General features: G+C 33.7%; 1 protein-coding gene and 1 non-coding gene across 2 annotated transcripts; both read left to right on the forward strand.

Annotated features, from left to right (window-relative positions):
* The first annotated feature begins 21,486 nt into the window (after positions 1-21,486).
* On the forward strand, positions 21,487-22,002 carry LOC120218179 (auxin-responsive protein SAUR72-like). The gene has a single exon (XM_039215179.1). It carries the CDS (start codon positions 21,487-21,489, stop codon positions 22,000-22,002), a length of 516 nt encoding a protein of 171 aa, XP_039071110.1.
* A 7,774-nt stretch (positions 22,003-29,776) lies between these two features.
* LOC120115271 lies at positions 29,777-29,884 on the forward strand. The gene has a single exon (XR_005515468.1). It is a non-coding gene; the product is annotated as a small nucleolar RNA R71 (small nucleolar RNA).
* Positions 29,885-72,089: the final 42,205 nt, after the last annotated feature.

Consider the following 72,089-nt stretch of genomic DNA (forward strand, 5'->3'; position numbering starts at 1 on the left):
ACCATTAAGCACATACCCTCTGCCATTCTTCTAATGGTCCTTTTGTCATTCTCAGTTGCCTGTTCGGGTAACTTTGATATCTTATTACTAGAGGATATCATAGTACCAAGGTCCTTCATCATCTTCTTCTTCAATGTAAAGCAGTGGGCTGGATACTCATAAGCCTTCATCTCAATAGGCATCATATTTGAATGCTCGTTCATCTTAAAGGCCGCTGCCAAGTAGCCAAGGCGTCCGCCATTTGATTTTCTTCTCTGGGGAGTAATTGAAGTCACTTCTTCAAATTCTTCAATAAGTCCCAGAACTAATTTACGATATTCCACAAGTTTGGGATCTTTGGTTTCCCATTCACCTCTGAGTTGGTAAATTACCAAAGCTGAATCCCCATATACCTTCAGCATTTTTGCTTTGAGTCAATAGCTGCTCTAAGACCCATAACACAAGCCTCATATTCAGCCATATTGTTTGTACAATCAAAATGCCGACTGGTAAAAGGATAATGCTCTTCACTTGGTGAGACCAAGATTGCCCCAATCCCATGCCCCAAGGCGTTTGAAGCACCATCAAAGTTCATCTTCCAGTATTTACCGGCAAGAGCAATTGTTTCTTCCTCCGATAGCCAAATCCTCATCCGGGAAATCGAAGTTCAACTGTTCATATTCTGAAGCCCTACTCGCAATGAATTCTGCTATGGCGCTCCCTTTAACGCTTTCTGCCTTACATACTGGATATCAAATTCAGACAACAGGATTTGCCAACGGCTAACCTTCCAGACAATGCAGGTACCCCCATTAGATACTTTAAAGGGTCCAGCTTAGATATGAGCCAGGTAGTATGATAACATACTGTCTAAGTCTTCTGGTAGCCCACTAAAGCGCAACACAATTTTTCAATTGGTGAGTATCTGGCCTCACACTCAGTGAACTTCTTACTGAGATAGTAGATAGCCCTCCCTCTTCTCAGTTTGATCATGTTGCCCCAACACACATCCATTGAATTGTCATAAACGGACAAGTAAAGAATTAAAGGCTTTCCTGGGATAGTGGCGCTAGGATCGGAGCATTCGAAAGATATCTCTTTACTGCCTCAAAGCCTCTCGGCAATCTTCACTCCATTCTCCTGAATCATTCTTACGAAGAAGGCGGAATATGGGATCACATCTTCGTCAGCTGCAAGATAAACCGAGCGATGTAATTTAATCTCCCCAAAAATCCTCGAACCTCTTTCTGTGTTCTTGGGGCTGGCAATCTGAATGGCTTTTACTTTATCGGGATCTATTTCGATTCCCTTCGGCTCACTACGAATCCCAACAGTTTTCCCGATGTCACCCCAAAAGTACACTTATTTGGGTTAAGTTTTAGTTGGCACTCTTTAATCTTTGAAAGAGCTTCCTCAAATTCTCGATATGTTCCTCCTCCGTCTGGCTTTGACAATCATCATCGACATAGACTTCAATTTCTTTATGCATCATGTCATGAAACAACGTCACCATGGCCCTCTGATAGGTTGCCCCTGCATTCTTTAATCCAAACGGCATGACTTTATAGCAAAACGTCCCCCACATAGTGATAAACGTTGTTTTCTCCATATCTTCAGGGTACATTTTAATTTGATTATAGCCGGAGAACATCCATAAATGAGAATAAGGATTTCCAGCAGTATTGTCCACTAACGTGTCTATATGTGGCAAAGGAAAATTATCCTTTGGACTAGCTCTATTCAGATCTCTATAGTCGACACACATTCGTACTTTCCCATCCTTCTTTGGTACTGGGACAATATTTTCTACCCACTCAGGATATTTGGCCACTGTGAGAAACCCAGCATCAAATTGTTTCTTCACTTCTTCTTTAATCTTGAGCAGCATCTCGGGTCTCATTCTTCTCAGTTTCTGTTGTAGGGCTTACAATCAGGCTTTATTGGTAATTTATGGACAACCAATTCTGTATCCAGCCCTGGCATATCCTCGTAGGACCAAGCAAATACATCCTTGAATTCTTGAAGTAATTCTATCAAGCTTTGCCTTCCTTCAGCAGACAAGGTGGTACCAATCTTTACTTCCTTTCTATCCTCATCTGTGCCCAGGTTCAAGATCTCTGTAAGCTCTTCGTGAGGCCGAATCTGCTCATCTCTGTTCCACATCTTTAGTAATTCTGAGGGTTATCCTCATCATCATCGCAACCTTCGATTTCCCTTGACATATGGGCATCTCGAATCACTCCGGGTCAGAGTCATTAGCATTCGTATTATTGATATCTGAGTTCCTGAAAGGGTAACGAAAAAGAAGATATATATATCATATACATATGGGAGAATCCTTTCCCATATAAACAAATAGAAGAAATATATGCGATATTCAACAAAAATGCATGAGGAAATGTTTGCCATTTGGGATTAACAAAACACATCTTTATTGAAAGCAAGTAAAAACACACACTTAACCCTTTACATCAAATCACCTACTGCCCCAGGGATGAACAATAGGGAAGAGTTCTAGTGTATTACTCTGCAAAAGATTTGTAAACTACAGGCAATTCCTCCGCAGTCCAGTTGTTCAACACAAAGCCCAGTGGCGCAGGTAAATGCCCGTAGCTCTCATTTCTTGAACTCCTCATCGATTATGACATTAATGCCCAAGTCCTCAAGGCATTCTCAACTATCACTTTACTGCTTTCCAAAGTCCCTGAAACATATACCTCCTGATACGAAATGTGCTCAATGGCGGGAATGTCATGGGCTCCCAGCTCGGGTTCTCTCCAGTCATCTTGCCTTCTCAATTCCTGACTCTTGATGCTTCTCAGTTTTTCTTTTAAAGTCGGCTGATACCCTAAACCGAATCTGTCTCTTTTAGTTACAGGGTAAATGGGCCCCCAGTCCTTACCCGACGTCCAACCGCCAGTCCAAAGCTTAAGCCCCATTTTGGTGCAGTTTGACAATCTAGGCTTCGGGATTCTTTCCTTCTGCCACAAACATGGCATTGACATATTCCAATGATCTGAAAGAACATTCAACAGCTTGCTCTTCCACTTCATGTATGGAGCAGTAGTAGAAACCGAAGTATAATGTCTTCTTCAGCATGAATGCATATAAGCCTCCCATCAATTGCAAATTTATCCTCTGCAACGTTGACGGAACCGCATCGGCCTGATGAATCCGGGTCTTCCCATAAGCATTGTATGTAGGCATGATGTCCATCACGAGAAACTCCACTTCGTATATCGCCGGGCCAATAGTCAAAGGGATATCAATCTTGCCTAGAACTTCTCTCTTCGTTCCATCAAAAGCTCGAACCACACTTTGACAGCTTCTCATCAAGGTGCTGTCCACTGGCAGTTTTTTCAGGGTCACCAAGGGCATCACATTTAACGCCGAACCGTTATCTATTAGTACTCTGGATAGAACATGCCCTTTGCACCTAACTGTGTGTAGAGCCTTTGATTGCCAATCACCCAGAAGGGATCTCATCCTCAGAAAAAGATAAAAAATATCGGCCTGGATGTTGGCAACTAGTCGGTCCAGCTTTCTGTGGGTATCTCCTTCGGGACAAAGGTTTGGTTTAAAACTTTTAACAGGGCATTGCGATGAGCCTCTGAACTTAGAAGAAGTGATAGGACAGAATACGGGCAGGCAGCTTGTGCAATTGCTCAACAATACTGTATTCACTATGTTTCAAAAATTTTAAAAATTCAATCGCTTCATTCTCCATTACTGGCTCATTGACGATGGGTTATCTTCTCTTATCTGCACATCGATACTTTTTCCTTCTCGATAGCAATCTTTTTCTCAGGTTTTTGTGATAACATCTACCATCCTGGTCATGTGTCCCACTTCATCTACCTTCCTGTTGCTTTGTCACCTCTCCTATTTGACAAGTATATCTCCAGGGTACCTGTTTATTGTCTTTGTACAGGAACGGAGAGGGAGGGTATAATCACCTTTGGAGCTATTCTCCACTCGATTCTTGGGAGTAATGACGAGGGGACAACTAGCACTATAGACCTCTTTGGATGATCCCTCAGAGGCGTAAACTTCCGCTTCTTCTTTCTCAGCCCCTTCTTGAAGAACTGATTTCCTTACTATCATCATCTCTTGTACAGCCCTAAGAAATCAGACATGTTGTATACCGTGTTTTGTACAGTTATGGTAGTGGCAATCTCTTCATTATTGAAATGTTCACGTGGCAGATTAGTCTTAATAGTCCTACCTTGACCATTTGGCACCACACCCAAGACATGGTGACATCACCTCCCTAACATTTTTACAGTCGTTCTTCCTTTCTCTTCAGCGACTGCATTAATCCCGCTCCTGCATGGTTTGGCAATGGATTCTGGGCTATGTTGGTTGTTCACTGTCACCAAATTGATGACATTTTTCTTCTCAGAGCTTGGACGACCTTTTTGAAAGCGGGGCAATTTTCAATAGAATGTCCGGAAACCCTGCATGGTATTCGCACTTAGCACTAGCATCATACCACTTGGGATACGGGGGTGTATAGGGTCCACATGATAAGGTGAGACTACATGTCGATCATATAATTCGTGGAATAACTCCTTATAAGTCATGGGAATCGGATCAAATTGAGGCCTCTATCTCCTTGGATCTCTTGCCCCTTGCCTATTGTCAATTTGGGGTGATGCTATCGTTCCCTGTGGTTGGGACACTGTGATATTATAAATCATATGCCTTATTTTGTTGACTTCGTTTTCCTTCTTCCTCATCGGTTGTTTCTTGCTGGAATCCTCCCTCAAGCTTCCCGCTTTAATCGCCATTTCAATCATTTCTCCCGCCGTAACTATATCAGCAAACTTCAAGAAGGATTACCAACAAAATGTGAGAAAAATGGAGCCTTCAAGGTATTAACAAAAGTAGGTTCGTTTCCTCCTCTACCAACGGGGGTGGACTTGTACTGCTACCTCTCCACCTCTGAGCATATTGTCTGAAACTTTCACTATGCTTTTCCTCTATTGCTTGCAGCACCATTCTGTTAGGCCTGACGTCCTTCACATGCTTATACTGGTCAAGAAAAGATTTGGTCAGGTCTTTCCACGTCCTGACATCAACTCTCCTTAGTTGATATACCATCGCAATGCTGAGCCTACTAAGCTTTCCTGGAAACAGTGGATCAACAGCTGGTCGTCCCCTACGTAACCAGTCATTTTCCTGCAGAACATTGTGATATGGGCAGAAGGGCATTGGGTACCGTCGTATTTCTCGAAGTCAGGAGTTTTGAACTTGGGAGGTAGGAGATCAGGAACTAAACTCAGTTCCTTAGCGTCGAGATACAAGCTGGTATCTTCTTTCATAGCTTGTACTTCATTTTCTAGCTGCTTATATTGCTCCTGCAACAACTTGTTTTCGCTCTTTTGCTTCTTCATCAAGGTCCGGGACCTGGTGATATGGGCTTTCTTCGGGATGCGAACAAGATCCCGGTTGTGGATTAACAGCAACGCCGTCCGGATTTATGTGTACTTGGTATGGATAGATGTTCCTTGGATATTCGGAGACTGGGGGTAAACCCTGGAGGGTAAAGTGGTTCTTCACTTGTTTGCTCATGGGCCTTTCCGTGCTCTGGATTTCTCCCTCCCAGCTATTTGCCAACTTAGACAATATCCTCTTGAGCCTTAAGCATATCTTCTTGCATTTTCCTTAGATCATCTTGCAATTGCAGTTGAGTTCTTTCGATTTGAGCAATTATCATCCATGGCCTTCCTTGTGTTATAGTGATGCTTGAAATTTCCCAGTATTCTGTAATGTCCTTATTGTTAATTTTAATGCTTTGAGGATGAATGCAAATTATGTGAAGTGCGATAAAAATGCAATACAAAACTTAAATTGCAAATAAAATTCAAATGCATGCAGAAAGACATTGATTCATAAGACGCGATCAGTCTTAGAACAACTTTCATTTAGGACAAAAGCATCATCTTTACAAGAAAAGTCCACTACAGAAATGGCCTAGCTCTCATGTTCAGCTCTATCTGATTGACAAGCCAATCGACCCTCTTTCCTACGCCTGATGCTGGATTGGCATAGCTCTGGATGACTTTTGCTTGGAGGTCCATCTCTCCCAACTGCCTCGCAACGCCGCTTAACTGATTCATGGTCTCTCGGATCACGTGATTCACGTTTGTCTTCCAGTCTCTAAAGTAATCGTTTGAGTTTTGCCATTGCAGTCTGGTGCCTTGGACGGTGCGCTCGAGACCAGCGATTTGTGTCTGGCAGCTTCGTAAGGCAGCCTCTAAATCATGAATCTTTTTTGCAAAGCAGCGTTTCCTCGAGGCTAACCCTTTGATCCACTGGGCAACGCTGACTGTTTTCTGCAGATAAGAACTTTCAAGCTGCATAACGTAGGCACTGTACTCTTCATTCTTTGCCTTGGCTCGAGCTAACTCTTCCTCATGCCTTGATTCCATTTCGTGCATCTCTTGATTGAGTACCTCTATCCGTCGTTCTTTGCTCCGCACCTTTGTATCCAGAGGAATACTTCATCCTGTTTGCCTTGGAGCATTCTCCCGATGTTGCCTTTCTAATTTTAGCTCTTCTTTGCTTTGCCTCTTAGTTTCGAGCTCGTCGATTCTTTGCTTTCGAACCTCAAGTTCAAGTTGCATGTTATTTGCCTTCATTCTGAGTTCTTCAATATTAGCATGCAATTCTTCTTCTCGCTTCTTGCTCAAGGTGTACCTTTGTCTTAACTTTAGCCTCTGTCCTTTCGCTCTTCAATGCCCTAACCCAGGACCTTCTCTCGGACTCAAGTTCTTGATTTCTTTCTTCTTCCCTGTCTCTACTTCTCTGACTCGGTACTCTCTCTCGGCTCTGACGTCTCTAACTCGACGATCCCTCTCAGCCCGGAGCTCTAACGCCACTGCTCTGAAGTTCTCCCGAGGCCAGCAATTGCCCGTGCTCGACTCATTTTTGGTAATCGCTCTGTAAACTAGTGAGATTGGCCCACTTCATCCTTTCTCTTGCGCATAAGCTCAAACTGTGTATTATAGAACCCCCTATCGATGTCCAACATGAAATTCTTTGTCTAAGGGCCTCACACTCTGCTTCCTTCCTGGCGATTTCCGCTTCGAATTCACTCTTTAGTATCTCCAACTTAGACGGTACGTATTTAAACTGTGCTTCCAAAGGAATTGTTTGGTCACGATCCGCCAACGGAAGGATATCATTCTTTCGCGCCGCCCTCCATGCCATGTAATCTGGGGTCAGCATGACCTCAGCTGCTGAAATCAGTTCTAAAGGTTGACTTCCCGCCTCTGACATTGCACGAGCAGTTCTTGTAGTGATCCACAGTAACAATTCAGATGCCTTCAGACCGGATGTAGCTGGGATGAATTGGCGTGCCCCAAATTGTCTCAGTACCATCAGTGGCGCATAACCTACTCCACCCCATAACCCTAATAGGGTTACCCAATCGGAATCCCCGCATTTGTACAACACATCCACAAAAGCTAAGGGGACACGCCACACTATATCATGCTCCTGTAAATTTTGAAGAGTGAGACCCAATCCTTCCTGGTGAGATGCTCTGGCCACTCTTTAGTGAGGAAATCTTTTAAGGGTGAATAGGCCGTAGAAAACCGTCGGCTATACTCTCGGTCAATTTTCCAGAAGTGACTGCGTATCCAAACAGTAAGCAACTGGACACACCCGTGAAGCGGCTACTCTCAGCTCTGCAACTGCTAAGTGCTCTGAATGTTTCAGCCAAAACTGCAGGAACAGGGTTTACCTTCCTTTCCAAACGCTCGAATAAATCGACCACTGCGGCTTCCACGTGATAAGAACTTTCGGGAAAATCATCAAACCATAAATTCCCAAGGCGAACATCTCCATGATTCTCGATATCGCTATGCTTGACAATGAGCTCCTTGAGGCATGACCAAGGGAAGCAATCGGACTCTCCCTTCTTTTGGATTCGATCAGCAACCCAATTCTCTCCCATCCCAGTAATTCTTGCGAGCTTGCTCTTAAGGATGTGTCCTTGAGGCTTTTGAGTAGATACGGTCCAAGTGTATCGTCTCGAAATGAAAAAGGAGGTGTATTCTTCTAACGTGGGAGTCATGTCTTCCTTGTTGAAAGTGAAGCAGCTATATGCGGGATTCCAAAACTGGATGAGAGCTTTGATTAGGGTTCGTTACTTCGTACAACAGAAGGGCGATGTCACCATACTTTTGCCAGAAAGAGTATTTCACATCAGAATTCCACTTTCCCAAATTTCGCGTAACTCTTGCAAATCGTTTTGCTTTAGACTGACCGGAGCAACCTCTGGTAGTACTGATATGTAATCTTCAGTCAAACTGTCCTTTTTCCTTTGACTTTCCTCGGACCACGACCTACTTCTACGTTATCCACTTCCTTGTTATGAAAGCTCTTGTCCATTTTATGACCGCCTTCTACTTTTATGACCACCTTGTGAATCACACCTTTCTTCATGAATGATGATGCAATGCAGCAGTAATAAATAAAACACAAAACACAAACAAAATAAATTGTGTTAGTATACAATGAATCGAAGAATAAACAACATGAGATAGAAAATATATACATCTTAAACCTTATTCACATGATATCTACCCAACATGATATCTACCCAATAATGCTTTAGTAGATCCTACCCAACATGGTATCTACTCTCAGGTTTCGTTATTCATAAAAATCCTAACCGCATGGTATCTAATTCACATGCTTTTTGCAACAAATAAATTCGAGGGAAAAGTTAGAATGAGTTTCCCCTTTGTGTCTGCGGACAGAGATTCGACATAAGATGGGCAGAGTTTCAGTATTTCTAAAAGGGCCCTCGAATTGTCCTTTGCTGGTGCCCCCTTGGGCTTGCCAGACCCTCGATCCTCGCCCATTATAGGCTTAAAACGGATCAAGTTCAATTTCGAGAGGATACATTTCCCTATGTCCATGCGAGGAAACTCAATGTTTCACTCGTAAACATAAGGCATGTACCCCAGAGGTTACTAGCTAAAGCCCATGCGGAGAAAAGTAATTTTCCTCATGTAAGCGTAGCTTTCACCCCTACCTAACGGGACAGAGCACAGTTAGAGTGCTCTAAATGTTAAAGGTTTACAGCAACAGTGGGGAAACCCATAATCCTTTGCCTCGATCCAAGAGAAACAATAGACTAAAGTGAAAGTCAGAAAACTGAAAACATGTAGATCACATTAGTACAACTATTTACTCATTAACCCAAATTACAAATTAAGATGCACACAAAATAATTCAAACAAATAAGGGATCAAAGACCAAATCAAAGCGAACTTATAACTTTCGTTTGCAAAGACAATTAATTAATCGACTATCGGCCTGACTCTCTAAAAAAAAGTCCCCAGCGGAGTCGCCAAGCTGTCGAAACGATTTTTAAACGGGGCGTGGGGTGAGATTTGGAAACCGCGTCATTTTTAATTATTCTCTTTTCAATTGAATTTTTAATTAAAAACGATGCAATTTTAGAAACCTCTCGTTTCGAAAATTGGAATTTCGTTACGGTAAAAATATAAGGTTCGAGGAGTCGCCACCAATCTTTGATTAGGGTGTGATTGGGCACCCAAAAACATTTTGTCATTTTAAATAAAAATTAATTTTAATTAAAACGACAAGTAGAGGTATGCGTTATCAAAATCTGAGTTCGGGAGTCGATTACGTATGGGGAAGGATTAGCACCCCCACAACGCCCTAAATCGGTACCTAGTCGATTAATTAATTTCTTTGCAACGAATTTCACAAGTTCAAATTTGATTTGATTAATGATCCCTTTAAACGACAAACATGCAAATTTGCAACATTCAAAGCAACAAAATAGATTTAACTTAAAATTACCAAGTCATTAGAAAGATAAAGAATATTCGATTATTTAAAAATATCGAGACCAGATCTTTAGTTCAGTTCTAACGACCTTTTCTCGAAAAGTTTAAATAGTCGAATATTCCTTTTCTTTCGCTCCAAATTTTACAATGATATATCCAAATTTAATTAGGCGTTACTGACGGATACCATTTAATTTAAAATCGTCAAAACAACTTTCCTGTAAGTTAAGGAAAGCCATTCTGATAATTTTAGATTAGAAGGGCATTACCTTAATTCCGATTATGCAATAATGTCAAGTTATGCATATGAGGATATCATGCAAATCATACAAAGTGATGTTAATGCAAGATTAATTGAACATGCGATTAAAGTAAACGAGACTAACATGCTTTAAAAAGAAATACACCTAAGTGCGTATGGACAACATGCTCGAAATAATATACACATGCAACATATTTAAAATAATCTAATTAGCCTACAACATGCATAAATATTAGAAGGACTAAAATAAAAAGTTAAACAGCAAGTTCATTTTCATAAAAATTCCATTTCATGTACTGCAATAATATAACCCAAATATTGCATAGGACTAGATTGAAGGTTTTCCAAATTACATATCCAGTGTATAATAACATGAAATAGCCAAAACGTGATATAGGACCAAAATACAACACGCTGCAAGTTAGAGGCTAAATTAAATCCAGCGAAAGTTCATGTTTCAGGACCGAAACGAAATGCGCTCAAATCAAGAGACAAAAGTAACATTACAAGTTTACAACAACAACCATTTAGGGACCAAACCGAGACGGATCAAAGATTGAAGGACCCACGCAGCTACTAACCCACTATCCCAAAACGCGGATTACTCCCCTGCTGTCAAGCGCTGCCGTTTTGGCACCGACCAAAACTATGCCGTTTCACGGCCTCCTACACGACGCCGTTTTGGCGTTATGACAACGGAACTTAGGGTAAACTCCTAAACCTGAACCCATTCTAACCCTTACCCTAAACACTCTCAGCCGTTTTCTCTCAACCTTGGCCAGATACCCTGCCGTTTCTCCTCAAATCCCTCTCCTCTCTTCGCCTAACCCTACGCGAAAGCCAGAGCCTCCATGGCTTCGCCGTTCTATGCTCCGAGGAGCTCGTAAGCCCCCAACGATAACCCCAGCCGAACTCTTCCTAAATAAACGACCCTAACTCGTGACTCAAACCAAACCCTCGAATCCCACTTTGTTTCACTCTCCAGTCAAAGACCAACGCCGTGGCCAACCTTGCACCACTGGTTCCGATGAGAAACCTAGACCCCTTGGTTCCCTCACTCTCCCTTTACCCAGAAACCTAGCCTCATAGAACTCGAACTCAAGCTTCCTAGACCTGAAAACCCCTCAAGTCCCTAAACCGGAGGCCAAAACAGGCATGCACGACTGGAAAGCAATGGAACGAAGGGTTTACCTTCGATTCGATGAGGTATTGGTTCCTAGCAAAGATGAAGAACGTATTTGGGCAGGAAAGGTAAGGATTTCTGACTTTGGGTTTTCTAGCGGCTGATGGCTTTTCGTTTGAATCTTCTCTCGATGATCACCGGTTTTGCGATTATGTTTTTCTGGTTTTGTGTTTTTTTTTCTTTCGATGATAGCTAATGATTGATCGATTTTTTGCTTGGATCATGATTGATAACTTTAGGGTTCTCTTCTCTGATCATCCATCCTCTTCGGTCCCTCTATATCGTTTTTGCTGTTGGTTTTCTCTCCTCGATTTCTCCGTGCCTCTCGTTCTGCTTCTTGTTTCGTGTGTTTGCAGGGCACTGGCGAGAGCAGATCACGGGCGGCAGCTGTGGGGAGGCGAGCTATTGTCCGATTGGGCGTGCGTGATCTGGCAGCAGGGTTGGCTTCCCGTGAGACTGCAGCTGGCTCGGGGATTGCTGGGAGTTGGGAACCGTTGGATCTTGAATCCAGATCCAACGGCCTTCAATGATACGGCGCTGGAGGCTATGACATGGAACCCTAACGGGTTTAGGTTTTCCAGAGTTGGGCCCATAACAACCGGGCTGTTGTGTTTTTCATTGTTTGGTTCGGCCTGTAACAAAAATGGCAATATTTAGTGCATATTTTATATATTTAATTATTTAATTATTAACTATTTAATTACTTATCCGTATATATATATAACTACATAATACCAAACTTATGCTAATAACCGAAATTGCAATAAAAACAATAATAAAACCCGATTAAACACGAATAACACCCCGGACAAATTGAGCGTCTACACTCTACATAGGTAATGGATAAATTATCGGCTCTCTTTGACCAGATAATGAAGATATAACATAAATGTACCTTCAGCTAGGATGGAGTAGAGGTATCTTTACACTTTCAACTAAAGATGAGGTAATTCAATGTTCTTAGAGAAGTACTAAAGAATAAGAAAATACATCTCGACGCTTTTTGGAGAATCAATGAAGAATAAGCATAAGCATGTTCACCTTTGTAGAAGCAATGTGGATTCACTTTCTAAGACAAAGACATCTTGACACTTCATAAAAACAATGTAGAAATACCTATTGTTGAAGTAGAGGCATATCAACACTATTTGGAGAATTCCTTAGCAAAAATTGTAGAATATGTGAAGTAAACTCAATACTCTCTAGAGAAATATTGTAAAAGGGGGTGGAGGCATCTCAATGCTCTGTGAGAAAAAAATAAAGAGACTTCAATTGCTATAACAGATGTATCTTGACTCTCTTTATCCAACTTATTATGAGATAACATGAAAATTTCTTTAGTTAGAATGGAGCAGAGGCATCTCAACGATATTGGCTGGAGAGGAGGCAAATCAATACCCTCAGAAAAGCACTACAGAAAGAGCAGAGGCGTCTTGACACTCTTTAAAGAAACATTGTAGAATAGTCAGAAGCATCATTACCTTGGTAGAAGTAATGAAGGATTTCCCCTCACTGTGAAAAAAAAAACATCTCATTGCTATTTAGTAAACAATGAAAAAACTCATATTGTTGGAGCAGAGGTAACTCGACCTTTGGTGAATTCTGTAAGATGGGGTAGAAGCAACTCTATGCCATTGTAAAGAAACTACAGAATGAGCGAAGAGATATTGATTCTCTATGAAAAACACTATAAAAAGAGGGTGGAAGCATCTCGATATTTTATATGCATAACAATGACATCTCAGCTCTTCTGGGTAGACAATGGAGGGAAATTAGAAAAATTCTTTTAGTTAGAGGAACGGAGGTATGCGATCACTCTTGGACAAACATGAGACATCTCAACGCCCTTAGAGAAGCATTATAGAATGAGTTGAGGCATCTCAACATTCTCTAAAAAATATTATAGAATGGATGAAGGCATCTCAACTTTATATGTACATACATAGGATATTAACAATTTCTTGAAGAGATAAGAAGAAGTAGAAATCTAATGTTTGCGTGCATTAGAAATGATTTAGTACTACCCAATATTCTCAAAGGAAATTTTCCCCATTACATGTGAGAAATAGTTCATAGGGCCATTATGGGAGCTCTTCCTATCATCATAGGCTAAATGTCGATTACCAAGATGCAATTCATTGGATGTCTTAAAAAGGGACTCATGAAACCTCGATAGAGGTCTTTAATACCTCTTGGTCAATTAGCTTTGTGAGGTAGATTGCGAGGGAGTTGAACTTAGACAAATACTAGCTACGAATCTTATTTCCTTCACTTTGACATATATGTTGGCTACCTTATACAGTTGGTTGACTTTTACTTACCTACTTTCTATCAAGGCATACTTTAGAGGCTCGTGTTGAAGTTCATAAATGTATGTAGATACTACCTAATTATCCAAAAGATCAAGGATGTTATGCGTAGATCTAAAGAATCTCTTCGTATAGTCTCTTAGAAGCTAACCAGGTCTTTGGGCCATACTAAACATGTTGATCTTTTAGCGGAGGATGACTCTATTGGCCAAAAACTACCCGACAAAGAGTTTACATTTCAATTTGTCGAAGGACCCCACAATATCCTTATAATTCTTGTATGGAGACATGTGTTCATTAAGATCTCTAGTCTCATCATTGGTCTCATTGGGCAACTTGAAGTGTGAAGGGAATAAAACTTCTAGCACGTTAGAGTATGAGATGACTATGCTCATTCGTATCCTGATCTCTTCTAGAGTTGTTTGAAACCCAAAAATCATCCCTTTGCATGATTTCTATTTACATCCTCCATTCTTGCTTTACTGGGTCAACATTATAGGGCACATATTCAATGTTGTACCTACTTTGGTGAAACCCTAGGGGAGAACTCTATCATCTGAAGTATTTAGACTAATAGCAACTTGCGCTTAATAAAGGCCCCTTCTTTCTCCCACTGTCGCCTATTTCTTTGACGTTGGGAGATCAATAGCTCTTGAATAGTTTTATCGAATAACTTTTACTATTGTTGGTTTCGCTGCTGTAACTACAGTTGGATCACTTGGGATGCTTAAAATTGTGCATATATATTTTATAAATCATTTTGCAAGTTGTAAACTTGCAGGATGTCTTTTTCGTTCGAGCATGCGGGTTCCTGGTATTACTATTGGGGGTAATATTAACCAGTTTAGTCATAGATACCATGATAAGCCTAGTAGTACATCCAGTTGTACACAATTTGTTGTTGTTGGTTGAAAAACCAAACACATCAAGAAGATTTTGGGAAGAAGATGAGAGGTATGACTAGTTATTTTGTTCTTAGGGGTTTATCGTGACTAACACTTTTTGGTCGAGAGGTGTTCTACGTTCACCATATCAATTGTTGAGGGGAAATGAGGTTATGGTGATTTTTTATGGTTCACCCCTTATAGTTTGAATGGAGAATCGTAGATGGTTTTCAATGGAGGTGAAAGAGAAAACAAAAGAGCTAAAGAAGACAATAGAGAGAGTGAGTGAGTGTCATCTCCTTTCTTTAGTATTGCATGGTCATTATATACATGCCTTTAATGTTAGTGTCAAACCTAAGGTGATGATAGCTATTTGTAGGTCAATAGTGTAAATAGATTTGACTATCAGATGGTAGATTTAGTTGATAGATTATGTTGGCATGTCAATGATCACGTCAACGGACCGAAGTTGGTCGAATGATATAGAACTTTGAAGATTTCATAGTTCGATAGGCGGAGGAATGAAAATGGAAGTGAGATTTGCGGAGGAGATTCGGAAGAGGAACAATAAATTCTAATATTATTTATTATTTACTATTATATTTTAATAAAATTCTAATCAATCTCTTTTGACTAAATATGAAAACATTTATATTTGAAAAATAATTTAAACTGAATCAATGAAACATAAAAAACTCAACCTAATTTTATTCAATCTAAAACCAATACGATTCGTTTAATTTAATTCTTGAAAAGTACAACACATGCAAGTTTTTTTTTATTAAAAAAATAGATGCACTTATGGATATAATAAAGCCACATGAACCATAAAGCAAGTTCACAGTTAATAATTTCTAACAAAATATTAATTTTTTTTTTGAAAAATTAAAAGCAAAATAAGGTAAACCGTGGGAAAGAAGTAATTTGACCATCGGAAGACATTATTAGTTTAAAAAGCAAAGCTTTACATATCTTACTAGTGAAGTAAACTCGGATTCATGTGATGTGCCCAAAAATATTAAAACATTAGTTTTTAGGCACATTATATATGCAATTGTCATCAACATTGTCTGCCATGTGCATTTATGTAATTTTCTTCTTGTTCTACTTATCATAGATGGGAGTAACATTTTATATTAGAGAACGAACTTATAAAATTTAAAAATTAACGAATTTATAAAATTTTAAAGGATAAAAATAAATTTATAATAAAAATATAAAATATATTTAAAATATATAAAAATTTAAAAATTTTAAGACACGACTACCTATCGCCCAATTTGATCTCCCTTGTTCCCATCATGGCATCATCCACTTACACTGTCCAAACTAGATCGGATCGAACAGCAGTTTCCAGTGTTCCTCGATCTTTTTTTGGATCCGATTCGCTGCTTCACGCTTTTAAGTATATTAGATTCTTTGACGTTTGCAATGTATAAGTAAGTTTATTTTTAAATTAATTATATTAATTTAAATTAAAATAATATGTATAAATATAAATACTCTACAAGTTAATAAATTTTAGGCACAATGCTACATGAGGATTTTAAAATTTTAAAAAAATTAATATTGTTATGGAACTAATTTTATACTCTAACATAACCTTTAAACTCATAAAGAAAACTCAATGTGGCCTTTGACCTATAGTTTCTGTCATTGACCATTATGATGTTAACGTGACAGTTCACGATGATGGCATGACGGTTCGCAGTCATGACATGATAATAGGGATGACAATGGGTTAAGTTAGGGTTGGGTTTTTTATCAAACCAATCCAACATGAAAATATGTATCCTCCACCCGAATTCGACTCGAACCGACCCAAAAATATATATCCTCCACTCGATTATAACCGACTTGAATTTTTAGAGTATAAATCAACCCGATACAAAATAAGTACAAGTACATTAAAATAATGTAGACAAATATGCTTTCAAGATAAGTACACCAAGGTCATAATCTTGTAGATGCATCTAAGACAAGTGCATTTTCATATTTGACAAGAAAAAAAATTAAAAAAAATAGAAGAAATCATATACAAGTTGCATCAAAATTGTTTGAAGTATTAAATATAATGATAAGTCCTTCAGACATGTGTAAAATCTCTAAATTATTACTAAGTCTTTCGAGTATAATTTTAAGACTTCTAGGCTATATGAAAGAACTCTGGACATGATGTTAAATCCTTCATAAATGATAAAATTGTTGAAGAAACTAATTTATATTCTAGAAGCATATCTCCTCGTGTGAGGAGTGTATCACCATCTTCAAAGTCATATCTAATTGAGTGCAAATGAGTTCACCATATTCAGAGTCCTATCTCATCGGGTAGGGTGTGCAAAAAGATCTGATTCGATAATTCAATATGAAAAATTAGATATTCAATATGTTTTTTGACTTTCGAATAATTCGAATCGGATATATGAAAAAAAAATCGAATAATCAAATCGGATATGAATCGAATAATTTTTATGGTGTGTAATATATATGTATATATAGAGAGAGTTATTGAATAAGTTGCATAAAGTCGTAGAATATAAAACATAAAATTATTTTTTTCTAAATTAAAATTATATTTGAATCTGGATATTCAAATTTTTGGATATTCGATTTTTCCAAACTGGATATGAATCACTATTTAGGTATATGAAATTTTAGATCGGATCGAATATATCTATCACGGGATATGAAAGAGTGAGTCATCATCTTTAAAATTCTATTTCCTCAAGTTCAAAGGAATGGATTGTCGTCTCCATAGTCTTGTCTAGAAGTTGATGATCTTCAAAATTCCATCTCCTCAAGTGTGGAGGAGTGGGTTGCCGTCTTTAAATTTGTATCTCCATGAATGCGAAAGAGTCTATCACCATCTTTAGAATCTTATCTCCCCAAGTGCGAAAGAATAGATTGACAATGAAAAAAACTCATGTCTCTTCATATGAGAAAGAGTGCATTATTTTCAATATCCGATGCGCGAAAGGATAAACCATCATCTCATTTTACAATTTTAATTGTGATCCTCCTATTTGATTTGTTAGTGGTTTTTCTATTTATATCTCGAATACTGTTATATTCGATGTTATTATAATTTAAATGAATGATTTAACAAAATTTATAATCAGATGAAATTCGGTTCTCTTTGTCCTACTCTTATTTCTTAGCAAAGAATAAAAAGGAGCATTAACAAAATATATTCTATAATTTTCATTAAATATATATATATATATATATATATATTCTTCACCCCTTAATCATTACTCTCCTTGGATCAATAAATAATATGATAGGATGAGGCATAAATAATTTATCCGAAAAGTATTATGTCCACGTATTTTTTTAAGAATTTCCTTTTCATATTCTTCTTTTAAAGTTTTTTTCTTAGGCTAATCGATTTCGAAAAGACACATTTTTTTTAATCAAATTGGGCACTGAATTTTGAATGGTCAACTTTATCAATCCTACAATACTAACTTTAAAATAGATAATATTGCATGAAAGCAGTTAAGAAGTGATGTACACATGTCGTTAATCAATAATTTCTTAAGAAAAGTCATTCAAGTACTTTTGTACTTGTACACGAATTAACTATTGTTGTCAACTTGCTTATTCTCCTCCTTTTATCACATGCCGAAGTCAGTGGCATTCACACTTAAAATTACATTATTATTGTTTTTGTACAAGAAGTATTATAATATCGAGATTTGTAGAATATATATTTTATGCTTAAATTCTCTAAATTATATTTAATATTGAATTTTAATGTCTTAAGAATTTTTCGTTAAAAACAATTAAAGTTTCTAACGTTACACTTTTAGGTTGTTGGACTGTAACAACCGTTAAATTTAACCGTTATCCGATACGTGTTAGACATATAAAATTTCAAATTTTTATTTTTTTTCAAAAAAAAATCTTAAAATTATTATGTTTCTAAAAACCTAAAAAAACCCTAATTTCAATCCTCTCACCATCACCGGCAGTTACAATTATTGTCATTGGTCAAATCTCGACGAAATTTGATCGTCCGAACACCCATGATTCAAGTGACGATTACCATAGAAAATGGGTGATTGTAGCTATTGGAGATAAAGAGGATCAACACGAATTCTAATGGTTTTATGGTGAACGACGATCGACGTGGGTGGAAGATAGTGATCGGGGTTTAGGGGACGATGGCGAACTCGGAGGTGACGACAGTGCACACCACGGATAGCTAGTGAAGGGTGATTGACGGATGATGACGGGGAAGGTAGATCACGATGCAGGGGTTTGATTTTTTTAAATTTTTTCTTTAAAATATAATATTTTATTATTAAAAAATAAATAATATAATAGTAGACACCTAAAAATATAATGGAGAAAATGTTAGATACCTATTTTTAACAAAAAATTCTTTAGATACTAAAAGTTAATTAGAGTATAATTTAAGCACTTAAAAATATATTAATTAATTTTAAGAATAGTTGTATGTAGGGATATATCAAGAGGCGTAGGGATAGTCGTTTTTTAAAATTTTAAATTATTGTATATTTTAGATTTTTTATGTATCTTTTATTATTAATTTGTTTTCTTCCTTAGAATTTTATATGTTTGTCTCCTTCTAAAATTTTAAAAAATTATTCTCCGAGCATAAAATTATCAATAAATCTCTAAACATAAAACTATCAATAAAAGATATATATATATATATATATATATATATATAAATAAAGAAGGGTTGTATATAGTAAAGTTTTAAACTTAAATATCATTAGCTATTATATTTTAAGAACAGTAGTATGAATTGATTAAAATAATAATTATATTTAACATAATAAATGAAATCAATTTAAGCTCAGATTTTGGTAAATTTATCAAGTGATTTTGGTTATAAAAAATGTTAATCTTCTTAAAGATATTGTATTTGAGTAATAGCGTTTATAAAGAATGTATACATTATCAATAGATTAAAATAATTAAAAATATATATAAATAATACTCCTAGGCTAATAAAAAAACTCAAATATCGGTGATGCTGTAAAAAATAGTTGCATGAATCTACTGTAATAAATTTTGATTTATAAAATGAACATAATTTAATAAATATAAATTAGATATATCGAATATTAAATAGCTATAGAACAAATTGAAATAAGCTCTGATATGATTTTATTTTACATCTGTCACTCTGTTGTGAGAAAACCCCAAAATTCCAAAATACAATAAAGAGATCTAAATAAGCTGAAAACCAGCAATTAATAACATTAAATAGACACGTAATACACAAACCAAGATGAAAGTGGGAATTAAATAGTGGGGGGCAGATGCTTTGCTTACGATTTTGACTGTTGAAGAGCAGTTGGACCCCACTTGCAATAATTACACCCTTTTGCATGTGATTGGTATATAATTATGACAAACAATCTCCAATTACATTTTCCTAAACTTGTATTGAATGGATGGGGATAAATGTAAATATTTGGCTCTGAATTTACAATTTAATTCATTTCAGTACTGAATTCTTTTATCCACATTAATTCCAAAACTTAGTTACCTTTGAACTTTTAGTTATTTCACTATGTGACATCAGTAGCCAAAAAAAGAAATATATTTAAAAATTTCATGTTATGGTGTGAAATAATATGAGAATATCACATCATCGAAATGATTTGAAATTTAAACTTAAAAATTAAGATATATTTTTAAAATTTCAAGACTAACTGTGACAAAAAATATTAGGTATTAAAATGAACAAATTATTAAATCAAGGAGCTAAAAATTAACTAAACCCTAATTAGGAGTGTGTTTAATTCAATTCGATTTGTTTTTATCAACGATGAATTGAACTGTACTATTTGGTTTTTCTAAAAAAAATGAAATTGAAATCGAATGATATTACAGGAATTTAACATTAATATGTAAATGATGCATTACTTTGTTTGGTTTATTTAGCATATGAATGTAAAATTATAGTGTTTGGTTGGAAAAAAATAAGATTACTTGAATGCGTATTTACAAATTATCATTGTGATATATATATATATATATATATATATATATATATATATATATATATATATATATATATATTATAAAGTTAAACTTTAATATTAAATTATAAATATTTGAATAAAAATTCATATAAATATTTTAATCGTTATACTATCTAACTTTTGACAAAAATAAATTTAGTATACAATTAGTATATTAAACTTATATTTTTAAATAATTTTTATAAGTGTTATATTTTTTATATAATATAAAAATAATAATATTATGGTCTCGAGTGGTTAAAGATATTATTTTTCAATGTATAAACTTTATTTTTAATAACTAAAATAATAATTATATTTTTACAATAATATTTATTTTTCACCTCATAAATTAAAAATAATTAATATATTGAATATTAAAAATATAAAATAATTTAAATACTCAAATTTATTAATATTTTATTAAATTAAACTCTTTGTATATTATTATTATGTTTATTATTTTGAATAAAATAAAAAAAGAATTGAGAATGCTCATTATAAAAAAGAATTCATTAATTCAGGGATATTATTGTTTAAAGTGATGAGAATTATCTAATACTTAAAAATTTAAAAATAATGGCATTCTTATCATTTTAATAAAAAAATATTACTATTAAGAAAAAATATTATGTAGTAATAAATTTTTTAAGAATTATATTTAATTTCAAAAAAAATATTATTTCCTTTAGTAATGATATTTTCAACTAACCAAAACCCCATAATAGGGTGAAGGAACCTGAAGGCTTGTAAATAAAGATATAGGTGAAAATGTATCAGCATGTAAAAGTAGTGAGCATGGTAATAAAAGAAAGCAAAAGTTATGATGAATCATGAGGCAGGCAGCAGTTGACCAATAACCGACGTCTTCGCTAACTTCGACGCATGCATTTAAAATCTACACATTTATTATATCACTTCACATTAATCATTAATGAATGTTTATATTACACAAAACTAGTCTATATAATACCACCTTTGATTCTAAATAATTCATTCCCACGAAGAAGAAGCAAATTTAACAGGTCCAAATGGAGTCCAAAAAGTCTAACAAGATCAGGCAGATAGTGAGGCTCCAACAGATCCTCAAGAAGTGGAAAAACGTAGCAAATGCACCAAAGAACACCAGTAGCAGCACCAACTCCAGCACTGCCACCACAAGCGGCGGCGGCAGTAGGAGTATCAAGTTCCTCAAGAGAACACTATCTTTCTCCGACGTGAATTCGGAGGGTATCCCCAAAGGGTTCTTGGCGGTTTGCGTGGGGAAAGAGCTGAAGCGATTCATAATCCCGACGGAGTATCTGGGGCATGAAGCGTTCCGGATTCTGCTCCGGCGAGCGGAGGAGGAGTTCGGGTTTCAACAGGAAGGAGTGTTGAAGATACCTTGTGAGGTCGCGTTGTTCGAGAAGATCCTGGACGTGGTTCAACACAAGGATGAGAATAGCCTCTTGTTAGTGTTGCACGAGCTTGCTGACAAAGAAATCATGGCTTGCTGTTCGCCGGACTGTGAGTTAACGTCATCTCATTGTCCTCAAACGTGTAGATGAACTCCATTTTTTTTAACGTCAACACTTATCTATGAAGTTTTGGTGTAAGGAAAATAAAAGTGTTGAATAATTAGTAGAGGAATGCTAGCCAAGTTGAAAATTGTTGGATATTATAAAAAGTAATATAAAAATAATTTTATATAAAAAAGTACAAATTTTATGATTGGAAATTGAAATGATGGATATCATAATCATGGCGGTAAATATATTGGGATGACTTTGAGTATTGTTAAATTCAATTTGATTTTAAAAGTTTAAAGTTGAACTTAATTTAAAAATTAAGACTTCTAAGAAAAACTACAATTAAAATCTAAACCTAAAATTTGATTACAAATCGAAGCTAAATAAAAATTAGATATAATGGTATTAATAGGCCTAAACTAAAAATGTGATAAATTAGAATTAACTCGAATCAAATTAGTCATATAAACAAAAAATAATTAAAATGAAAATAAATGTAAACATAATGTTGAAATTAAAAAATAAAAAAAAATACAATCGAGGACTAAAATGCAAACACACGTTTAAAGTTGAATGGCTTCAAAAAAATTCCATTTTTTACAAGCTTAATTAACCAATAACACAAAAATGTAAAATTACGCAATTAGTGCTCTATATTCTAAATAAAATAAAAAATGACCGAGGACCTAAATGTAAAAATGTGCTAAACCTAGGTTGTCTATAACGCAATTATCCAATTTTAACTTCATCAATTGTTAATAAAACAAAAAGGGAAAATAACTCAATTAGACACCAATTTCGAAACAAAAAATAAAAAAAACTAGATCAGAGACCATTTTGTAAAAATATAGTAAACATGCAATGGCTTAAGAATAATTAGACCATAAAACCGTAAGATATAACCCACATGTGTTTTGTTTTTATTCATTCTTTTCTCAAACCCCTAAAAAATCTTTCTATACCTCCCACTTATTTTCTTCTCACTCGAAGAAAAGATTCAGCCACCGCTAGTCGGTGGTTGTCTCGACTCTGGCCACCTCATATTCCATCCGGATAAACCCAAAAAAGTCAATTGCTCTCTCTATTTTCCTTCCTCCTTTTAACCTCTGAACGAGACCCATTCTAGCCCAACATAAGTTGGCGTATTTCCTCTCTTTGACCACCATGCATAGTGGTTGGTTCAATCATAACCTAATTCTAAACTACCCGAACCATTCCTTTCCCCATTTATATAACACCCTAATTTTTGGGTTAGTAGTTTTGGGTTTACCCGAGAGACTTGTGAACCCAATGAATTTCATAAATTAAGTCGTTGAGCTTAATTGAGTTTGAATTGGGCCTAATTAGTCATAAAAAATGATATTTTTTATAGTGGAAAGATGTGTGATGACTAAATATACATTTTCACCCTTTTTAAAAGATGAAGACTTTTATATCTCTTTCTTCATATTATTCTTCCTTCATTTTCTCTTAGTCCTCATTTCATCATTCTTCCTCTCTAAGTCTATAGCCCAAAGGTAAGTTCCTGAGCCTTTCTCATACTTAAAATTCGTCCATAATCCTTCCATCAACATTTTTTTAAAGATTCAAGCCTCAAGTTTCTTATTTTGCAAGAGAAAATGGGTCTAGAGTGTTCAAATGCAAATGGAGAAGAAAAAGATCAGAGTTGTTGAAGAAATAAACTTTATTTTGGATTCCTAAGCTAAGATAACGTATTTCTAATCCTTTGTTGTGTTATGAAACTCCTAAACATGATTCTTTGTTGCGGATTTGGGTATTTGAACATAGTTGGGGTTTTACTTGAATCTTGTTGTAGATGACGTTTTTAGTGTAAAGTTTATGCTTTTATAGCTCTAAATGACCCTAAATAAACCCCTTAAGCCTTATAAGTTGATTTGGAACTTAACTAGGGTATTTGAGAGGATTCTTAAGTGTTCTCTGAGCCTAAATAAAACATTTCTAGGCTCAAGTATTGATACTAGGATAAACAATATTGATATTGGATGAATTAGGATGAATTTTAGGGTTTTTAGATGGGAGTATCGATACTACAGAGGAGAGTATTGATATTGCTCCTATAGTATCGATACTGAGAGTGTCTGGTATCGATACTGGGCTATTTTTCGGGACATCAAACCCATTCTTGGTACCGATACTCATAGGGGTATCGATACTTGACCCTAGGGTATCGATACTACAAGTATAATATATATACTACTTGTTTTGAATGGATAGTTTTGACCTCCATAAGGCCCGTAAGAGTAGAGGATGAATTGTAATGGTAGAGCTTAGTCCGTGAGGGCTATAAATAGCCAAAGGGGCCTATAAACCACTCATAGGAGTCAGTTACAACCGAACACGTATTAAGTAATTGTGAACAAAGAATCATTCCAAAAGATATACCAACGGGTGAGACGATAAATGATGTGACTAGAATGATACTAGAAGGTGAGTGGTACGTGGGTTCCTATAAATCAAATATGCATGAGTTGCCTTACCGGTTCGAGGGCGAAATGGTGAGAATTGTGACGAGAGCGACTATGTTGTCGTTGTCAATACATTAGTCCCCGAATTGAGTGTTGGACTAGTAGTAGTATACCAAGAGGGTATCAATGAACATGAATCACCATAAGGGCATAAAAACTAAAGTAACTATCAATTCTTATATAACGTTCTTGGAGAGAGAATAAATGAAATACTAGTAAGTGAGAGAGAGATCCTACCTACTTGAGTTGTAATAGATAATAATGAAAAGATAACCACTTGTTAATAATGTTACATAAGTGATAACCATAATAATCATATGAGGTAAGATTATATAAGACTAACCTTTGTGTGACGCACAACTAGGACACCTGAGTTACTTTAGTAGTATTACAATCGTCTTGTGTGTATAGAATGTCCAGATATATCCAAGTGAGTGCAAGAGCACTTTATTCACTAGTTGAACTTCGTATTGATACTAAGTGACCCAAACATGTTCCAAGTACTTTAAAGGATTAGACTAGTCTGGCAAGGTGCTAACGTAATGTGACCCATACCTAGCCTAAGATACTTGTGAGGTGTCGATGCTATGTGACCCAGACCTGACCAGAGGTAACTAGGAAATGTTGATTCTATGTTATCAATATCTCAGCAAATGTATTTCTAGTAAGCAAATATGGGTGAGAGTTTCGTGATGATATGTGACCCTAAGTTACACCATGATGCTTACTTGTTGTTGTATTATGGTACGCGACGTCTTTTTGATATTGTGTACTATCATTGTGTGCTATATGATGATGCATTGTAGGATGATATTGAGGTTAGAGACCTAGTACATGTTTTCTCATTGCGAGGCCCTTAGTGGAGACTAAGGGAATCTGGAACCCTGATGATGGTGTTTATGGTTACTAGGTTTTAGGGTTATTTCTCAATCCTTCTAGATGATTTTAGACCATTTTATTTGTTCATGTCCAATGGTTCTTGTTGTGTGATGAAAACTTCACTTCAGGGTTAAGAAAACCCGAATATAGACTGATCTAATCCCTTGATATTGTGTTGATCTAAAGGTTAACATCATTGGTGATGTGAGATAAAATGTTTAGGGTTTACAAAATATACTTTTCTTTGAATCCTAACCGTTGATCATTCCACAATCCTACGGTTGAAGACTATATAGAGTTGAAATTATGATATAAAACTTTAATATACTAGGTCTTGATCGTTTTCCCCTGTCTGGCCTTTAACTCGACTGGAATTGGACTTCTTCTTGGACCTTGACTGGACCAAATCGGTGATACACCCTAGACCAATACGACACACAGTCGACCGATGTAGGATGCCACACTAAACCACCAGAGTGGCTGACCAACTTTTTCTTAATTTCTTTAACTTTAAAACAACCATTTGAATAAAAACTAACCTTAAAATAAAATAAAAAAAATAAAAGCATTTGTACTATGGAGCTCCAAAATAAAATATTTACATCTCAAAAATAATATATACCACTAATACACTAAACTTACGACTCAACTGGACAATAATGTTTATAAATATACATGCCCATTAAAATGTTGAGATGTACTCTGAATCTGCACTAGGTCTGGAACTTGGTCTTTTTCTCTATTACTCCTCGAACGCTCGATCTACTGACTTGCCTATGAAAAATAATCCGAAGGCTGAGCTAACTAACTCAACGCCACACTAATAACTAAAACATACTAAAAGTTCATCACTGAAATGCTCAATCTATCAAGTCTATTGCTTTATGGTGTACTGCTATTTGGTTTACTAATATGTTCTTTTATTCTCTTCTTTAGTGAATATACTCATATACTCACTCTCTACTCTATGGTAGACATCATGGTGTGGCTGATGGTTTTGTATCTTAAAGATCACACACCCCTCTATTCTATCAAGAATGTGACCCCTAGAATCTCTGTATCAGACACTACACTCTCGACTAGCCCACTCCTTGAGTGTCAGACCTTGCACCCAAACTAGTGAACTTATAGTGCCTTGCACACTCACTAAGGATATATAGACTGAATATATAATTTTGACTCTGCTATCTTTTCTATATTAACTTGGGAGTCCTGGTCGTTTTCCCGAGCATTCAAACAAGACTAGTCTTATTTCACCCTACTTTATTCTCATTTCTACATTTGAATTAAACATTAACAAATGTTCTCACTTGTAGTCTTATATGGAAGAAATTACAAGCTTTTGGGAAACCTCACTTACCTCTATACTTTCTCTTAACTTAAAGTCCATTTCTCAACCTTGGTATTGATATTGGCCTTACAATATCGATACCCTCACTTTCCTCTACACTTACTCGTGCTTTAAAGCTGATTGATATTGGCCTTACAGTATCAATACCCTCTCTGTAGTATCGATACCCTACCTAAGGTATCGATACCCCTACAACTATTTCATCTATTTTAACCCAACTTTAAACACCTTTTATAGAACTTATTTTAGTGTTTTATAACTATTCGATCCCATTTATGGTCATATTATGGGTCTAGGGCCTCTCGGACAATGTTTTAGCCAAAATAAATTGAAAGTATCGATACTAGCCTAAGAATATCGATACTCCTACAAAAATATGGATACTTTATATAAGTACTGAAACTTTTAAACATTCTGTTATGTCTAGTTTTGAAACTTTCTGGGAGCTTTAAAACTATAACCCAAAGTTTCGATACACTTGAAAGAGTATCGATACTCTTATCCAGAAACTCATGAATTTGCCTAAAATGAAGAACAAGTAATGATATTATCCCTATAGTATTGGTACTCTACCTACAGAAGTCATAAAACACATAGGAAAATGCTATATTTTAATCCTAAATACCCTAGTGAGGTCCCCAAACATTCTTTAAAGTCATATGTGATTACAAGGAGCATAAATAAGGTTTTATATCATTGTTATAACATAAATAATATAATCTACCATTAACATATAACACTAAGATTCATAACTTACTCTCAAGCTACAACTCATTTCTAATGATCACTAGGAGTATGAAAGAGTTGATAGTGTGTTACCTGGCATCCTTGGTTGCGAAAATCTCCTTCAACTTAAATAGGAGTCACCTTACCTTTATCATTTGCTTTAGAACATTACCCACCTTATTGGCTAATCAAAACTAAACTAGGGGTTAATAACTTGTCTTTTTCTTGGAAACTAAATTAACACTCTATACTACTTAATATTACTCAAAACAAGCTTAAATCTCTAGGTTCCTTTCAAACTCCTGAAAACCCATTTTGAAAACAAATTCTAAAAATCACGAAATGGAGCTTGAAACAAATCTTGAAGGATGGAGAGAAACATTCTTATCTTGGCTAAACAAATATAAGATTCTTGAAACATGGCTCTTGAAAGAAAGAATAAATGCAAACTAATGGAAGGAAGAAGAAGAAGAAGAATAGTGGGTGAGATATTATGGGGAGTTTGGTTATGTGAAATGATATAAAAAGAGGGGGAAAGTTTTCAGCTTCAACTAAATGGATAAACTACACTTTAGGTCCTTCACATATTAACTCACTTTAAAACAATCTCTTAGTTTTAACTCTTGGGCCTACCTCAGGCCCAACACCTATATAACTTGGTCCAACTATCTTGGGAGGTCTAATTGATTTGACTTAAAGGTCTCGAGTTGATCCAAACTACTAAACCAAGTTTCGGGGTATTACAATCGGGACTTGGACTGTGACCTTTTCCAGGACCTTAAATAATAAGTAAATTTATTTATAAAACAAATAAAATGAAATAATAATATGTAATATATATATATATATATATATATATATACAATTAAAAATAAAGTATATAAATAGACTATATATATATTCGAAAATTATATAATATTTATTATATTTTAAATCTATATTATTTTAAGGGTAAATCACATCGTTCCTCACTGAACTATACTCTCTCTCCTATTTTCCTCACCAAACTTTCAATTTGATCAATTTTCTCACTGAACTTTACAATCAAATCATTTTTATCACTTGATCGTTTTCTCTCTAACAGCTGATGATGAGGTATTTTTAAAATTATTATTTAATAAAAAATAATTAAAAATAAAATAAAAATAGAAGGTGGACGAATTCCACCGCCTGAACTTGCTCCACCATGTCATTTTTATTCCGACCACTGTCGCCTGCAGTAGATGGTGTCCGTTTCGTCCCAAATTTCATGGGTCGCTTCTCTTTGACACCTTGAGTCTGAATCCGACCTCCATTTTGTCGAAACTTGCTCCAAAGTCCGCGAATTTGAAATTAAAAGTGAGGAAACCAAAATGTTTTAGTCCAGATTCATGTGTTTCGAGACATTTTCCGATGAAATAACCACTAGATTCAGACTCAGGGGGTCGGGATGAACCGACCCATGAAATTTGGGACCAAATGAGCACCTTCTACGACAGGTAACAATGATCAAAATAAAAAAGACATGGTGGCTGACGGAGAAAAAACTAAGAAGATAAGGAAAAAGGATAAATTATACCATTAGTCACTGAACTTTACTTTCTCTCCTATTTTACTCACTGAAACTACTTCGTTATGAAGTATAGTTGAGTTTTTGAAAACGAAATATTTTTGATGTCTGTGCCAGCACAGTTAAATAATTAACGACATAGTGAGCAAAATGATTCAATATGTAAAGTTCAACGAGCAAATTGAAAGTTGGGTGAGGAAAATAAGAGAGAAAGTAAAATTCAGTGAGGAATGGTGTAATTTACCCTTATATTAAAGTATAATATATATATATATATATAATATCTGATTTTAAAACTATACTATATTATATATATAATATATTTTTTAAACTATACTATACTTAAAATATACATATACATATGTTTATTTTATATAATATTATAGCATAACCTACGATAATATAATATAAAAATATATACATATGCTATAAACATATATTTTAAAACATATATACACAAGTGTTTTGTGAACATTCCTCAAAATTATGATTAGCACCACAATAAACACAAGTAATAGTGGATGTTGATTTGACTTCAGACATACCTCTAGGTTTTTGCATATTTTTCATCATTTCAGTCAATTCTATCACTTGTGTGGTCAGTGTGTTCAGAGCATCGTTGTCTATTGTCAAGCAACGAGTCTTTCTGATATTATCCTTGTGTTAGGATATTAGTGGTCATTGTTGGAGATCCTCTTAAGTATGTCGTAGGCTTCATTATATGACTTCTCTAGTAATGCTCCATTAGCAGATGTGTATACAACCATCATTGTTTGCATGTTCAACCCATTATATAATACCCCCATTTGCATCTAATGTTGGAAACCATGAATCGAGAATTTTCACAGTAAATCTTTGAACCTCTTCCATGCTTCTTACAAGTTTTCATCATCCAATTACTTGAAAAGATGCAATGTCATTCCTTAATCTAGTATTCAATTTGGGAGGGTTAAATCGAAGAAAGAAATTTTGTGCAAGTTCGTTCTATAATGTTATAGCTCTTAGTGGCAATGAGTTAAACCATGCCTTGGTTTTGCCGCGAAGTGAGTATGCAAAGAGTTTTAACTTCAAAGATTCTTTGGGAACTCCTTGTTATATGAATGAATCACAAATTTCTATAAATACTCTCATCTGTGCTCGACGTTACTCAATGTGTATCCCACTATATTTCCCCATTCATCGCAACATTTGGAACATTGCCAGCTTTAATTTGAAATGGGAAGCATGGATGACATGACGAACAATCCTAGGGTTTAAATTATCCAGTATGGGTATAATATGTTCTTGGATTGGCCTATTTCTTTCATCAGTTTTATGGTAAGCTTGTAGCATCGAAATATTTTGCAAAGGAGGAATCAATCCAACATTATGTCCTAATTTCTCCTATTGATGTTAATCTCCCTTCATTAGTTATTGCTTTGAGTTATGCTTCAAAATAACATGTTAAAATCTACCTACAAAAGAAATATTAAAACTTGATGCTTTGAATAATGTAATAATAGCATTCAATGCAAGCATACACTATCGTATCTAGTAATAAAGTGGATACAAATTAATGCATCGAGTATCATATCCATATAAACTAGTATTACTTAAAGAATTTTCAAATCATTAAAATTATTTAGCTGATTTTGCGAACAAAACAATAAAAATATAAAAGTAAAATAAATATGAGAATAAAATATGAAGGGGTGAAGGGAATTGTAGTAGTGACAATGAAAGCAGTTGGTCAACTCAAGCAAAAGATTATGGGAAAGTTAAACTCATTCATGCAATTAACGATGTCACAAAAATAAGATTGATGTATCCAAACATTAACTAAGTAGGTTTTCCTCTCTCGATGGCTCCATCCAGGAACTCACAACAGTGTTATATCTCAATACCCACTTATGCAAATTTACTAAGTATGTTACGATAATAAGTCAACTAGATCTCTCTACACTGAAACATTACTATCACAATCACTGTTGCCTCAACAATGAGACTCACCACTTGATCCAGTACTCACACAATGCCACTCACCTCTCAATACAATGGATTGGGCAAATCATATATCTCTATACTAAAAGCCTTAATAAAACTGGGAAAACACCAATCGAATTAAGGGACAAAATTAATAAACATGAAATTCATAAAATACATAAAATACATTTAAAAATATAAGAATTTCAACTAAACAAATTAAAGAGTATTTCAACTAAACAAAAATAAATCCCCCTCTTAGATTCGTTTCATAATTTTCCTCGCCAATCATTAGCCATCATCCTCTCAGTGTAGTGACTTTTACTTCACGTTCAACTATTGCTCTTCCCTAAAGTTGTATAAGCAACCATGGTTGACGGTGGAGAAAAGAAAAAAATAAGATAAAACCCTAGAAAGCTCTTATTTCTTAGTTGCTACCACCTTCTTCATATAATAATTAAAATTCCTAAAAATTAGAGTTTAGGCCCACATTAAATTGAGACCCCTTCTTCATTAATACTCCTTTCTACTTTTTAATTCTTTCCATAACAAGGTTCTTTATATTTTTTCGGTCTAAAGATTTCTATGAGTGCATCAATTGCTACAAAAATTTCCCAGTATTCATACATCATATCATCGCACAACAACTGTAGTATCAGATAACGTCATAGTATCAGGGTAACAATATCATATCAAAATATCATAATTATTCCAATAATTACAAATTACTTCCAGTAATGCATGTAATGCAAAATTAACTATAAACTTTCTAAATATGATCCTAAAATGTTGAAGTACAGAAAGAAACCTAAGTAAAAAGGCCTTAAATAATAACTCTTTTGGAGAGTTATCATGTCACCTCTAACTTGTCCCAAATCTCCTTAGCATTAAAGCATGAAGATACTCTACTATATTTGTCCAAGACAATAGCATAAAAGAGGATGTGCGTGGTTTTAGGATTGAGTTAGGCTAGATTGATGTCTTCACTTGTCCACTTTGATTGATTCCTAAGAGTGTTGGGAGAGCCATCAGTGATGACATCCCAAGCCGAAAGATCAGTGGCTTGAATGAACAACTTCATCCTAATCTTCCAATAAGAATAGTTGGAACTGTTGAAGTATGGAGGCCTCATGATGGAGTGAGAATCCTCGAGGAAGTAAGAGTTGGATGTCAAAGTCATCTTCTTGGTTGAATGAAAATGGGTTGAGATTTGTTAACTCCAATTACTAGAAACCATTACAACCAACATCGACCACAGTTGAACCTAAGTAACCTATATCAGCCCTCTGCAAATAACGTGTGAAACACAGTGCAACAAAGACACCACCACCACCAAAGTAGGATCTTAGTGAGGTACCTCCATTTGCATTTTATGTAGTTTAGTTTAGTTTAGTTTTTATGCATTAAGGACAATGCATCTTTCAAGTTTAGAGGAGGTAGTGTTTATAGTTTAGCATTTACATTTCTAATTATCTACATATTTTTGCTATAGCATTTGTTTGTCTTAAAGATAATTTTTCGGAATAAATTGATGATGCCCAATGATGATGAATTTTTTTATGGTTATGATTGATTGAATGTATATGACTATTGACATTGATATAACTAAATTTGCGCGTAATTTGATACATGATTGTATGATCTCTATGCTTAAGAGTGTTAGTGTTAGAAATTTTTATGAAATAACTCTTGCATATCTTAATATGAATGAACTTAATGATTTTAAATGATATATGAAAGAATAAAAGGATTAATTTAAACTCCCTTGTGTTTACTGGATATTTTGAATTGTGAATAAATGCTACGACATAAACTGTAGAGGGACACTCCTCTTTGTATTTTAGTGCCTGTTAAACCCCTTGAATAAATGACAACATAGCATATGAATGAATTAAATTAGTCACAGTATGACACTTCTCAATAGGCTAGGAGATAGGGTGTTTGCTCCACTTTATTTTTAAGTATAAGAAAGTACGTGTGATAGGTTGACTCCCCTCGTAGTATTGGATTTTTTAAGGAAATTGGAGTAAACTCGTGCTTAAGGGTTGAACAAATATTAAGGTATGATAGAAAACTTTCTTTTTATAGCTTTGTTAAATATATATTAGATACAATAACATAGATTAGATACAATTATACAGACACGCATGTAAAGGACCTTGTCTTAGGGAAAATTTCTTGAATTCACAACTCGTCTAGCACATTGAAGCCTATTTTTATGAGGTCTAAATTTTATGACATATCATTGTCTTGTACTGAATTTTTCTATAACAATTCCTTTGTTGATTACTCTTCATTGCTTGAGGACAAGCAATAGCACAAGTTTGGGGCTATGTTAACCCCGTAAAAAGGGTATATTTCATGCCTTTTTACTTGGGTTGTTGTTTGTTTTAAAGCCCATTTAGTTTAATATAGTTGCATGTAGCTCATTTATATGCATATGGTGGTGTTTTGTTAATTTATTTTATTTATTTATGACATTGGTGCTACTTTGAAGTAAAGGGTTTGTTTTAGTGTGTTGATGTGCAAGTAATTTAATGAGAACTGCTATAGGATAAAATTATGCCGCTGTATTTTGGACGACATTTCTGGGTGCATTAGAAGACAAAAGCTAATGATATTTTATAATCCACTCGTGACACCTCTTTCAGTTGTACCCCCCACATGAAGGGAATAGTTTACCTAGGGAAAAAAGACTAGGAGCCCTCTATATAAAGCTAAGAACACCATATTTAACCTAGAGGATAAAAAGGATAAAATGTGTGAGATAAGATAGAGAAAAGTGAGAGGCGACTGCTCTTCTTTCTTTCTTTCTTTCTTTTTTCATCTTGATGGCCTCCATTATTATATCTTCAAAGGGGATAACCTTGCTGGCTTATGAGAGAATTATCAGTGCTTGGGTTAGTTCACGGCAGTCCATGAAACCTCTCGACTTTGGAGTTTTCTTCCTCCTTTAGTTTCTTTTTATTTCTTTTTATTTTCTGCCATATGTTATCTTAAACGAATGATTATGGATTCTATTTACCTAGCCATGAACTAACCTTGCTTGACTTGGGTTTATTTTAGATGATGATACTTTTTTTTAAAAAAAATGTTGAAGCATTTCCAATTTATACACATGTTTTATTCACTGTTTTATAGATTAGATTCGTAAGAGCTTTTGAGAGATAGTCTTTATCTATGTTTGATACTTAATATCAAGAGAGTTCATATTAGATCTATATGGAAAATGGAGTTAAGCTCGGAAGAAAAACCCTCACTCACCTTAGAGATAATGATAGGGTTTCATTGACTAAAAAGAGTAGGGTTTCATTGATAGTATCATGCTATGGTTCACATTGAGAGGTATTGCTTTAGCATTTTCACTGTCAGGTTTCTTGCTAGAGATATCCTAGAAATGACTTAGAAAACTCTGTCGAGCATTATATTAATTGTAAAAATTTAAAAATTCATTAAGGACAAGACATGGGATTCCAATATAGACCCAGCCTTTTATCTTTCTTGAAAGTTTCACACTTGTTAGGTCGTGTCGTTGTCTTAACTTATGCATCTATTTCTCAACACAAAGTTTTCTACAACATTTCTTTACTTACCTTTTTGATATAGCATTTCACGCACGTCAATATTTTGTCAAAGCATTCATACACCTTGTTCATACCATTATATACATTATTTGTTTATGATTCGAGTGCATATTCTTTTCTTAAATTCCCTCAATACCTATGGAGATGATACTCACTCATTACTTTATTGCTTGTTTGACGTGTATGCCGCCACAACTTGTGTATCATAATATAGTACACTCACACACACAACACGTTTTTGGCATCATTACTAGTGATTGACAATTGGTGATTTTAAGTTTAGTTTTTGCACTGTTTTATTTCTTCTTCTTTTTTAACATATTTACTTGTTATTTTTATTTTCCTTTTTCAGGTTTTGTTATATTCCATAACCCATAGATGATATGAAAAACCATTTTTACCTTTGTTACATGAGATCAAACAACTTTTTTTCAAAGAAGACATGCTCAACGTGCTCAAATAAGTATGTATAGAGTTCAAAACCAAGTTGAGGATCTTGTAGATCCAAATTTTGTAGTAATTTGCAATGAAGGAATGTAGCTCTTCCACGTGCTATTAGAGATCATTTAGCTCCCATCTTGGACGATCTCAATCATGGTATTATAGCTCCCAAGATTTAGGCAGTCCATTTCGAGCTAAACCTAGTGATGTTCAACATGTTGAACTAGATTAGACAGTTTGGTGGTGCACCGCATGAAGATGCCAGGCAACACATTTGTACATTTTTTAGGTTTATGATTCATTTTAGCAGTAAGGTATACATGAGGATGTGTGGAAGCTCAAGTTATTTCCATATTCCTTGTGTGATCGAGCTAGGGCATGGCTTAGTGCAGTTCTATTTGGTTCGATGAAAACATGGTCAAACTTATACAAGAGTTTTTCTTTGCGGTATAATCCACCTAACTAAGAAATAATATTTTTTCCTTTCATTAAGTTGATGATGAGTAAATATTTGAGTGTTGGGATATATATAAGGGACTACTAATCAAGTGCATGAACCATGGATTCCACGATTAGACGCAAGTTTTTTTTGTTATACAATGGTGTAAATGCTCCAACAAGGATGATGCTAGGTGCTTCATCAAATGGAACTTTGATGGACAAGTCATCTGAAGAAGCATTTGATATCCTTAATAGGATAACAAACAATGACTATCAATTTCCTTCTTTGAGACTAGGAATGGGGAGGAAAGCTCAAGGAACATTTAAATTAGATATTAAAGATTTCATCTCAGCTCAATTATCGGTCATTACCAAAAATGTTGAAGAATCTTCAATGTCCTAGTGAAGTGAAGGAAGTCAAGGTTGCAAGTTTTTCTTGTGTTCTTTGCAATGGGAATCATCATGTGAGCGAGTTCTCCAAAAATCACGAGTCTACCACCTATGCGGGGAACTTCAATAGGAAAAATAACAACCCCTATTCAACAACTTACAACCCAAGATGGAATCAACATCCAATTTTTTCTTGGGGGGATCAAGGAACCAACAATAATAGAAGCTCAAATCGAAAACAAAATCTAACTGAACCCCTACGTTTTCAAAAAATATTTCATGGCAAAAATAATAACAATGGGTCAGCATCTTCATCGAACACCAACTTTTTGGAAGCTACTTTCCAAGACTTCATGAAAACTACGAAGGCTCTATTTCAAGACCATGTCACATCTATTAAGAGCCAATAAGAATTTTTACAAAGCTAAGGGACATTATTGCAAAGTAATAGTTTGCCTTTGAGAGCTTTGGAGACCCAAGTGGGTCAAATCGCACAAGCTTTGTATGTTCAACCTAAAGGTAACATACCTAGTGATACTGAAATCACTAAGGCTCAAGGAAAGGAGCAGTATAATGCACTCGCATTAAGGAATGGCACCCAACTTAACAAAGAATATAAGTTTCGACATAAGAAAGTAGATGATCCCAACCCTAAAATTATACAAGAAGAACCTGACTTGTAAGAAGATGAATCTCCAGAGAAGGACAAGAATGAGGGCTCGAAAAGTGAACCTACTTATAGAAGACAGAATATTGCTACAGAAAAAGTTAGACAACCACCAGTAGAAGAAGAAATCAGACCCCCACCGTCATTCCCTCAGAGATTAAAGAAACATAATCATGACCTTCAAATCAAGAAATTTGTAGATATCATTGATCAGTTGTACATCAATGTACCATTTCTAGAGGTCATTGATCAAATGCCAAAATATGCAAAGTTTCTCAAGGATATCATCACTATGAAAAGGAAGGTTGAGAAGTATGAAAATGTTGCTATAACAAAAGAGTTTTATATTGTGCTGAGTAACCTGCCAGCAAAGAGAAAGAATCCCGGTAGCTTTATCAATCTATTCTCTATAGGCGATAATTATGTAGGGAGAGCCCTACGTGATCTTAAATTTAGTGTGAATCTAATGCCTAAATCAGTGTTTATGAAGCTTGAGACAGATCATTGTTATTTTACAATTGGTCGATCGATATTATGTTCATCTGGAAAGAAAGATCAAAGATGTTGTGGATAAGTTTGTTTTCCTATTTAACTTCCTCGTCCTTGATTGTGAAATTGATGATAATGCACCCATCAGTTTGCTTTGAGGGAAAGTATTTGTTTTGGTGTGTTGATGTGCATGTAATTTAAGGAGAACTGCTGGAGGATGAACTTATGCTGCAGCATTTTGGATGGCATTTTTCGGCACACTAGAAGACAAAAGCTGAATATATTTTGTAGCCTACTCATGACACCCCCACCATATATGGCCCACACATGAAAGGAATCTTTTCCATATGGCACAAAACCCTAGGATCCCCCATTATATAAAGCTAAGGACACCACATTTAACCAAGAGGATGGAATATGTGAGATAAGAAAGAGAAGAGTGAGAGGTAACCACTCTTCTTTCTTTTCTTCTTCATCGTGATGACATCTGTTGACAGAGCTTCAAAGGGGATGAGCTTGTTTCTTTTTCTAAATCTTCAATTTCGATTTCCGAAAAGTTCAAAATTATTTTTCAAAAGTTTGTTTTGTTTTTCAAAAATCTAATTTTGCTTTTAAAAGAAAATTATTTTCAACTTTCAATTTTGAAGTCAGTTTCTTATATTTGAAATTCATGGTGTCAAATTACAAATACAATTCATTATAGGCATCTTGTAACTCTTTTAAAGAATAAGAATTCAATTCGCTAGAGTTATGAGTTATCATTGAATCTTGTTGAATGATCGTGAGGAAAAGATTGAGTATTTCATCTTCATTTCTCCAAGAAGTCATAAATGTATTCTTTTTGCTTGATCTTTTTTTCTTAAGGAGGGGACAATAATATTTGACATGTCCCATTATTTTTAGTTGAATGAGAATGGAAAGACTATCTTTAAGGATTGTCTTAAGTTTGTTAAATATTCTAATAAGTAAAGCTTTGATACCAATTGTTGTATTTTTTTTGGACTTTAAAGATCAACGAAAATAAACCAAGAATGGGATAATTTGACCTTTAAGGATTTTTGGTATGAAGGAAATAAAAAGAGACAAATTGCACCATGATTTAGAGTTGATCAACTTACTCGATGAAGTCTACATCCACTACCTTAACTCTACAGTAAGGATTTATAACAAATTCACTAATTTATCTTTTCTTTTTCTAGGCTCATGAGTAACATTTACAAATCCCTATCTTTTCAAAGGATAATATAGAATCACTTCCCTTTACAAAAAAGATAAAAATAAGTAAACAAGAAAGACCTCACAAGATAGGTGTTTACAAGAATTAAGATCACAAGAAAAATAATTAAAAAAATACAATGAGCTTAAACACTTATATACAATAGTAAAGGGAAAATAAAGAGTGAAAGAGTTTTTCTCTTGATCTCTTTTCCTTAGATAGGTATTGTTATCTTCTTAAAGTTTCCTTGACTTGTTTTTATAAGTTGAAATATGTTTGTGATCATTTTTAGCCGTTGGAGGATGTTTGAAGCCATTGTGGACTTATTTTTCTGTAAAATAAAATTGCTCGAAAATAGAGATATCGGTACTGCCTAAGAGAGTATCGATACTGCCTAAGGGAGTATCGATACTGCCTAAGGGAGTATCGATACTGCCTAAGGGAGTATTGATACTTCCTTTATAATATTTAAATAAACTAGTCATTATTAACCATTAGGTTTGACCAGTATCGATTCTAGGGTTTCATAGTATTGATACTACTGTGTAAAGTTGTATCAATACTCCTAGAGTATCAATACTAATTTTGATTACTGGAGTTTCAACACATTGGAAAACAACATGTAGTATCAATACTTCCATAAGAGTATCGATACTTCTCTTACCTTTGGTATATGTATTGTAAGAACAATATCAGTACTATTCAAGAAGTATCGATACTATAAGAACAACATCGATACTACTTACCCAGAAAAATGTTTTGTGTTTAAATTCTAGTTTTGTGGACTTTGAATTATTTTTAAAAACTTTGAACAAATTCAATTAAGTCCAAAAATATTTTGCCCTTAAGTTGTTATATCAAAATACATGGTTCAACACCCTTGATCATGCAATTGATATACTTATTTAAACCAATAGTTATTAAATATAATAGAAAATATATGTAAAAAAACACAAAGATAATGTATCTAATGCTTACATGTTTCTTAAAGCATTGATGAAACTCTTTGACGTGTCTTTTTTCTATATTTCTAATTTCCTCTCTCTTGAGCTTTTCCTTGTGCATGCTTCAAACACTAGAGCAAGATTGTTCTGTAGCGGCATTTTTAGCGGCGTTTAGAGAGTAAATGCCCCAAAATTTAAACATATAGCAGTGTTTACAATCCAAATGCCACAAAATGAAACTTTAGCAGTGTTTCTTTAACAAAAGCTACGATATAATAGTAATTTAGCGGCGTGTTTAGCACAAACATCATAATAGGGTTAGTTTATAATGGTCTTTTTCCAACAAACGCCGCTATAAAGAGTACTTTAGCGGCGTTTTTAGATAAATGCCATAATAGGGTTCATCAATAATGGCGTTTGTTATAAAAAAGTACCAAAAACATGTGCTATAGTGGCGTTTTTTTAAAAACGCCGCCAAAGGATAAATATACGCTCCACCCTTTTTTCCAGCCCGATCCCTAAAATCATTTCAACTCTTATTCCCTAAAAGCTTCTTCTCTGGTATAATAACGGCCTTTACACAATTTCAAGCGCAAGGAGTCTTCTTGGTGAACCGGAGGTAGGAGATTTATTTGGTGAAATGGATGAAGAGTTTCTCCATATACAGTTTACACAGAGGAAAAACTTAACGATGCTTTGTAAATCAAGGAAAACTGCATTTTTACTTCCTTTCCCCACGAAAGAGCAATGAAGACTAAATTCCAGTGAACAATAATTTTTAATTGAAAGTGAAAAAACCTAGACTAAATTCTCGCAAACAATGTCAAACTACATTACATTTAATTTTAATGTTTAAAAGTTTTAATTTATTTTGTTGTTAAGTTTTTTTTCCTGCATAACTTGTGTCTTAATTAAAATGTATGGTTGTTGTTAATTAGATAAAGCTACATGATAGTAAATTTAGTTTATGTAGAGTAGAAATGAAATATTTAAAATCAATTAATCTTATCTAAAGAAAGGTAATTAACGGCGTTTGTATCCAAAAACGCCGCAATAGGTTCATCTATAGTGGCGTTTACAACAAACGCCAATATAGAATAGTACGTTGGCAGCGTTTTTATACAAATACCGTAATAGATGTAATCTATAGTGGCATTTTTCAACAAACGCCGCAACATAGTTTTACGTTAGCCGCGTTTTTTTTATAAAAAAACACAACAAAATAGTAATACTTCAGTGGCGTTTGTGTAGAAACGCCTCAAAAGAATAGAAATTTTGCGGCGTTTTTATGTAAACGCCACGATAGAGTAGCACTATAGAGGCGTTTTCATACAAACGTTGCAAAAGAGTTGGACAGTAGTGGCGTTTTTTTAGTAAACGTCGCGATAGAGCAGCACTATAGAGGCATTTTCATACAAACACCGCTATAGAGTTGGACAGTAGTGGCGTTTTTTTAGTAAACGCCACGATAAAGTAGCACTATAGAGGTGTTTGGTTTACAAACGCAGCAATGTTTTATAAAAACCCCAAAAAAATTCAATTGTCCGAGCCCTAATCAGTTCATCTCCATCTATCCTCCAGCAGTTGTCTATGCTCCCTCCATCAATAGATGACGCTCAATATCAGGTACGCCGTACGCTCAATATCAGGTACGCCGTACGCTCAATATCAGGATGAAGTTTTCTTAAATCATCTCTTATATCTTTCCATTTAGGTCATACTGAATGCTAATTTTGTTCGTAGTTCAAAGGTTGTTTAGCATATCAATTTTTAGGTGGGGTGTAGCTATCGTTTTCTATTCTAATCCTGGTTCAGTTGGTTAGGTATAGTTGGCTGGTGTTTTGCTCCTATTTTCTTCGGTATTTAATATTTTTTAATTGAAAAATCTTTAAACAATTATCTTAAGAAAATGGAAAAGGGATGAACCAAGCTGATCCGAACCACTGGAATTTGGTTTGGTTGGTTCGGTCAAGAAACTTGCCCATAACAAGGGCTTCTAATTTAAGTTAATGAAAGAGTCTTCGAATGTAGACAAAGATACCTTGATGTTTGAACCTTTATCAGTTTCATTGCATGTAATTGAATGCATTATTTGCTTCCTAGTAGCTTTTGTGTTCGCTCAATTTTATGCCGTTTATGAAAATTGCACATTTATATACATGAGTGCATTTGCTTGCATGCGTGGCTAGTAGTATAGTTACGCTAGTTGTTAAATGACAATGACAATCCTCTCTTCTGTGTGATTATTACTTTTCAGGTGCCCCGCTTGCAGAAATTACAAGGTACATCACGGTCTATTTTGCACTCAATGTTTTTTATAGATCCACTTTCTTATGATTTTTGCAGCGTCATTATGAAAAAGTTGCTAGGCTTTTCAATGGACCTGATGCGGTGCATCCTGATATCTTATTGATGACTAGAGTCGACTGTGCATTAAATGTATTCATTTTGTCTTTTAGATACCTGCAAATTGCAGCCTCATGGAAATAGTACTTTAACAATCCATGTTCTTTTTCTCATTAGCATAATGGTGGTAATTTAGATGCAGTTGAAAATGTTTTCTGCCCTTCTGGCCTTCTCCAGTTTAGTGTAAAGTTGTTAACATGAAAATTAAATAAAAGTAGCACTTTAACATTGTTCTGTTCTTTAGTTATTTTTGTGAGTTTTGAAGAGTTGGAATATTACCATGTATTGTGGCTGTGCTTTTTTGTCCGTGTAATTTGGTTTACTTATCTAGCCTTGTTCTTTTGCATAGCCACTAAATAATATATTGCATTCCTTTTTGAGGTTCACTCTTTCCTACTCTTGTGTATAGTTGTTGAAAAACTGTCTTGTTAATCTAAGTTTGGATCTTTAACTTCTCTGGCAGCGCAGATAAATACTGATCTTTGTGATAAATTTTCTGTTGGTCACTACCCTACACTGTTTAGGGGTCCTCCTAACAAGTTTTCCTCTGGCTGGAAACGCAATAAATAAAAAAGTGAAATACGTGAAATTGATGATGGGAGAACAGCAGAACGTTTGCTTAATTGGATCAATAAGAAACTAGGCAGGTATGTATGAGGTATCTACATTCACCACTTATTTAATGTACTTCATTTTTATACTCTGGAATAATGATCTCTTGGAATTATGGAATTGTAAACTAAATGCAATTATGAGGGCCTTACTATTTGGTATTCTGAATGAGATTAATGTTTTTTCAACTGTACTGGTACATTTGAGAATTGTTCGGTGATCTGTTAGTTAAAAGAGCGCTATGTACATACAATTCCCAATTAATATTGACACTGCGTGCAGTAAGATGTTTTGATAGCTGAAAGAATATAAGATTAACTTTAAAATCATGATTTTGTGTGGTATGCATTCTTCAGATTCGTGTTGTTTTTTACTTGAAAAATTAAAAAAATTACTTCCATTCACCGGAAACATTTAATCCTGACAATTATGCTGCCATGAGGAATGCTTGCAAAGGCTGCAGAAACATATAGATATTGCCTATGATAGTTCAATCCTTGAGACTTCAATCCCTTATGACATGCTTTAAATTTGAATGATTCCTTACCAGAGACTTCAAGCCCTTACGCCCTTCACTCCTTCCTTTGCCAAAAGTAAATATTCTCTATGCAGTGAAGCACACAGTATGGTTATGCACCTTCCACTTGCTGCAATTTTATTTGAGTTTTGTCTATATTGCACACACTAATTTTGGTTACAATCATAGGTTACTAATAATAACAAGAAGCTGCTTCATACTATCTTTTGGATGTTTTTCAAAAGAGAATGTCTGGATTATATATTTTTTTTAATCTTTAATTTTCCCTGTTATCATTGTGTTGTATTTTTTTTGAAAATTTAGTTTTGTTTTCTCCAACTCAGATAATTTCGGCCTGATAATGCATTAGTGACATATGTTGTGTTCTTGTAATCTAGTTCTTGAAGTCTGTAATATTGACAAGTGAAGATTACAACAATTACAAGGATTGACCTAGGTGAAATTACTGACATATGTCTTTGCAGTTGTAAATTATGCTTTTGATAATTACGTTCATCCACTTAAATATGCATTTTGTATCATTGGGGGAATATTAATGTTTGTTTATTACTTGAATTCATTATTTTGGTAAAATGGGTCTACTTGAGTATAAGTGATTAAAACCATAAAATTCATCTGTTTCTCTCTTCCTAGGTGCTAATTGAGTTGAGCAGCTCCAATTTAATTCATTTGTGAGGAACTCGTTTGTCAGGAAACAAAGGTAATCTTCTCTCCATTATACTTTTGGCTTATTATTTTTCTTTATTTCTTTAACCTTTCTCACATGGAACAAAGGTAATCAACTTCGTTGTTACTTCGTTGTAAATAACAGAGATACACTTGCTCCCATAAAATTTTATCAATTTAAAAGTTTTATAATTTAGGAGTGATTAGTTCTATACTACGCAAATATTATTATGCACTAAATCTGATAGTTTAATGCTTATGTTTAGGTTCTAACTTTCTCTCTAATATTAGCATTTAACATTTGAAATTGAAACTCTAGAAATACAAAATGGATAAGAGTTGGATGGATTTCTCAAGGGTACGCGTCGAATATCGAAATGGAGTCGAAAACTTTCTAAATTTAGCTTTTGTGAATGCAAGCCAAGAGAATATGATTCTTTTCCCTTGTAAGAAGTGTGTTAACATTAATTGGCACATTCATGAAGTTGTGTACGAGCATCTAGTTGTTTTTGGATTTGTTCGGGGTATAGAAAATGGATATTTCATGGAGAGTTTATATCAGGTACATCTTCTTCCACGAGTTATTTGACTTATCCTGCTCCTTCTCACCATCCAACTGTTAGAGAAAATGGCATGGAAGGGATGTTACGAGATGCATTTAATATGCACAATCATCATCAGTCTGTTACAGAAAATAATTGTGACAATGATGTTAATGATTTCATTGAGATGAGAATAAGTGGATGTGATGAAGAACCAAATGGAGAAGCGGCAAAGTTTTACAAGTTGATGAATAAAATGAATGAACAACTTTATGAGGGATCAAAATTTTCAAAGTTTTCTTTCTGCGTTCGTCTTTTCCACTTAAAATACTTGGGAGGGTGGACTGGTAACTCTTTTACGCAATTGTTGGAGTTACTAGGAGAAGTGTTTCCTTTTGAAAAAATCCCTCAATCATGCAAAGATATGAAGAAAATGATAAAATATTGGGGTCTTGGATATGACAAAATTCATAGTTGTCCGAATGATTGAATGTTGTATTGGGGTGATAAAAAAAATCAGGAGTCTTGTCATGTATGCGGAAAATCTCGATGGAAGACTAGGGACGCAGAAAATGTTACTGAGGATTAAGCACGATCAAGAAAGAAACCGGTAAAGATTCTGCGATAATTTCCTCTCATACCTAGGCTACAAAGATTGTTTATGCCCCCAAGACTGCTGAGTCTATGAGGTGGCATCATGATGGCAGAACCGATGATGGATTATTACGGCATCCTGCGGATTCTTTAGTGTCGACACTATTTTTCGCCCGGGCAGGGAAAAGACCGATACCGACTCGGGGTTTTTCTCTTTGAAAAATTATTTCAAAAGGTGAGGAGTCACCACCAATCATTTAAGGTGCGATTGGAGGTATTTTTATAAAATGTTTTATTTTAATAAAATATCGAGTTTTGAGGTCTACAAAAAATCCAGAAATCAGGTTCAAGAGTCAGTTACTCGTGGGGAATGATTAGTACCCCACAAGCGCCCAAAATTTGGTACCTAGTTAATTACCCTATATTTAAAATTAGAAATTTTGAGGTCGATCTTTATTTAATTTAAAAATCATTAAGGATGCAAAGTTGAAAAGGGTATTCGTTTATCGAGACCGATAGCATTCGTCCCCGAGCGTAAATGCGGGAGATCAACTATTGTGCCTAATAACTAAATATTGCATCGTTTTTAGAAAGCATGATGCTTTTTTTGAAAAGGATGTCGGGAATCACCAGTAGTCACCCCCTGAGCATGATCACGGGAGATATATTATTAATTCCTAAATAAATGAACAGTGCCTTAATGTTAAAATAAAATATAATCAAACAAAATTTTATTCAATCCTAATTAATCTAAAGTAAATTAAGGATTTTCTAACTTAAGGTGATGAATTATGAGAATTAAGGAACCTAGGGGCTCAAATCTAAAAATGTATGCTCTAATATTAATCCTATTTAATTTTAATTAATTATTGAATCGAATAACCGAGATGGTCCCTGGAGCATTTACGCGAGGGCCGACTCAAATTATCCCCTAAATTAAAAGACTAGTTTGAAATCTAAGATAAAATGGGGGCTCTATTTAACCTATTTCATTATGTCAATATTAAAAGTCTAATCGAAGTTCGGGGATTAAAAGGGTCAAAGTCTAAAGTACCGAGTTCTAAAAGACTTAAAAGAATAAGAACCTAAAACGACAACTTCTAAAGCTAGGGGACTAATTAAAAATCTAATTAATCTAAGTTATTAAACTTAAAGTTTTTTAAAAGATATTAGTTATTAATTAATTTTAAAATTCAAACAATCGATTCAAGTAATCGGACATCTATTGCGAAAACGCAACTCGAATTATTCCCTAATTAAAACTAGTGTGAAATCCTACTTTCTAAGCTTGATTTGAATATTAATTTAATTTAAAACTAAATCTAAATAAATTAAACTAAAAAGGAAACACTTAAACAATTTTAAAAAATAAAATATCAAATAAAAAATAGTAAAATAAAAACAACATAAAATATTTTAAAATAAACATAAAATATAAGGACCTAATTGCATAAATATAAGATTACCAAGCGAAAAAAGAACAAATTGAACATGCAAAGGGGCTAAATTAAAATAAAGTAAAAATTAAAGCTTAATTCAAAATAAAATAAAATAAGAATGACTAAAATGTAAGAAAATAAAAGTCAGTAACTAAATCAGAAATAAACAGTGACCAAAATGCAAAAATTAAAATAACAATAGCTAAATCAGAAACTAACAATGACTAAATTAAAATAAAACAAAACAGAATAATAAAATTGTAATAAATTAGAAATGAAAGATCCAATGACCAAAATATAAAAATACGACAATGTTTGGGGGACTAAAGCAGTGAATTTACCAAAAAATTAAAACATGCACAGAGAAATGGTGAAATATCAATTTTGGTCCATACAATGACTAAAATTTAAAAAAATGGCAAAGTTAGAGGCATTTAAGATGTAATTTTACCATTAATCTAACCTATATATACCACTCTTTACTCTTTTTTGTTTCATTATTACCCAAAACACAAAAAAAGGGGGAGAGATCATGAGAGCTCTATCAATCCTTCCCCGGCTGGGCAATAAGTCGGCCACCCCTAGCCGGTTGCCGCATGTGGCGGCCGGAAAACTCAAATTGTCCCAAAATGCTCTAAATTGATAGATCTACCCACTACACCCCTATTTGGGACTAAAAACCACCAAACAAGCTCGAAATGCCCCCAAAAAGCCCCACTGGCGCTTAGGTTTCCCTCACTCCGACCACTATCGTTCAACTAACGGTTTCCTCACAATGTAAATACTCAACCCTCTCCCATTTTCCCTTTCTCTTTACTAAAAAAATACGATTTATGCATTTATTTTATTTTATATTGTGTTTATGCTTCAAAAAAAAAGAAAAAAAAACTTGAATGTGATTCGAAAATAAGAAAAATAACCAAAAAATAACCTTTGATCTTGCTTGTTATTTCGTAATGAAAAAAACCTCCTCTCTGTATTTTTTTGTTCGGCTTTTATAGCCAAACTTTTACATAATTTTAACATAAATATTACAAACTAATTGGTGATTATGCACACATTTCTGCAGGAAAACAAGGGATGGTGGGAGCAGGTGTGCAGAACATGGTGGGTAGGCTCCTTTATGACTTTTAATGTTGAAAATTGGTGATTACAGTTGCCCCTCTTTGCTTGTTGCTATGAAACAAGAATAGAGCAAAGACTTAAAGCACTAATTTTCATCTGTTTGGTCCATCTGTGAAATTCTCATTATGAACTTTTTACTCTTCTGTTCAGATGAATTCTTCTCATTATGAAACATTCCATTGAAATGTTGATCCACCTTCTTCTGTGATGGAATCAAACGAGATGTCGGTGCTGATCTACCTCCTTCTGTGATAGATTTTGAGCAAAATGAAAATGACGATCCACCTCCTTCTGTGATGGAATCGAACAAGATGTCAGTGTTGATCTACCTCCTTCAGTGATAAAATCGAGCAAAAAGTTGATGCTGACCCAACTACTTATGCGATGGTTTTGAGTGAAATAAAAATATCGATCCACTTCCTTGTGTGATGGATTCGAACGAGATGTCGATACTGATCTACCTCCTTTTATGATAGAATCGAGAAAAAAGTTGATGTTGATCCAACTCTTTATGCGATGGATTTGAGCGAAATAAAAATGTCGATCCACCTCATTCTGTAATGGAATCGAACGAGATATCGATGTTGATCTTCCTCCTTCTGTGATAGAATCGAGCAAACATTTGAACAATCTCTTCATTATGAATTCTCTACTGGAAATATTGATCGGTTTATCTTCTCTTTGAAGATTTTCAAACCTGCAAAAGATTATCATGTGTTAGTAATTTGTGTTTGAAGTACCCGAAGGTATTGACCCAAAGGTCCTCGATTTTTTCTAAGATCCTTTTCTTTAAAAAATAAAGACGTGAATTGATTCTTTGATGAAATCTTCTTCTTCAACATGGAATTGTGAAATGAAACATCTGCTAACTTTGGAATTCTTGTCAAATATTCAAGATCTAGATGAAAATGAATAAGAAACTTGTTTTAAGAGAAGCTCTCTCGAGTGAGATAAATTTTATTTCGAGGAAAAATTGTCTCAAATGACGAAGTTGGTTTTATGAAAAACCATCTCTAATTAGATAAATTTTCTTGTTTCAAAGGAAAACATAATCAAAGATTTTGTGTTTCAAGAGAAACTGTCTCTAGGGAGACAAAATTCATTTCAAGGGAAATGATCTCAAAGATCAGTGTTTCAAGGGAAACTGTCTCAAGAGAGACAAAATTCGTTTCAAGGGAAATGATCTCAAAGATTTTTGTTTCAAGAAAACTGTCTCAAGGGAGACAAAATTTGTTTCAAGAGAAACATATACAAAGATTTTGTGTTTCAAGAGAAACTGTCTCAAGAGAGACAAAATTTGTTTCAAGAGAAATTATCTCAAAAGAGACAAAACTCGTTTCAAGGGAAACTGTCTCAAGAGAGACAAACTTCGTTTCAAGAGAAACTGTCTCAAGATGGACAAACTTTGTTTCAAAAGAAACAGACTCGGCTTTTGTTTTGAGAGAAACTGTCTTAAAAGAGACAAAACTAGTTTTGAGTGAAAATTGTCTCAAGTGAGACAAAGTTCATTTTTATTTTTTGAGATAATCATCAAGAAATTCCTAAAAATCAGGCTTAGTTTCTAAAAACTCATTTGAAAACATCCTGCCCGAGGGTCTTATGGATGGCCCGAATGACTTATCATCTTGCTCGAAAGTCTTATAAATGGCCTGAAGGACTTACGCATCATGCTCGAAAGACTTACTAATGGCCCGAAGGACTTACTCGTCAAGAAACCCTTGAAATTAAAGTTCAGCTTCTTATTTGTAATCAAGGAACCCCTACATATCACGTTGGTCCCTCGAGTGATGTGTTTCTGATTCAACTCTATATGTGATGAATCAAGTATCAAAAATGTTGTAAACACCTTAGCCGAAGGTCTTATGGATAGCTCGAAGGACTTATCATCTTGCTCTAAGGACTTATCATCTTGCTCGAAAGACTTATAGATGACCCGAAGGATTTAAGCATCATGCTCGAAAGACTTACTGATGGCCCGAATGACTTATTCATAAAAAAAACCCCTTGAAAATCAAGCTTAGTTTCTTAGTTGTCATCAAGGAACCCCTACATATCACGTTGGTCCTTTGAGCTTGTCATCAAGGAACCCCTACATATCACATTGGTCCCTCAAGCTTGTCATCAAGGAATCCCTACATATCACGTTGGTCCCTCAAGCTTATCATCAAGGAACCCTTACATATCATATTAGTCCTTCAATCTTGTCATCAAGGAACCCCTACATATCATGTTGGTCTCTCAAGCTTAGTTTCTTATAAAAAATCATTGAAATTTTTATCGAGAAACCCTTGAAAATCAGGCTTAGTTTCTTTAAAAAAAATCTTTTGAAAATATCATGTCGTTTGGGTAACGTGCCCCCACATCAAAGTAATGATTCTTCTTGGATTGGGCTACTCAATCCTTGAGGTTCTGCCAATTAGAATATAATTCCCTTCATTCAAGGCTTGAATTCTATCCTTTTCTTTTCTTGAAAAATCTGTAAAGATATGCTTTGATGCATGAAATGTGAATGCAACATGTATAAAATGTAATGCATGTCTTTCTTATGTGCATAAATATTTATCAGTAATCATCTTTTGACTTCAAAATGGAGATCTCGATCTTCCTTCACTTGATCACTCTGGTATGGAGTATGCCCCCAATATCAGCATGGTCAAACTAATCACCCAGAACAATCATGTCCCTCTCATTTTTTTTTTCATGCTTCTTCAACATGATTCTAGAAGAGGTGCTTCCTCTCTTGAATTCTGTTTGAGATCAGGTAGATGACTGGATAGATTTCACGTCTTTGACTCTATTTTCCAATCAGAATTGTTTCTCAAGATTCCTTGGCTAACTGCAACGTGAATGATTCAACTCAAGGTAAGCTCTTTTTGTGTTCATCTTTTGACCCTGGCACTCCAAGCGATAGGGGTCATTCACCATGTCTCTTGTGATCTTACGCTATCTGGTTTTGGTAATGCCCCAATGCGGGTACTCATGGCTTTATTTCGTGCCAAAATCATGATTTCGAATGGTTTTAATTTGGTGTCACTGATTAATAATGTTATCGAATAGCTTGAGGGCTTCTCTTCACGATACCACAACCAGATGGATACTTAAGAAGTGATCATAACTATCTTTCATTTCTTCCATGAGCTGCGGTATGTGTCATATTCAACTAAAGCGATAATCTGCTTCTGACAACGTCACAATGAAGTGTTAGAAGTTCTGTTCTCTAGTCCTTATGATCTCTCAGACTATTTATTTTCAAGAAATGTTTCATTATTCTGGCATCGTTTGCTCTTTTTCTTTGATATAGGCAGAATGAGCCTTATCAGCTTCAAGGACCTTTTTCACTTGAGATTCTCCTGTTTGAAAATGTTTCTCTTCTTTCTTTTATTTTAAAAATGTAAAAAAAAAATGTTAAATAAAATCCAAAAATGTTGTCATTTTCTTCCAGCTTACAATCAAAACAAATTGTAAAAAAAGAGTTCACTGAATATCAAATAAGTCAAATTTTATTTTAATCCTTCAAAAACTATGATGATATAAGGCTTAGGCTGACTTGGTAAGGTCATGTGTTTCGGGTTAATCTGGGGAGGTAATGTGTTTCAGGTTGACTTTTTGCGTCCTTGATTCTGGCATTTATTGATCTGATGAAGCGGCCGCCATGCTTCTCTTCTAGAAATGCTCACTGGTTCCCAGCCCTCGTGAGCACCTTTGGACTGTGCAATGCTTTATCAAGAGATATATAAGATTGTCCTTATGTACAGTGGTTGACAATCTTCATGTTCGAGCTGCCTTTTCAAGTTTTTAACTCGAATCCTCTTTTGGTTTCAAGACGTCATCTAAAATTATACGTCTTGAACCCTCCTTTTATTATTTTTCCCTATCATGCATAAAAGGTTTTAGAAAACTAATTTTGCAAATAAAACTAACACTGAGGGGAGGAATGAAATCTGAAGATAGTATCTCCACTTAGAAATCCATGTATGATTAGAAGTGATTTTTCAGGCACGTGATGTAGGCTAGGGCTCATGATTATGAAAGAAAGTGATAAATAGACCCAAATAAGTGTTTAAGGGTTATTGAACCAATGATCAATTCGTCCTGTTGTCTTTAATCTTGTCTTGCTTGACTTGAATCTTCTCGCTTGTCTTTTATTTTCTTTTGGTTTTCTTTGGTGTTTCATGATCTTTGGGTGAATTGATTTGAGTCAGTCGTCGTGAAGTGTTGGATTTGTTTTCCTTATTATTTCCTTCTTTTCCTTTCTCTTTTTATTTCTTTTATTTTTGTTTATTTTTGTTTTTCTATTTTTTCTATTTTTCTATATTTTTCTTCTTTTCTTTGTGTTATCAACTTGATTTGATTTTCGAGTGCTTCGTATTTGGCCTACCTCGCGATATCTTGTTATTTATCACCTTATTTCATCAAGACTTGCTTCTGTAAAGAAATTTGGATTGATGATCTTCACTCGTTGAGAGTAGATGTCATTCACCTTTGCCCCCCAGTGTGGAAGGTGATCATTGGTTATGGTCGAATCAGAAGAAAAAAATATTATAGGCTCAAAATGGGACAACAATGGATATATATATAAGGATAAATGAAACAAAGTCATTCATCATCTCATACACGGAAGACTTTGTAAACGAGGTATCCCCAAGGGGACGAGTATTTAGGATTAACCTTATTTACATGAAAACAATGTAATTAATGCATGATAGAATTATTTCAATGATTTCATTTATTTCTTCTTCTTCTATTTATCCCCAGTATGCCTCAATTATTCAAATTCTATCGCAACAACTTGATCTGCAACACTCCATCTTATCTTTCTTGCAGGAAAGGTCCTCGTTATGCCCTCAGGATTTATTGAGGTTGGGAAATGAATGTTGGTTCTGTGTCTAGGAAGGGAAATGTATCACTTTAAAGTCATAATTCTTAAAAAGGTAATGTTATGGAAAGGTTATTTCAGTCTAGGAATGGGTATGGAAGGTCTAATCTTGCCCATTGTCAAAGATCTATAATTAATGAAGTAGTAAAAGAATCTTTAATCCATTCGATATTCAAAGAATTACAATATTAAAACTTGATTTGTTTCTCATAACCTTAGAAAATGAAATAAGCCCAATTAATAAAATATCTACTAAGGAAAGAACAAAAACACGTTCAAACAGGACAAGGCCAGTGCAACAAGGTTTCACAGTGGGTAGAAGAATTTCTTGGTAACTGGCCCCAGAATGTATCATTACGAGCTAAAGGTCAATACCCCTGGGTCAAACAAAATTTGGGCCTTGCTTCTCCGTGCCCCATGGATCTCGATGATGCCTCAAACTTCAGACGGGGCTAACATTACATTCATAGTTCTCAATCCTTTTGGGTACGGATGGGGTGACTTCATCTTACCTCAAAACTTTTATCATACGATTCTCCGCAAGTTACTCTCAGGATCCGTGATTAATGCGCATTGAGATGCAATGTATACTATGCAATGTACAATGTATATATGCTAATGCAAAGATGCAAAAATGCACATACAAATGCAAAGATGCAAAAATGAGAGTACAAAATACGATTTGCAAATGCAACAAGGAATTGATCCCAAAATAACTTAGTTTACAAAAAGTACTCAACAACACACAACGTCTAATCTCTAATTTCTTAGGCAAAGAGAGTACATCAACATGGAAACTAAACGTATAATCTTGCTCTATCCCCTAATCTCTCGAGATTTATCATCAATCCCATGATGCGTCGTTCTTCCTCTAATTCTGGGATCACGAAAACTCTTAAGGTTGTTGCTTTTTTAGATAATTTATAGACTTGACGAGCAACACCACGAGCCTGATTCACTGCTCTATGCTGCCTCTGAATAGTGTCCTGAGCCTACCGTAGCGCGGTTCCAAGTTCTGGATTAGTCAATGGCTGGCTCTCATCTAACTGTTGAATTTGCTGATGGCATCTCAGTACTGTAACTTCTAGCTCAGCAATCTTGGCTTTTAAGGCCTTATTTTCCTACATGGTTATCTATTGTACGAATGAGTGGATCAACCATGCTCCTTCTAGCTCCACTATCCTCTTCTTTAACATCTCATTTTCTTTTTAAAGACGGAACCCATTTATTTTGTAAGGGTTCTAAAAGGTCTCATCCAAACTAAGCAGTTGTGCTTCGAGTTGCTCAATCTGTGCTTGCCTCTGTGCCAATTCATGGTTAACCTCATCTCTTTTCCTCTCTCAGTCTCTAAGCGTGCTGCAGGGCTCGGATAATTACCTTCTCTAGCAAAACTAATTCTTCGGTAGTGACAAGGTTGTCCCCGAACCGCGTCTTCCCATACTCAGACCAGGTCTAAACACTGATTGTATTCTCAGTACCATCAGAAAACATTATTGCCTTAAGCTCTTTTTATAATAACTAGGTAATCTGGGAATCAATACTGTTTATGAAATGATGTGGTATGATAATGATACATGCAATCAGGAAACAAAGCAACAAGGTAGTGATATTAGAAAAAATTAATGAATACTTAGAGAAAATTTAAAGTATCGAATGCGAATCAAAGAAAATTAAAAAAGTCTAACATTATGCGATCTAGTTCTTCTAAGTTATCTGCATGGCTTTAACATGGTAGGTTTACTAAATTCTCTATATGAGGCTGGGTTCTAGCAAAGGTTCCCGAGCCATATTTACAACCTGCTAAGGTTGACCTCGATTCTAGCTCATTACAGACTTGCGAATCGGGTTCAGCTCAGGGGATCACACCACTAAAAGCGTACCTCGGATCTGATATCCGGATAGGCAGCTTAGGGTGCCTTTCCAGAGATACTTTATCAGACCCACACAAGGAAGCCCAATACTCCTCGTGAGGTGTGACATTTCTCTCTACTTAGGTAAATCGGGTTTGAGCTCGGGTTTAGAGCTATGATATGCAATAATCCTAAATATTCCAAAAAATGTAAGCATTAACCAGAGAGAAATCTTTTTTTAAAATAACATAATGAACAGTAAATTAAATAAGATCAAACTCCTAATTTCTAAAATAGTAAATACAGGGTAACCAACTCATGGCTCGAATCTCAATTTGTTTTAAAAACAAAAGTCCCCAGCGGAATCGCCAAGCTGTCGACATCGTTTTTTGCACGGGCGGGGAAAGATCGAAACCGACTCGGGGGTTTTCTCTTTGAAAATATTTCGAAATGTGAGGAGTCACCACCAATCATTTAAGGTGCGATTGGAACACTGTAAAAATCGGGTAATTTTAATAAAATGTTTTATTTTAATAAAATACTGAGTTTTGAGGCCTGTGAAAAATCCAGAAATCAGGTTCAGGAGTCGGTTACGCGTGAGGAATGATTAGCACCCCACAAGCGCCCAAAAATTGGTACCTAGTTGATTACCCTATATTTAAAATTAGAAATTTTAATTCTGAGTTCGCTCTTTATTTAATTTAAAAAATATTAAGGATGTAAAATTGAAAAGGGTATTTGTTTATCGAGACCAATAGCATTCGCCCCTGAGCGTAAATGTGGGAGATCAACTATTGTGCCTAAGAACCGAATATTACCTCATTTTTAGAAAGCATGATGCGATTTTTTAAAAGGATGTCGACTTATTTCGGGAATCACTAGTAGTCACCCCCTGATCATGATCGCGAGAGATATACTATTAATTCCTTAAATATGTGAACAATGTCTTAATGTTAAAATAAAATGCAATCAAACAAAATTTTATTCAATCCTAATTAATCTAAAGTAAATTAAGGCTTTTTCTAACTTAAGGTGTCAAATTATTAGAATTGAAGAACCTAGGGGCTCAAATCAAAAAATGTATGCTCTAATATTAATCCTATTTAATTTTAATTAATTATTGAATCAAATAACCGAGATGGTCCCTTGAGCGTTTACGCGAGGGCCGACTCAAATTATCCCCTAAATTAAAAGACTAGTTTGAAATCTAAGCTAAAATGGGGGCTATATTTAACCTATTTAATTATGTCAATATTAAATGTCTAATCGAAGTTCGGCGATTAAAAGAGTTAAAGTCTAAAGTATTGAGTTCTAAAAGACTTAAAAGAATAAGGACCTAAAATGACAACTTCTAAAGTTAGGGGACTAATTAAAAATCTAATTAATCTAAGTTATTAAACTTAAAGTTTTTTAGAAGATATTAATTATTAATTAATTTTAAAATTCAAACAATCGATTCGAGTAATCGGACATCTAGTGCGAAAACTCGACTCAAATTATTCCCTAATTAAAACTATTGTGAAATCCTAATTTCTAAGCTTTATTCGAAAATTAATTTAATTTAAAACTAAATCTAAATAAATTAAACTAAAAATGAAACACTTAAACAATTTAAAAAAATAAAATATCAAATAAAAAATTAAAAAACAGTAAAATAAAAACAACATAAAATAAATTAAAATAAACATAAAATATAAGGACCTAATTGAATAAATATAAGATTACCAAGCTAAAAAAGAACAAATTGAACATGCAAATGGGCTAAATTAAAATAAAGTAAAAATAAAAGCTTAATTCAAAATAAAATAAAATAAGAATGACTAAAATGTTAGAAAATAAAAGTCAGTAACTAAATCATAAATAAACAGTGACCAAAATGAAAAAAATTAAAATAACAGTAGCTATATTAGAAACTAACAATGACTAAATTAAAATAAAACAAAACAGAATAATAAAATTGCAATAAATTAGAAATGAAAGATCCAATGACCAAAATATAAAAACACGGCAAAGTTTGGAGGACTAAACATTGAATTTACCAAAAAAATAAAACATGCATAGAGAAATGGTGAAATATCAATTTTGGTCCTTATAGTGATTAAAATGTACAAAACGATAAAGTTAGAGGCATTTAAGATGTAATTTTACCATTAATTTAACCTATATATATCACCCTTTACTCTCTTTTTTGTTTCATTATTACCTAAAACATAAAAAAAAAGGGTTCCCCTACCGAGCAATAAGCCGGCCACCCCTAACCGACGCCGCATGTGGCGGCCGGAAAACTCAAATTGTCCAAAATGCTCTAAATCGATAGATCTACCCCCTACACCCCTATTTGGTGCTAAAAACCACCAAACAAGCTCGAAATACCCCCGAAAAGCCCCACTGACGCTTGGGTTTCCTCACTCCGACCGCCATCGTTCGATTAACGGTTTCCTCACAAGGTAAATACTCGAACCTCTCTTCTTTTCCTTTTCTCTTTACTACAAAAACGCGATTTATGCATGTATTTTATTTTATATTGTTTTTATGCTTCGAAAAAAAGAAAAAAAAACTTGCATGTGCTTCGAAAATAAGAAAAAGAACAAAAAAAATACTCTTTGATCTTGTTATTTCGAACCTCGTCTCTATATTTTTTTTGTTCGGCTTTTATAGCCAAACTTTTACATGATTTTAACATAAAATATTACAAACTAATGGGTGATTATGCGCACATTTCTTCAGAAAACATGGGATGGTGGGAGTAGGTGTGCAGAACATGGTGGGTAGGCTCCTTTTTGAATTTTAATTTTGAAAATTGGTGATTACATTTAGCTTGAAAGTCATTTGACAACAAGTATCCAAGTTTTGCGAGAGATCCTCGAAATGTCAGGCTCGGTCTTGCAACTGATGGGTTTAATCCATTCAAAATAATGAGTACTTCGTATAGTACTTAGCCTGTTATACTTGTTCCATACAATTTGCCTCCATGGATTTGCATGAAACAATCATCTTTCATCTTATCCATGATAATCATTGGCAAGAAAGGCATCGAAAATGATATTGATATTTGCATGCAGTCATTAATTGAAGAGTTGAAAAAGTTATGGGAAGGTGTCGAAACATATGATGTGTTGAAGAAGGAGAACTTTAATTTACGAGCAACTTTATTATGGACAATTAATGATTTTCCTGCGTATGCAAATTTATCTAGTTTGGTTACTAAAGGTCGTTATGATTGTCCTTGTTGTACTGCACAAACACATTCGAAGTGGTTGTTTAATGGAAAGAAGTTCTCTTATATGGGACATCGTCGGTGGTTACCTGATAATCATAGATTTAGATGTCAAAAGAATATGTTTGATGGTGATGAAGAGTTTCAAAATGCTCCAGAGCAAACAACCGGGTCTAATATATTATCCATATTGAAAAATATCAATTTTACTTATGGAAAGATGAATCAACCAACTAATACACGATCAAAGAAAAAGGCAAAGTATGTCAATGAAGAGCTTGAAGTTGACCAACAGAGTGATGATGAGTCTGATGAAGAGGATGATCCAAATGAGGTAGACTTATGGAAAAAAAAGTATATTATTCGAGTTACCTTATTGGAAGAATCAAATTTTGATAAGAATGTTTGAGAGAATATTATCAGGACAATTATGAATGATGGCAGAAAATCTAAAGATAATCTCAAGAGTCGACTTGACTTAGTTGACATGGAAATTCGACATGATCATCATCCGCAATTACATCCTAATGGAAAATATTTCTTGTCACCTTCTATTTTTTCTCTTTCAAAGAAAGAAAAAGAAGTGTTTTGCACGGTGTTGAAGGATATAAAGGTCCCAGATGGGTATGCATTAAATATATCTTGATGTGTCAGTGTTAAAGATGGAAGACTTTATTCTTTAAAGTCACATGATTATCTCATATTAATGCAAGATTTACTGCCAGTAGTTGTACGCGGTTGCATGTCGAGTAAGGTGACGTCATGTATCATTGAACTTTCTAATATAATGAAAGCCATCTATGGGAAAGTTCTGATGGTTGAAGAACTTGATAAACTACAAGATCGAGCCGCCTTGACTTTATGCAACTTGGAGAAGATATTTTTGCCTTCGTTCTTCACAATTATGGTACATCTGCTAATTCATCTTCCTCACGAAGCAAGAGTTGGTGGACCAGTTTTCTATCGATGGATGTACCCTATAGAAAGGTGTTAATTGAATTATATGTTTCAAATGACTAGTGATTATACCTTTTAATAAAATGCATTTACATAGTATGTTGTTTTGTGTATATGTTCTTGGGCAAGTTGAAGTCTTACTATCGTAGTAAGCGTTATCCGGAAGGATCAATTGCTGAAGGGTATTTGGAAGAGGAATGTATGACATTTTGCTCTATATATTTGGAAGATGTTGAAACAAGATGGAATAGACCAAATAGAAATGATGTGTTCAGTACTAATGACTTACCTCAATATTATTTGTTTGGAAGTTATGGTTAACCACTAGGGAAAGTTGAAATTGCACACTTAGATGACACGTCTTGGGTACAAGCACACCGATATGTTATTTTCCATCACGATTCCATAGATCCCTTTCGCACGTAAGTCTTTCAGATCCAATACTAATGAAATTTCTTAATCTCTTATATTTATCATTCTTTAACAACATAATATACTTTATAGTGAGTTTAAAGAAGTCTTGAGATCTCGTGCAGGCTCCCGAAGATTACATCAGCGAGAGATACATAAGTTATTCACAAAAACTTTTCATGAATGCTTAGGCCAAATGGTAAGCAACTAAATCATTTCGCATATGTTATAAATAATATATGTCTTGTTTTTTATATCGAAATGAATGCAAATTATTTCACCATTCATGTGTAATAGGTTTGGAGTGGGAGAGAAGTTAGTGAAGATGTTAAATGGCTTTCTCAAGGTCCGAATAGAATAGTTAAAAGATATAATGCCTTCCTCATTAATGGGTTCAGGTTCCACATGAAATCTCATGAAAGATTAAGGAGGACACGAATTATAATATTGACTTTATAAGTGGTTGTTTGAAATTATAGGACTGAGAGCATGTTGGTGTTACTAGCAGGTAACAACAAAAGTTTACTCACACGGCTGGATCGAAGAGCATTGCTTGTATAGCTAATGACGAGGTATTATAGATTATTCTCATAGTCATTTGTATTCCATATACATACTAACTCAAACTAATTATATTATGGTACATTGTAGAAAAATACATCTGGTTCTAAAGTTGGCCAAATCAAACTCTTCAACATGACACATATAAAAAAGGATGGCACTCTTATGACTGCTGAAGCTGCATAAATTATGGTACATTTATTGGATAGAGGATTTGAATTATGTTTTATTTATATCTATAGTATGACATTTTTATTTGAATTAATTATTTACTTTCTTATTAGGAAAAATTGAGGGAGAAAAGGGATGAGTTTGAAGCTACGACTTCAAGTCATGGTCTTGTTAATATGGATGACATTGAAAATCAAGCTATTAATGACGTTTTGGGTCCTGAAAGATATGGTCGGGTTCGCTGTCAAGGATCATTCATTACTCCCACCAAATATTTTGGATCTAGTTGATCTCAGTACATGTCATCACAGTCTCAATCTTCCCAATTACAAGTTAGTCGTTTAAAACAAAAGTTGGCTGAAATGGATCAACAAATGGCTAACATGAAGCCAAAAATGAAGTGAGGGAAGCAGAGAGAGAAGCAGTCTAGCTTGATCTCATTCAACAAAATATCTAATTTTTTCACAATTTTCTAGAGCATACAGTCTAGCTTGATCTCATTCTATCAAACTCAACTCTTCACACTATTTTTCAAGTAATGGCCGGCTAACTTGAGTGAATACTGTAGCCTTAGGTGTGAATGACTATCAATTCCTTCAAAATTTCTTCCAACTTGATTCAAGCTAGTTTCAGTTTCACATTAATACCTAGAATAAAGGCATTCTTGCATGATGTATGCTTCAGCAATTGACCTTCTGGACGAGCAAGAGTTCAACTTACGTAAGAATTGTTCAATCGAATACATCCATTAAAATTGTATTGGTCCTGCTACTTTTACCTCACTTGCTAAATGAACTGTGAAATGTACCGTTACGTAAACAAAGTTAGAGGAATTGATTGTTCAAGTCTTTCCATGTCTTTTGCATGTAATGTTTTAGCACACTACTCTATTAAATAAGCACTTGACTTAATTAGTACTTCTTTAGAGAATAAGCCACGTAAAACCAAACGAAGATGTCGATATAAAAATATATGACAATTACGACACTTCATTTCATAAATGTTAATAGTCATTTAAATTCAAACAAAGAGATACATTAGAGTAATTTCCATATGGAACTTTAAGATATTTTAGAAATTTACAAAAAGTTGTTTCTTATCTTTTGACAATCTATATAACATGCAAGACAAAATAAATACATGTCATCACCAGTAGAGTAGCAGTAGCATAGAACTCAGGCCGTGTACACATATACTCCAAATCAAAACGAGCATTAATATTATCTTTTATTTTTGCCATCGATATTTAATAATGTCCCAAGCAATTATCATAAATATTTTTTTTCAAAGTACATAACATTTAAATTGTGTCACAAATTTAGCATTCTTCATTAAAGTAATTAAAAAAATACTTTTTTCTTATAATTACCAAGTAATAGAATTTCACCATGTTTTCTTTTTCTTGAAATTTTACTCACCTGTATAAGATTAACATTACCAATAATGTATTAGAAATATGAATAAAAATTGTATTAACAAAATAATAAATCAGAATGATAAAAATTAAATAAAAATTAATTTGTGCGAATTGTTTATATTGCTCAATTACATTATCCTCAAACAACTGTTTAGGTGTACATTGTTTTCTTTTATACCATCAAAGGATTTTACATTGTTTCTCCATAAATGATTATGAGGCAAGAAATGACAATGAGCTAGATAACATGTTTTATGTCCAAGTCGAAGCTAAGAGATGATATATTTTGATTACAAGTTGGACATGCATATTTTTCAATGTTTCATCCTGATAAATTAGCATGTGTAAAAAAATAATTTATGGTCCATAAAAGAGATGCACTCAACTAAAAGTAATTTTTTAAGGAAATAGCATGTCTTCACTCTTTTTTCTCATGATTCTTTCAACTCATCAGTCAATAGCTCTAAAAACACGTTAATATCATTTCTAGGAGATAGGAATAATGAGTGAAATCATAAAATAGAGATTTGTCATGCACATCTATAGTGGTAAGTTATAAGAAATTAATATCACTAGTCATACACTATATAAGGTACTTATATTGCTGAATTTAACAATTCATCACTTGTTAAATCAAGTCAAACATTATGTGGATCTATTATAAAACAAGGATGTAATTTTATCCTTATAGAGTTCTATTGAAAATTTTCTTTCTTCTAAAATATAGGTATTATAGAACTCTTTTCTGGTAAAGTATCTTTCTTTTTTTTTCTTTTTTTAGTTTTATAGATTAATATCATGTTGGTGATGTTCACGGAAGTTAAGACACATATCCCAAATTGAGAAGGAAAATGCCTTTGAGAAGATATTTAAAGGGATTTTCTTTCCCTTCCTCAATGAATATGGTGAAACAACTCCCTTGCACAAGCATGTCGTTCTCATTGACCTCCGACCGGCCGGCTCAAATTGGGTCAGGTTGGTTTGAGATGGGTTGGTCCGTTAATTGATGGAATTATGTTAACGGAAAGAAAATTCAAAATTAATCTGCTGTAATATAACAACTGTAACAGCAGATAGCTGAAATTAACCTAGATGAATTTGGGGCTATATTCGAATCTTCAATGCAGCAGATTAATTATCAATTTTTATCAGCTAATTTACAATGCTTAATTACAACGGTTTGACTTGTTGATAAAAACTATTACAACAACTATATTTTTGAACGAATCTGGACAATTTTAAGGTCAGATTCAGTCATATGCAACAGGTTAATTACAACAATCAATCGGCCTTTATTTTCATAATTTAATTATGTGTTTTTGGTGGTTTCATATAGACGATTTTAACCCAGTGATAAGCCTATAAATAGTCAATCATTTCATCTTTTCATATCATTCAAAATATTTCTTAAAAAGTGTTTCTCTCTCAAAACTCTTATGTCTTCGTTCTTTCTTGAGTTATTTCTCAGTGTTAAGAGAATACCAATATCATCGATAGTCCACTCCGATCTTCGGGTGTACTAATTCGCAGAGAGACCATATTAATCTTAGAAGAAGACCGCCTATTGTAGCGATTACACATATCGGGTAAATTTGTTTCTAAGACAATGGTTGATATTACGACAGAATATTTATTTTTATAATTTATTTATTTTATAATTTTTTTTGTCAGTACTAACGATTTGATTTTTCAATTTCTGTTTTTTCAACATATCATTCATGGATTTATCATTGATTTTTCATATAAGGTATAATTCAAAACTTCTATTTTATTTCTTAAAGTTAATTGAATTATGTTCTCATAATTATATAGATTAATGATTATTTGAATGATTTTTTTTCATATTTACATATATCCTGTTTCATATAATTATATCAAATTGATTTTATATAAATTATATTGCAGTTTTGTCAACTATTAAAGTGTATATATAGGATAAATAAACTAATCGATGTGCAGTGTAGGTGTAGGATAAGTATATCGTCTAGGTTTTTATATTCAATTGAAAATAGTTGGATGTTAGTCTCCTCTTTCTTTCTTTATTCATTTATCCTACACCTAATGTATTATATTGCAGTCAACTATAAAATTGAAAACATAAATGAACTAATCTATGGCAGTGCAGGATGTAATTTGTCTTTATTCATTTGAATGCTTTGATTTGAGAATTGGTTCTGACTGCTATTTCTATTATGCAATTTATACCTCAGATTAGGACTTTCAGATTGACATTAAGATAGAAAATATTAGCATAGATGCATTAGAGACGATTCTCAATGAGATCTGCCCAACTATTAGTTTTATCATTTTATTGCCAAATTTTATTTGTTATTTATTATTTTAATATAGAGTTAATTACATAATTGATTACTTATGTTTGTGTTTTGTCCATTTTTCTCATCGATTTAAAAATATATATAATATATGATGACTTTCATTTTTATTTAGTTAAGATATGGTTACTTTCGTTTTCATTTAATTAAGATGTGGACACCACAGGTTAACTGTCATTAACTGGGCGACGTGGTATTTTTGTATAATCATACATTTGATCTCTGTTATTTACATATTCTCTTAATTTATTCATACTTTTAATAAAATTAAAATTTAATTAAGAAAATAATAAAATATATTTAATAATTTAAAATAACAATATAATATATTTAATAAATTAAGATAAAATATATACTTTGATAAGTTAAAATAATAATAAAATATGTTTTTAAAAGTTTAAATAAGAATAAAATATATATTTTTAAATAAAAATAAAATGTTTATAATAAGTTAATATATTTTTTTAAAGTTATTGTATATATAATATTATGAATTTAAGTTAAGTATTTATATGTTAAGATACAAAATATATACATAATGTTGTCTATTTTAAACCTAACATTGGTCTTGGCTTAATGGTTGAGTATATGCTTAGTTTTTCAAGTGAGTTAGGGTTGAATCTTTTTTGCTCAATTTGCTTTGCTTTGTTTTCTTTCGACCATAGGGTGACAACCTCTTGCCTCTGATTGATGAAAAATAAATATATTAGTGACACGTGACATTATTCGATTAGATGATTAAATTTATTTTAATTTATTAAAAGTATAACTAAATTGAGAGAATATACATGGACCAAATATGTGATTATACCGAAATATTTAATGATAGTTAACTGGTGGTGACCACTTCTTGATTAAACAAAAATGAGAGTGATCATATTTTTTTTTTTTTGAAATTAACAAGGAAAAATAAACAAAATACAAACAAAAGTGATCAATCATGTAGTTAACCCTTTAATATATTATCACTAGTATTATTCTTTCTTTTTTATCCATGCTTTTAATGTATTTCAATTACTTTTTTAAAGTATTTTTTCTTATCAATGTTATCAATCACCTTGGAAATCAACAAGAGAATGTTTCCAATCAACAAGCTAATGAACTTTGAGAAATCAGATAATAACAATAGTCTAAATACATCAATTATTATTTCTATGTTAATTAATTTAAATAAATTTACTTAAATTTTAGTTATCTTCAAGGTATAAATATGATTATATATAAGGGTTAGGATCCACATACACTGCATAAAACTCTTTTAACTTTACATTCTTTTGTGACCATTGGATTGAGAAAAATCAAAGGTGGAGATTGATTCCTTATTTTTTTTTCCAGTTAATATCTTATCATTTTTTATTGTTAATCTCATCCTTTAATTTCTCTTATCCAATGATCCTAAAAGATTTAAAACTAGAAAGTTTTATACAATGTAATTAGAAGGCTACCAATATATATATATATATATATATATATGTATATATATATATATAATGAAACTTCTAGGAAAAAAGGAAAAGGACCAACTTCAAATAAAAAGTTTGTACAAAAGAAGGCCAAAGGTAAAGAGCTCGATATCCATTTATCTCTCTGTATAATAAGGTAAGTGATAAGAATGCCAACTGTTTCAAAGAAGTAAAAATGGTGTTCGACAACATGTACCACTTCAAGTCACTACTTGAAAAAAGTTTGAAGATAAAGTCAAGACATTACGAGCATCTTAAAAGTATGATTTTTTATTATTTTTTTCATAAATATTATATTTGTGTTTTTTATTTATTTTTCTAAGACAAATTCAATTTTTCAAATGTTGTATATTTTTGTGTGATTAAACAAGTGCAAGCTCAGTATAAGAACTGTCATTATCATTTATAGCATCAATATCTCAAGAACAATGAATGTTCAATTGATGTGGACTAAAAATAGTTGATTACCGATAAATGGACCACAGATAAATTTAAAATATATTAATGTAAAACTAAATTTTAACCATAATACAAGCTCAAAGTGATCAAAACAAAGTTACCTGATAGAAAAAATCAACAAAATAGATCTATTATTGGTACAAAATCAATTGTTTAAAAAAATTTAAATGATAAATTCAATTTTAATATTCAAGTGATCATGTGCATTAGATTATTTATATATGTATAAATCTTATTGTTATTTTAGGAAGATAAAAGCTTCTAATAAACGGTATGATGTTGTAATACTTTAGGACATATATACGAGATCTAATAAAATTTGATTTGTGCCAAATGGAAAAGAAATAATGATGAGATTACATCTTATTTCTATTTCATACTAATTTTACTTTTTGAAAATATAATTTTGTCACATCTTAATCTCATTTTCTTTCGCTTTTGTATGTTTTCATTGGAGGATCTTCACTTAGTCTTCTCCGCCAACATTATTGGATTCCTTGCGTTGTTTCGAGCAAAACCTTATGTTCAACATCTCCTTACTATTCGTCATTTCAGAGAGAGAGACCCTCGAGCTTTTGCAAATTCACCTTTTTTTTTAAATCTTGGATTAAAGTAAGATATTCAAGCCATTACCTCTTTCCCTCAAACATTTGTGAGGGTTCATTTGATTTTTCGGTCGTGGAATGACATTTGTGAGGGTCCATTCGCCGTTGCTATTTTCTTTCACCTTTCACCGCTGATAGAGGGACCTTTTAGCGGCTATCTAGACCCCCCCCCCAAAACCCTCTCTACTGCTTTGTTGTGGAACACTAACCCAAATCCTCAATTGAGCTGGTTTGCGGCAAGGCCCGACTCCAACTTTTATTTCTATGGGTGGGTTAAACCCGTTGAACCCAAAATCTCAAACCCAAATCCAACCTGTGGTTAGATCTTAGTCCAGCCTAAATCGAATCACCTAGACTAGATCGAGTAAAACTAACCGAGTTAAATCGAGTAAGTTAACCAGAATCAAACCATTTAACTAGACCTTTTGACCTTTGATTCGGCCCTAAATTTAATAATACAGAATAAGCTTCAAGACAATGATGAAAAAATTAAGAGAATATCTCATGTGCACCTATACTTTTGGTGGAATATGTTTCACTTGTTTGAGAACAACATCAAATAACTCGCGAGGTATAAGTATTTGAGGTTCTCAAACCAAAAAAAATCACATTCTTGCATATACTAAGGTTGCAAAAAAACAAATACAGAAAGTGAAGTTGAAAATTTATTGAAATTGCAAAAAGGAAGAGGAGACCAACATCTAACTTCAACAAAGTATGGAATCTCAACACAAAGTTTATTTTCTTTTAGATACAATTCTATCAAATGGTATTGAGAAAATATTGATTTAGTTACATTCTTTTAATAATATTTTGTAATTTAAAGTTGTTAAATCGTATTTAGAGATCAGGGGTGTATCTAGGGATGTGCCTACTTAGGTCATGGCCCACTCCATGTCTATTTTTTTAAAAAAGAAATTAGAATATAATTTAAAGAAAAATATCTATAATTAGGTGAAAAAATTATATTGCCCTAGTTTATATATTTTTTCTAGATTCAGTCTAAATATTTATAGTTATTATTATATTTTTAAATTAATATATATATATATATGACTTATGTTAGATGAATTTTTATTATATTTATATTTACTCGCCCAATAAAAAAATTATGTATTCACCACTGTTAGAGATGGTATACTCATCACAGAAAATAAGGGTTCATTTTCTTTTATAAAATATAGTCTATTTTCATTTTTCATTTTTTAAGAAATTAGAAAACGAAGAAGAAAACGTGTCTGGTTGTAAAATTAGAAAATGATTTCTACAAAAATAAAAATATGTAAAAAATGAAAACATAAAAAAGATGTTTTCATTAAAATTGTTTTGAAAATTTAAAAAATAGGAAAACATGATATCATGATTTTTAACTTACAAGGGTTCAAATCATTCTAAAAACAATTATATGATTTAACGGTATCGAAAACCCTTAAACTATTGCAAAAAATTAATGTGATCCATAATCTTTTTTTACGTGCAATATGGTCTTTAAATTGATTTTTTTAATAATTTAATTTATAGTAATTTTATATATATAATCTATTAAATATCTTAATAATTGCTTATATTTTATATTTAAATAATATCTTAATTTTGATAAAAATAAATAAATAAGTTCTCAAACTTTCTAAAAAATAATTAGACCCTCAAATTTAGTCAAAAAATCAACTCTATAGATTACGATGCAGGCTTTGTGAACTGTCATATATGTCAGTTTCATTATGTTGGTCAAAGGATTAAACATATTTTTTCTCACTTTAAGGTCACATTGATTGCAAAAACGCTCACGGGCTACCAGTGACGCATCTAGAAATTTAAGAATGGGGTCCAAAATTTTAATTTTATTTCCTTAAAAATAATGGGTATGCAAAAATTATAATTTTTTTTCTTTTTTTCCTTAACACATTAAGCTAAATTTAACCACTTTTTTAAAATAATGGGATGCACTTCGCCCCAATGCCACTGCGGGCTACACTAGTTTTCCCCAAAAGTTTGAGAGTCTTAAATATCACTAAATATACATTTTATTTTAATGATACTTTTGTGCATTCTTGCTTGTAATAATATTTTTTGTGTATTTTTTAAATTTAATTGATGTCCAATGTGTATTAATATTATGTTCTTATTATAAACTAAAATATTATTTTTGTCGTAAAATTTTTTATGAACTTTATTATTTTATATTTGCATAATTCACATGTTAAATTTATGTAATAAATTTTTTAATAATTATATTTTAATTTAATTATGTAATAACTATTTATTCATCTGTATCTTAAAAATATCATATACCAAATATATTTTCACTATTTTATTTTTTTAATTCAAATTTTTGTTTATATTAACTAATATGTTTTTAAATTTTCAAAAAAAAAATAAAACTAAAAATTATTTTATGAAAATAAAAAAATAGAAAAGAAAAAAAGAAAAAATTTCCTAGATCCAAAAAGAGCCTAATTATTACTATCATAATTAATATAATTATGGTGACTTTGTATTTTATTATAATTGCTAATTATCATAAGTGACAAAATTATCATAATTTTTATAAATTATAGTGTCCAACATTTTGTTACTAAAAACATACTAATTGTGATAATATTGATGGTCATAAAATATATTTTTGGTGTCAAACAAATTTATTATAATTTCTATTGATAATAGTGTTGAACATTTGGTCACTAAAAAAATAGTGTGACTATATTTATAGTCATAAAATATATTTTTTGTATCAAAAAAAATTCATCACAATTTCTATTGATAATAATGTCAAATATGTGGTCACTAAAAATACTTAATATGATAACACTAATGGTAAAAAAAATTTAATGTACAACAAATTCATAAACAAATCTATTATTAATAGTGTCGAACATTTGTTCCATATGCTAATTTAAATACTTTCCGTAAAATATTTTTTTTCCATTAACAATGTATATTATAAAAATCATTCTTCAAAAATCCATTTAAATTTGTAACATCGCTGATAATTTGTTTGGTTATAGCAGGCCCCATTTTTTCGTTAAATTATTTCACAGTAAGGTTTACTTTTATAAGGATTAGCAAACCATGTCATTAAGTTTTATTATTATTATTATTATTATTATTATTATTAAATTTCCTTATTTTTGGTAGTTGTCGGAACCGTCTTTCGATTGGACCTCGGAATTGGGTTTCGACTTGGATTAAATGATAAGAGTCATCACCGACCATTTTAAAACAAATTTAGGTGGGTCGGACACCATCTTACCTGATCTGCGTTGTACCAGAAACGTGTCGGGTTCGGGAGTCGGTTACGGTCAAGGAAGGATTAGTACCCTTGAACCGCCCTTTCGGTACCAATTAATTTTTCGGTTGTCTTTAATTGCGAAAATTAAAAATTAAAATTAAAATTTAAAAACTCGATTCGAATTACTTATCTCTGTTTGATTGAGATTATTACTGACAAAGGAAAAAAAGAATATTAGATAAAAAAATAAATAAATAAAACTAAAAGGCAAAAACATAAAATAAAAAAAATATGTAATAGTAAAAAAAATGAATCAAGGGAAAAAAATACTAAAAATTCAGTAAATAAATCAAAGAAATAAAATGAAAATAAAAAGAGATAAAAAAACAAATGAAAAACTTAAATAAATAAAAAAAATATTATTTTGAAAGTAATAAAATAGAAGTAAAAGTAAATAATGCTAATAATAATTAAAAAACATGATAATAAACGAAATAAAATAAAATAAGAATTTGGGGATCAAATTGTAAAAAATGTAAAATATAAATGGGGACTAAATTGAATCAATTAAAAATCCAGTGGCCAAATTGCATATGGTGACTGAAACGAATTACACTTCAGAACATGGGGGACGGGGGAAAGAGTTTAAGAATCTCTTATTTGCACAATGATCCCTGTTATATATATATATATACCAATAGCCCAAAATCCCCCTCATTTCTCTCATTTTTGGCCAAAGTTCTCTTCTCCCTCACCAAAACTCTCTCAATGCCCGGGCGATCACCGGCTACCACTCCGGTGGCCCCTTGCTACTCCGACCGCCGTTTCGGCCGCCATTCGCGGCGGCCGAACAAAACTGAACTAACCCAAAATGACCCCTTGATCTCGCAAACCCAAAAACGACCTCCAAATACCCAAACAACGTCCTCACCAGAGTAGATCTAGGAAACAACCTTCGGTTTTTACCTTTTTTCTTTTTTTTTTTGCGACCGTTCAGTTCTCGGTTGCTCCTCCTGCTCCGTGGCCTTGGTTGTTTACTGCTCTTACTCTTTTTGCATGTGTGTTTTGCTCACTTCTGGTTATTTTTCTTTTAGTTTTATGGTTTGGTTTTGCTTCGACTCTCGTGTTATTTGGTTGTGGTTTGTTGCTCAGATGATATTTGGTTCTGTGTTGGGTTTGCTGGCCGATGGTTGATGTTTGGTGTTGTTTCCCGTGGCTACTGTTCGTTGTAGTCACTGTTTTGTTCTCGGTTTCCTGTTCGGTGTTGTTTGTTGGTAGTGGGTTTTTGGTTCGAAAGATGGTTCGCGTGAGATTTTTTGTTTTGTGGCTCTTCGATGGTTTTTGTGATGTTCGATTGTGTACACTGTTGGTACCGTGGCTGATGGGTTTTGATGATATTGGTCGTCCCCCACTTTGGTGTCACCGTGGTGGGGTATTTATACCCACCCCATCGGTGGTATGCTCCGATGATAACGGGGTCGTGAACGTTACTATTGAAATCCCAGGATGGTTCAGTCCCGGGATCCTCGGTCGACGTCCGGCCGTTTCGAGTGACCCTTGATCTTTTGATTTTGCGGCGCTGTTAAGGGTTGAATGAAACCCTAGACGGTTACAACCTTAACCACTGTTGGGCTTGTTTAGGCCCAATCTGGACTGAAATGTGGACTGGATTTGGACCCCGTTTGGACCCTGACAAAAATAAATGAAATTAAATTAAATTAGATTAATAAAATGAAATAAAATAAAATAAAATAAATATTAATAATAATATAGATTATATAATATATATGTTTCAAAAAAAATTTAAACTATATATTATATTTAAAAATGTTTTCAAATATATTATATAGTTTTAAAAATGATTTTAAAAATATTATATAAGTTTTCCAAAATGTTTTTTTAAAACTATATGTTATATAAATTTTCAAAAAATATTTTTTAAAAACTATATATTATATTTTCAAATGATTTCAAAATTATATACTATATAATTTTCAAAATGTTTTAAAACTTATATATTGTACATAAGTTTTCAAAAACGTTTTAAAAAAACTATATAATATATATTTCAAAAAATATTTTTTGAAATATATATTATATTTTTCAAAAACACTTTCAAAAATTATACTATATTACTATAATAAAAATAAATAAATAAAAAGCCCAAATTCGGACGAAAATGAGTGTCTACAGCTACCCCTCTTTGTCCTTTTTCGTGGAACGAAAAATAGGACAAAGACAAAAAGACACAAATTTTCGTTCACTGGAGTTGAAGAATAACTCCCTGTCGAATTGAGTTGTGGATGGCTCCTCCGTCGCGAAGTCGAGTCCATCTTGAAATGATCTGGAATTGAAGCCATAGTTCGGGATTTAGACCGGAATATGGCTTCTTGCTGCCAAGTTGTAGTCAATCTCGGTCTTCGTCTCGGTTTAAAGACTTTGGTTAAAATTCGACTGGAAAGTAGTTCTTTGACTCAACCATGTGGTTGATAGGCCCTCGAGCTGCATGAAATCGAACTCGAAAGGTCTTCGTTGACAGATAGCTTTTCTTGACTTAAGTTATGCTATTGGGAAACAGTTCCTTGTCACTAAGGCATGACTAACTCAGATCTTCTTCTTGACTTGAAAACCTCGGTTACAACCGGACAGTAGTGTGATTGAGGTGTCATCGAGCTGAATGGAATCGAACTCGACAAATTTATTGACATATAGCCCTTATTGCCTTAAGCTATGCTGTAAATTTGGTTTGTCTCTGAGCTGAATGTAATCGAACTCGAAGGTCTTCGGTTGGCAGATAGCCCTTCTCGACTTAAGCTATACTGCAAATGATGTGCCTTGGAGCTGAGCGTAGTCAAACTCGAAGGTCTTTGGTGACAAATAACCCTTCTAGCCTTGAGTTATGCTGTAAATGATGTTCCCTCGAAGCTAAGTGTAATCGAACTCGAGGGTCTTTGGCAGATAGCCCTTCTCGACTTAAGCTAAACTGCAAATGATGTGCCTTGGAGCTTAGCGTAGTCGAACTCAAAAGGTCTTTGGTTGGCAGATAACCCTTATCGACTTAAGTTATGCTTCAAATGATGTGCCCTTCAAGCTGAGTGTAATCAAACTCGAGGGCCTTTGGCAGATAGCCCTTTTAGCCTTGAGTTATACCATAAATGTTGTGTCGTTGAGCTGAGCGTAATCGAACTCAAAGGTCTTTTGGTGACAGATAACCCTTCTAGTCTTGAGTTATGATGTAAATGAAATGCCCTGGAGCTGATGTAATCGAGCTCGAAGGTCTTTTGATGGCAAATAGCCCTTCTCGATTTAAGCTATACTGCAAATGATGTGCCTTGGAGTTGAGCGTAGTCGAACTCGAAGGTCTTTGGTGACATATAACCCTTCTAGCCTTGAGTTATGCTATAAATGTTGTGCCCTCAAAGCTGAGTGTAATCGAACTCGAGGGTCTTTGGCAGATAGCCCTTCTCGACTTAAGCTATGTTACAAATGATGTGCTTTGGAGCTGAGCGTAGTTGAACTCGAAGGTCTTT

The sequence above is a fragment of the Hibiscus syriacus genome, unplaced genomic scaffold, assembly GCF_006381635.1.
Source record: "Hibiscus syriacus cultivar Baekdansim isolate YM2019G1 unplaced genomic scaffold, ASM638163v2 tig00000003_pilon, whole genome shotgun sequence".
NCBI lineage: Eukaryota > Viridiplantae > Streptophyta > Magnoliopsida > Malvales > Malvaceae > Hibiscus > Hibiscus syriacus.

Excerpts from the sequence above, each read along its gene's own strand:
- LOC120218179 (XM_039215179.1), top strand. The coding sequence starts at position 21,487 with ATGGAGTCCAAAAAGTCTAACAAGATCAGGCAGATAGTGAGGCTCCAA.